This window comes from Arachis ipaensis, chromosome B09 (assembly GCF_000816755.2).
Source record: "Arachis ipaensis cultivar K30076 chromosome B09, Araip1.1, whole genome shotgun sequence".
NCBI lineage: Eukaryota > Viridiplantae > Streptophyta > Magnoliopsida > Fabales > Fabaceae > Arachis > Arachis ipaensis.
Genome location: NC_029793.2, coordinates 38,249,919 through 38,321,136, shown reverse-complemented (window position 1 = coordinate 38,321,136; position 71,218 = coordinate 38,249,919). Strand labels below are relative to the sequence as shown.

Genomic DNA, 71,218 nt, shown 5'->3' with positions numbered 1-71,218 from the left:
TTGTATCTTTCCCAAGCTTCATAGAGGGATTCTCCTTCCTTCTGTCTGAAGGTTTGGACTTCCACTCTAAGCTTGCTCAATTTTTGAGGTGGAAAGAACTTTGCCAAGAAGGCGTTAACTAGCTTTTCCCAAGAGTTCAGGCTTTCTTTAGGTTGTGAATCCAACCATGTCCTAGCTCTGTCTCTTATAGCAAAAGGAAAAAGCATAAGTCTGTAGACTTCAGGGTCAACCCCATTGGTTTTGATAGTGTCACAGATTTGCAAGAATTCATCTAAGAACTGATGAGGATCTTCCAATGGAAGTCCATGAAACTTGCAATTCTGTTGTATTAGAGAAACTAATTGAGGCTTAAGCTCAAAGTTGTTTGCTCCAATGGCAGGGATTGAGATGCTTCTCCCATAGAAATCGGGAATAGGTGCAGTAAAGTCACCAAGCACCTTCCTTGCATTGTTGGCATTGTTGTTTTCGGCTGCCATGGTTTCTTCTTCCTTGAAAAGCACTGTTAGGCCCTCTAAAGAGAATTGTTCTTTAACTTCTCTTAGCTTTCTCTTCAAGGTCCTTTCAGGTTCAGGATCAGCTTGAACAAGTATGCCTTTATCTTTGTTCCTGCTCATATAAAAGAGAAGAGAACAAGAAAGTAGGGAATCTTCTATGTCACAGTATAGAGATTCCTTGAGGTGTCAGAGGAAAAGAAGAATAGAAGGAGGAGGTAGATGGAAGAGAATTCGAACATATAAAGAAGGAGGGAGTTCGAATTGTACCTTGAGGAGGAGTGTTAGTCCTTTAAATAGAAGAATGTAAGAAGAGGGGAAGAATTTTCAAAAATTAAAGTAAAAGATTTTGAAATAATTAAAAGAAATTTTGAAAATTTGATCGAGATTTTCGAAAATTAAGATTAGGAAAGAAATTAAGTGATTTTTGAAAAGAGTTTGAAATTAGAAATTAAAAAGATATGATTGAGAGTTAATTTTGAAAAAGATGTGATTGAGAAGATATGATTGAAAATCAATTTAGAAAAAGAAAGTTTTTTAAAATTAAAGTTGATTACTTGACTAATAAGAAATTAAAAGATATGATTCTAAAATTTAAAGTTTGATCCTTTCTTAATAGGCAAGTAACAACTTGAAAATTTTGAAGTAAATCTTTAATTATAACAAGGATTTTCGAAAATTAAAAAAATGGAAAGAAATTGATTTTGAAGAGATATGATTGAAAAGATGTGATTTGAAAAATATTTGATTTTGAAGAATTATGAAGATTTGAAAAAAATTTGAATTAAAAACAAAATCTTCCCTCTTGTGTCCTTCTGGCGTTAAACGCCCTGAATGGCATCCATTCTGGCATTTAACGCCCAAAATGCTACCTTTTTGGGTGTTAAACGCCCAGCCAGGTATCCTGGCTGGCGTTTAAACGCCAGTTTTCCTTCTTTACTGGGCGTTTTGAACGCCCAGCTTTTTCTGTTTGATTCCTCTGCTGAATGTTCTGAATCTTCAATTCTCTGTATTATTGACTTGAAAAGACACAATTTTGAAAATATTTTTGAATTTTTAATGATGAGAAACAATCAAAATATAATTAATCTTAGGAAACTCAAATCAAACAAACAATACATGCAGGACACCAAACTTAAAATTTTTCATATAAGAGACACTAACAAATTGAGAATGCATATGAGAAACAACAAAACACACAAAACAAGAGAATTTAAAGATTAGGGCAATGAAATCATCAAGAACAACTTGAAGATCAATGAAGAACAATATGTATAAATTCGAAAAATGCAAGAAGAAGAAAGTCATGCAATTGACACCAAACTTAAAAATTGATACTAGACTCAAACAAAAAAAGAATTCATTCTTAAAAATTCTGAAAAATAAAAAGAAAATTACCTAATCTAAGCAACAAGATGAACCGTCAGTTGTCCAAACTCGAACAATCCCCTGCAACGGCGCCAAAAACTTGGTATGCGAAATCGTGATCATCAACAATGGCGCCAAAGGACTTGGAGCTCTTAGACATGAATCACACTTTGTCACAATTCCGCACAACTAACCAGCAAGTGCACTGGGTCGTCCAAGTAATAAACCTTACGTGAGTAAGGGTCGATCCCACGGAGACTGTCGGCTTGAAGCAAGCTATGGTCACCTTGTAAATCTCAGTCAGGCGAACTCAGATGGTGATGGAGAATTGATAATTAAAAGATAAATAAAACATAAAATAAAGATAGAGATACTTATGTAATTCTTTGGTTGGAATTTCAGATAAGCGTATGAAGATGCTTTGTTCCTCCTGAACCTCTGCTTTCCTATTTCCTTCTTTCAATCATTCATACTCCTTTCCATGGCAAGCTTTATGTTGGGCATCACCGTTGTCAATGGCAACTTCCCGTCCTCTCAGTGAAAACGTTCCAAATGCGCTGTCACCGCACGGCTAATCATCTGTCGGTTCTCGATCATGTCGGAATAGGATCCATTGATCCTTTTGCGTCTGTCACACGCCCCACAATCGCGAGTTTGAAGCTCATCACAGTCATCCCTTCCCAGATCCTACTCAGATTACCACAAACAAGGTTTAGACGTTCCGGATCTCAGGAATGGCCGCCAATAATTCTAGCCTATACCACGAAGGTTCCAATCTTAGATTAGAAACCCAAGAGATACGCATTCAAGCCATTGCTAGTAGAACAGAGGTGGTTGTCAGGCACATGTTCATAGGTGAGAATGATGATGAGTGTCACGGATCATCACATTCATCAAGTTGAAGAACGAATGAATATCTTGGAGAAGAAATAGACTTGAGTTGAATAGAAAAACAATAGTACTTTGTATTAATTCATGAAGAACAGCAGAGCTCCACACCTTAATCTATGGTGTGTAGAAACTCCACCGTTGAAAATACATAAGAACAAAGTCTAGGCATGGCCGAATGGCCAGCCTTCAAACCTGTCTAAGATAGCATAAGACTTATCCAAGATTAAAAGTACTATAGTATAAGGTCCTATTTATAGAGAACTAGTAGCCTAGGGTTTACAGAAATCAGTAATTAATGCATAAATCTTCTTCCGGGCCCACTTGGTGTGTGCTTGGGCTGAGCATTGAAGCTTCCATGTGTAGAGACTTTTCTTGGAGTTAAACGCCAGCTTTTGTGCCAGTTTGGGCGTTTAACTCCAGCTTTTGTGCCAGTTTTGGAGTTAAACGCCAGAATTCTTAAGCTGACTTGGAACGCCTATTTGGGCCATCAAATCTTGAGCAAAGTATAAACTATTATATATTTTTGGAAAGCCCAGGATGTCTACTTTCCAACGCAATTGAGAGCGCGCCAATTGGGCTTCTGTAGCTCCAGAAAATCCCCTTCGAATGCAAGGAGGTCAGAATCCAACAGCATCTGCAGTCTTTTTTCAGCCTCTGTATCAGATTTTTGCTCAGGTCCCTCAATTTCAGCCAGAAAATACCTAAAATCACAGAAAAACACACAAACTCATAGTAAATTCTAGAAGAGTGATTTTTATTTAAAAAATAATAAAAATATAATAAAAACTAATTAAAATATACTAAAATCATACTAAAAACAATGCCAAAAAGCGTATAAATTATCCGCTCATCACCTCCCGAGGAGCCAGTGCCCTAGGCTATGCCCCAGCCAGAGCCAGATATGACGGTTGAATTGTTGAAAACCTAGTTAAACCCTTTGTGCATAAAAGAATTTGTTTTTGATAAAAAGGGTAAACTAAGGAATTTTAGAAATTCTTAATCACAGCATTGCATTTAGAATAAGCTTAATCAAAATAATGAATTTTTCCAAAGAATTTATAAAGAAAGGGCACCACCCCAATTGAGTGAAAAAAATTTTTTTTATAGAACTTGCATATATTCATACTTTGTGGATCATGTTTTGAGCTAAGAACACAAGCTTGTGAGTTTTGAGCCTATTGTGTGGTTACATTTTATAACCACTTATTTTCCTTCTTGTGTGAAATTGTTCTTTTCCTATGATTGTGATCCTTGATTTGTTTAATTCTTTATGTCCAATTATTCCTTGTATTCATGCATTTATATGATTGAGACCATTATTTCATTAGCTCACTTACCCAAAATAGCCTACCTTTTACTCTCCATTGTCAACCAATTTTGAGCCTATGCTTAACCCAATTATTCTTTATTTTAGCACATTACAAGCCTAAAGTGAAAAACAATAAAGTCCCTTGTTTGGATCTTTGATTAGTTTAGGCTAGTGAGAGTGTTTTATATTCAAGTTGGGGGAGATTGGGGACATTGGTTGGGATAAAAGGATGTTTTGTATTTATATATTTGGGAATTGGGTACATACTCATGTATTGATTAAATGTATAAATCTTATGCATTGATGTTCGTAAATGTAGTTCGAAAGAAAGAAAAAAATGAGAAAAAAAACAAAAGAAAAAAAGAAAAGAAAAGAAAAAAAAATATATAGAAAAAAAAGAGAAGAAAAAGAAGAAAGAAATAAAAAGGGGACAAAATGCCCCAAAGTGAAGTTCAATAAGAGTCAATGCATAAGTGTTGTGAAAACCAAAAGAAAATGCATGAGTATGTGAAAAGTGAAGGACGGTAGTTAGGTTAGAACTTAATTGTATAGGTCATTACATAGGTTAGGTGGGAAAGTTTGGGCTAATCAAAGATTCAAATTCTAGTCCACTTAACCATACATGATCCTACCTTGACCCTAGCCCCATTACAACCTTATGGAAAAGACCTCATGATATTTGTATGCATGCATTGAATAATTGTTGATTGTTAGATAAAGAACAAATTTTGGAAAGCATGATTAGGGAAGAATTGAGTGAATCAACCCCTAAACACTTGAGTGAATAGAGTGGATACACATCCGGTGAGGGTTTGATTGCTCAATTACATGTATTTACCATTATCATCTATATTCATGCAAGTTTGTGAATCCTTTTGATAATTCAATACAATTGTGGGTTGGATATGATTTCCATTGTTTGAGCCCTTGTGCTTACATATGTTCTCTTGGAAGTTGATTTATTTTGACCAAACATTTGCATTCGTATAGTTAGTTGCATTTAGATAGTTTGCATTTAGATAGTTTAGTTGCATTGAATAAATGTCATTGACGAACAGATTTCTGCCGGTAAAGAATTTTATAAAAATAATCGCATTGTAAGTATAGTTTCTAAACCAACAGAGAATCCTTTCATACAAAAGTTTGGTTGTCACAAGTAACAAAATCCAATAAAATTTATAACCGAAGTATTTAAACCTCGGGTCGTCTCTCAAGGAATTGCAGGGAAGTATGATTTATTATTGGTTATGGAATTGTATATTTTTGGGTTTTTGAAATAAGGAACAAGTAATTTAAATGGCAAGAAAAATAAATTAATAATTAGAAAACTCTTGGCAAGGTATGAGAACTGAAAATCCCATCCTAGTTATCCTTATCAGGTGTGATGAGAATTGTTTATTGCTCCCACTTAGTTAACCCTTACTAAATAAAGGAAAGTCAAGTGGACTAATCAATTTGATTCCTCAAGTCCTAGTCAACTCCTATGGAAAGACTAGCTTTAGAGGAATTCAAATCAATCAGCAAATTCTAATTTTCAATCAACAGCTGAGTTTGACAACTCAAGTGTCACCAATTACTCAACCAAAGCCAAAAGGGGAAAAATCTAAATTATTTATATTATAAATATAAGAAAGCAATCATAAATATGAAAATACCTCAAATTGCATTTAAACATAAATTCAAATCTAACATGAAGAGTTCATAAGCCAAATTGGCTAAATAAGTAATTACCAAGAGAAATAGAGCAACTAAAGTAATAGAATAAATAAAAGTAGAAGAGAAACTAAATTAAAGGAACATTGAACCTGGAATGAAGAAGCAATCCTAAAATTAAGAGAAATCCTAAATCCTAAATCCTAAGAGAGAGGAGAGAGCCTCTCTCTCTCTAGAAAACTACATCTAAAAACCTAAAATTGTGAGTAATGAATGTTGTCTCAATGAATAGATCGATTCTCCCACTTTATAGCCTCTAATCTGTGTTTTCTGGGCCGAAAACTGGGTCAAAAATAGCCCAAAAATCGTCCCCTAGTGATTTCTGGTACGTCCAGCACGCGGCAAAGTCACGCGTGAGCATCGTCCACACGTTCGCGCGGATTGCATTTTTTTCCAGGTCACGCGTCTGCGTAACCCACGCCTGGGCATCACCTATCTTCGGGGAAACTATGGCAAATTATATATCGTTGCGAAGCCCCAGATGTTAGCTTTTCAACGCAACTAAAACCGTCTCATTTGGACTTCTGTAGCTCAAGTTATGGTCGATTTAGTATCAGAAGGTCAGGCTGGACAGCTTTAGCAGTTCCTTCAGTTTCTTGTATTCCTTTCGCTTTTGCATGCTTTCTTTCGATCCTCTAAGCCATTCCTGCCCTGTAATCCCTAAAATCACTTAACGCACATATCACGGCATTGAATGGTATAAAGGGAGAATTAATATTTGGTAATTTAAAGGCTTGGGAAGCAAGTTTCCAATTATAAAACAAAATTAGGAAGGAAAATGTAAAACCATGCAATTTATATGTATAAGTGAGTAAAGAGTTGATAAAAACCACTCAATTGAGCACAAGATAAACCATAAAATAGTGGTTTATCATTCATACCCTTTGCTTCATTCTTGATTTAGCATGAGGACATGTTAAAGTTTAAGTGTGGGGAGGTTGATAAACTCCCTTTTTAGGGTTTATCTTGTGTTGAATTTAGAGCATTTTGATAACCTTTCCTCACATGTATTCAATGAAACAGCATGATTTTGTGATTGTCTCCTTATTTGTACTTAGATGTGAAAACATACTTTTTAGACCTTTAATTTGGTGAATTTTTATCTTCCTTTGATTCTACTAGATTCCTTAATGTGTTTGCTAGTGATTTCAGATTGGAAAGGGCTAGGAAAGGATCAAAGGAGTGGAAGGAAAACATACAAAGTGGAGAAATCATGGAAAGCCAAAGATTTGGAAAAGCCCATGGCCACGCGCGCGCACTATGCGCTTTCGCGCGGATTGCGAAAAGCTCCAGGGGCGTGTACGCGAGCTGTGGGCGTACGCGCCGAAGGCCGCACGTGATTCCTTTAGTCAAACACGTGCCTGGCGATTTTGGAGGGTTTCTAGCCCCATTTGGAGCTGAGTTTTTGGCGGGAAAAGGCTAAATAGACCAAGGAGTGAAGGGAAAGGGGGAGGGACATTCATTCACACACTTTAGGTCAAGTTTTAGTTAGTTTTAGAGAGAGAAGCTCTCACTTCTCTCTAGGATTAGGAGTAGGATTAGGTTTAGTTCTTAGATCTAGGTTTTAATTCATGCTTTCATCTTCTTCTACTCTTGAATTCTTTGTTGTTACATTCATCATTCTTCTATTGTTTGTTATAATTTCTTCTATTTTGTTTGTAGATCTACTTTTGTTCATTCTATTTTCTTTCAATTCAATTTGAGGTAATTCATGATAATTGGGTTTCTTTTGATTGTTGTTATTAATTCCTTGCAATAATTGTTGTTAGATTTCATTGTTGTTGCCAATTTACTTTGCTTTTCTTTTGTGCCTTCCAAGTGTTTGATGAAATGCTTGGTTGGATTTTATTATAGATCTTGTTCCTCTTGGCCTAGGTGGAGTAATTAGTGATGCTTGAGTTATCTAATTCTTTTGTTGATTGACAATTAGAAGTTGCTAATTGACTTGGATACCACTAAAGCTATTCTTTCCCTTAGGAGTTGGCTAGGACTTGTGGAATCAAGTTGATTCATCCACTTGACTTTCCTCCATGGTTAGAGGTTAACTAAGTGGTAGCAATGGACAATTGTGGTCATAATTGAGGAGGATAATAAGGATAGGACTTCCAATTCTCATAACCTTGCCAAGAGCTTTCATAGTTGTTAGTTTATTTCATTGCATTTTGCATTTCTTGTCTAAAATCCCAAAAACTCCAAACATACCTCATAACCAATAACAAGGCACCTTATTGCAATTCCTAGGGAGTACGACCCGAGGTTTAAATACTTCAGTTTATAGATTTTAGGGGTTTGTTACTTGTGACAAACAAATATTTGTATGAAAGGATTATTGATTGGTTTGGAAACTATACTTACAACGAGAATTCATTTGTTAATTCTAGACCGTCAAAAAATTCTATTCATTAGTATTCGCTCAGAGATTTTTGGTCCAATCCCTTCAACTTTTTGCTTGGAGTTCAGGTTAGTGCAATTCTTGTGTTGTAAATTTCATAGATTTCTAGGGTATTGTATGATAAATGAAATATTATTTATGTTGTGTTGTTGCTTGTATTGCATTGAAAATATTGATATGGTTAAATATTGATCGGGTGTTGTATGATAGATGAAATGTTGCTTGTGTTGGATGATTTATAGGTACTAAAAATATCGAATTCATAAGAAATGTCTTGGCACCATCGAGTGTGGATGTATGATAGGTTGAATCCAACAATATGGGATATTAAACCTGAGTTTTATGACAAGGTTGAGGAGTTTATAGAAACAATTAGTAAGTTAGATGTTGTGAAGTCGGAAGGAAAGTGTAGATGCCCATGCGTTAAGTGTAGATGCACAAACTATAAAGAGCTGAACATTATTAAGATGCATTTGTAGGAAAGGGGTTTATGCCAAATTATTGGATTTGGACAGAACATGGAGAGATTGACGACATAGGGATTAATCAGATGGGATTCAATAATTGTGGGAAAGGTAGTTCAGGAAGTGGTGCAAATGTGGAAGAATGTGATATGTATGACATTAGCTGGGAAGACAACTCCAGAAGGTATCATGAAATGGTTTTTGATTCTGCTGGTCCAGAGAATCCTCATGTAGAGGCTAAAAACTTTTTTGATCTTCTTGAGGCAGCTCAAGAGCCTTTGTGGGAAGGTTGTGTGCACTCTCAACTATCGATAGCTGTTAGAATGCTATGTATTAAGGCCGAGGGAAACCAATCACAGGAGTCATTTAAGCAGTGGGCCACCTTAATTAGAAAAATTGCTCCTGAGGGTAGTGCCATACCTAGGGATTACTATGAGGCTAAGAAGTTAGTGCAAAAGCTTGGATTCAAGGCAATCAAAATAGATTGTTGCTCAAACAATTGCATGTTGTATCGAAAAGACGATACTGTTCTAACTAGTTGCAAGTTTTGTGAAGCACCAAGATTCAAGCCTATTTCTGATGGTGGTTGTAAGTCCAAGAGAGTTCCTGTCAGACGGATGTACTACTTACCCTTAATCCCTAGACTTCGAAGGCTTTATGTGTCAATGAGTTCAGCTCTGCACATGACATGGCACATAAAAAACCAACGTGATGATGGCGTGATGACCCATCTGTCAAATGGGGAAGCATGGAAAAGCTTTGACCGTATCCACTCTGATTTTGCTTTGGAGCCTAGAAACATTAGATTAGGTCTTTTCTCTGATGGGTTTACCCCAAATATCCAATTTAGCAAGCCTTATTCTTGTTGGCCCGTAATTGTTATTTCATACAATCTACCTCCTAGAATGTGTATGAAAGATCCTTATTTGTTCTTGACTTGCTTAATACCTGGTCCTAATAATCCTAAAGCCAACATTAATGTATTATTGGTACCCTTGATTGACGAATAAAATGAGTTGTAAAATCCTGGTGTTTTGACGTATGATATTGTAGAAAAGAAGAATTTCGTCTTAAAGGCGGCATTGATGTAGACTATCAATAATTTTTTGGCTTATGGGATGTTGTCTGGGTGGATGACACAATGAAGATTGTCATGTCCTATTTGCATGGAGGATACCAAGTCTTTTACACTATCACATGAAGGCAAGGCATCATGGTTTATTATCATCGGAGGTTTTTGCCGATAATATAAGGATGGTTTTGTCCATTGCGGTGGTTCTGTCCATTGTCATCATGGTACTGAGAAACATATGAGAAATGGAAAAATATAAGGAAAAAAGCAAGGGAGAATCGAGCGTCACTCTTAGGTGGTTCTGTCCATTGCGGTGGTTCTATTCCATTGAGCTCAACTATAGAGAGGATGGTAACATAATTTAAGTGGCTTTAGATCTTATTTAATAGACATCTATTTATGTAAAATTTTTCTTATTTTGTGTTTTATGTGGAACAGAAGAAGCAGTTGGGCCGTACACTAACCCACAAGGAAGTCTTCAAAGAAATCCACACATTTAAAAGTGACAAGTCTAAATGGGTGGACAAGCGCTCTCAATACACTCATGTGAGATATAGCATAAATGTTAAATTAATGTACATGCTGCCACTTGAATATTTATATACACACATGCATGTATGTATATATCCAACTAGGAATGCTTAATTAGTTTAGGGTGTGATTAAGTGAAAGATGAGCTGTTAAATTAATAGTTCAATTAGTGGATTGATTTGAGAGTGGAGAGCAAGAGGAAAAGGATCCAACGGTTTCAGCAGACAGCATGATCAAAATCAAACCAATCAGCAATCATAATAATGCCTTCTCATAGTAAATCACTTCTGAAATTCAATTTCATATTTTGAATTAAATTTCAAGGTTCAGAAAATGAATAGATATTAGATTATTAACATGTAGCTAGCTAGATCCAAATATGATGATTCTTCATTATTTTCCAAGTGTTGTGTGTAAAATACAAAATAGAGAGATCATACATTTAATGATTTGACATTTTTAAATCTTGTAGCGAAGGTTAAAAACATTTTTTGGTAGACATAATCAAGTCATAAGTACCATATTATTGTTAAATAGTGTACTATATTGTTTGAAACTTGATTTATATAATTGATATAATCATTGTGTAACAGGAGAAGTTTATAAAAAGTTAGCAGAAGTTCAGGCCCAACATGCCGAGGCTCAAGCACAGGGAATGGAGCTACCACCAATTAATGAAGACTTGATTTGGGAGGAAGTGTGTGGTGGGCAAAAGAAGAATCAAGTTTACAGAAAAAGGGTCATTCTTTTCAAGCTCTATCAAGTCTGGAACCACTTCTGCCAATTTTGTATCTGGAAGAGCACCTAGAAATCAAAATTTTGTTCCTAATTTGCGAGAATAGATTCATAATCTCAATGAAGAGCTTTTTCAGTGTGTTACTCAACAAACAGATGACCGTATTAGTAAGTTGTTAGATACACGCTTGACTCCTTTGGAAAAGACTCAAAAGAAGTTAGAAAAGTTGGAACGGGCAATTGGAAAGGCCAAGAAGGAAAAGCTGAAACAGAAGAGATGGAATGAGGCTTATGTTAGCTATTACGAGAAGGTTAGAGCGTCAAGTAGTTCTAGTGCAGTTCCACTACCATCGCCACCGCCGCCACCCTCAATCTCTTCGGATGAGGACTATGATGACGATGATAAGGATGAAGATGACACTGAAGACTATAGCTGATAGTTTTAGTATGGTTGAACAATATACTGAGAATTATAGTTGATGATCAACACACTTTGTTTATGTTTTGAATTATATTGACTTGCTTGTTTATAGTACTTTTATTTTAGTTTGATAATACGATGAATTTGTTTATTTTTTGAAATATTATAAATATTCGAATACAAATTAAATAAAAAGTTGTATTAAATTTATATTTATTTTGTCTGAAAACAAGTGTATTTTGTAATTGGAAAAATCTAAAAAAAAAATCTATTTTACCTTACTGACAGATTTTCTGTCTGTATTCAGAGCGTGAGAAAATCTGTCAGAAAATCTGTTGCCAATTACCAACGAAAAATCTGTCGAAAAATTCATCTGTAATTACCGACAGAAAATCCGTCAGAAAGTTCGACGTTTCAGGGAAATGGATGGAGAATTTACCAAGGGAAAATCTGTCGGTAATTGATAAAAATCCGTCGGTAATTTTTCGACGGAAAATAATCCGTCGGTAAATAATTTCCGACGAGACTTTTACAGAGGGACAAAATTCGTCGGTAATTTCATCGGTAACCAAAAATTCGTCTGTAACAAAAACTAAATCTGTCTATAAATCTATCTGTACTAATCCATTTTCTAGTTATGAGTTGCTTCAACTACATCTGAGCATCCATCCAAATCTAGACGTAAACGTGGATGTGAATCTAAGCATTATTGGACTGTTGAAGCCATATGTATATATAGATGTTTTATTAGTATTTTTAGTGTGTAGTATTTTAGTAGGTTTTATTAATATGTTGTTATTATTAAATTAAGTTCATCAATTAACACAAATGGTTCCTTTTTTGTCTCATCTATTTTGATGAGTATAAAGTTATCACGAGTCTTCGTTTGTTAATCATGAATGTGCATAATTTAACAAAACGTTTGCGATTATTGTGCATTTTGATAAAGAACATGCAGTAATAGGAGAAGACGTTGGACTCCTTGCAAGAGCTTGTGGGTAGCTAACGACTGATTGTGTTGCATTTTCAATAAGTTTTGAGAAGTAGTCTACTGTTCCAAAGACTTTTTTGAAAATCAATAGAATAGTTTTTTTTCGGTAAGATTACTTATCTTGTGTTCTTTCACCACCTTGATATTTGGACATTTTGGTAACTTGAGAAATTAAATTATGTGTATTCTATTTGCATGATTTGGAATTTTCTCATTTATTTTGATATGTGGTTTATGTAATTTAAAATCTTATTATAAAATCTTATTGTGTATTGAAGGGTTGATTTTGCATCAAAGAGAATGATGTCTTGGCCAAAAGATTTTTGCTTCGATCGCTTGGTAAAAAATCGAGATCAATATAGAATGAGTTCTACAATACAAGGTTGAGCAAAAATCAGATCATAAATAATACATCTGAAGATATCATTTCTAATCAATAGATTTTATTTGTAGAATATCATCTTAAACCCAAAACTTAGGTAATTAAACTCTTATTAATTCGTTAACTTGAATTTATTAATTTCTACTTCCCTTGATGAGTAATACTTCATTCTCAGAGTGAAATTTGGGTTTTAGTTTAATTCTTTGTTTAATTTGTAGGTATGCAAGGTCTCAGTTTGTTTCTTTTGATCTATATATAGAGACTATATTAATTAGGAAGCTAATTAAGATGTATGCTAAGCTATTGCTCCTTACAGAAATGCGAAAGAAACAGAAAAATTGTTATTATTTTCGGTCATGTCTTCTTCTTTTTCGAAAATTTCTGTCAGATTTTCTCTAGAGAGTTATGCTTTAGCTTTCCTTAGCTTCCTCTTCAGAGTCCTTTCAGGTTCAGGATCAGCTTCAACAAGAATGTTCTTATCCTTGTTCCTGCTCATATGAAAAAAGAAGAAAACAGAAAAGAAAATATGGAATCCTCTATGTCACAGTAAAAGAGAAGAAGGGGAGGACCGGAGAGGGAAGAGAAGAGGAAGGAAGGGAGGTGGCGCCGGTGGGCGTCACTGCCACCGTCGCCGCCGGCGTGTCGCCACCAGAAAGTTAGAACCGAGGAGAGAGAGAGAGAGAGAGAGAGAGAGAGAGCAGCAGCAGCAGAACCGAGAGAGAGAGGTCGTCGCTGCTGCCATTGAGCTCGCCGTCGTCCTCACCACATTGCCGTTGTCGTGCTCGCATGCATGAAGGATTCCCGTCGCCGCCGCCGCTGCCCGTGAAGCCCTCGCCGTTGCAGGTCAGATCTGAGGCAAGAAAGAAGACTGTGAAGGAGGAGGGAACCGCGCTGCACAGTCGCCGTTGTCCCTGCTCGACGCCGCCGCCCATTCTGAGTCCGCGTTTTCGTCGTCGCAGAAGGGAGCCAGGATCACCTTCGTCCATGGGTGAAGCAAAGCAGAGAGATCTGCGAGGATGGGAGGGCCGCTACCAGTCCAGCCGCCGCGCCCAGTTGCCGTTCGGGTCGCCGGCGCCGTCCTTGTCCAAATCCCCGCCAGATCAACCACTGCCGAAGCTTCTGGCCGAGCCTCTGCCGCCAAGAACGCCTCCGTAGCAGTTGAGATCCACTGTCGGTAAGGGTTTTAAGTTGAGTTTCCTTTCCGTTGAGTTTCTGGAAACTTCATCGTCGCAGCATGTTGTTCAGGTCGCTGTTGCCGCTTGGGGTTGACTGCCAGAGCAGCCGCCAGACCGGTTTAGAGACCGCCGCCGCTCTGTTTTCTTTTACAGTTCGAGTTCTGTATGTTGCATGTCACTTTTAAGCTGCTGTGAGTGCTACAAAAGTGATCAGGGACTGAGTTTACGGTTGCTGCTAGTTTCGGATTGAGAGAAAATGCTTCGTTGATGCGTTTTGGGTTATGGTTTTCACGAGTCGAGGTAGGGACTTTTCTAAAAACTAATTTATATTAAATCGGAATTGTTATAAATAGATATGATGTGCGAAATGTAATTTCTAGCGATTATGTAAGTCTTATGAATGGTCTGATTTGTCTTGGATGAATATGTTGCGTGTTTGATTGAAATAATGTCTGATTTAGTTAAAATAGAGATTTCTGATTGGTTTGATTTGAAATGATTTTAATGTTTGAAAGTATGGATTTGGTTTTATTGGAAAGTGATTTGGTCTTGAACCCGTTGGAGAGGGTTGATGATTGGTTTAGTTGGGACCCAAAAAGGGTGGCAAAGTCCAAGTTTTAGGGGAGGTGATGTCGAATTTTCTATAAAAACTAAAACTTTGTTTGAAATGTTATTTAGAAAAGTTTTAAATTTGAGAACTTGTATTAGATGATTTATTAAAAAAATGGTTATGTTTCGAATTTAATTTATTTGAGAAAAACATATATTTTGAGTTCGATTTATTCAGAAAATGATTACTTTACGATTTTAAATTACCTAAGAAAAGTATTATGTTCTAAGATCGATTTTATATAAAAAGGGCTTATGTTTTGAGTTGGACTTAAGGATTTCATTTAGATGAGCTTTAATGAATTTACAAGAAATTGGACTTTGACTAAATGATGCCGTTTTGTCATGTTTTGGAAAAAGTTGAAAGAATTGGTTTCAATAATGAAATTGAGATTGGATCTTGGGTTTTAAATTGGTTTGGAACTTCTAAATTCAGATGGTTTAGTTTTGATTTGGTTTAGAAACTCCCTTTGCATAATTCAAATTAAGAACACCATGATTTTAAAAAAAAATTTACTAAAATTGAGAAAATAAAGTTGGTTGCTTTTCCCTAAAGTCTTGAGACTCTACTGAGGCATTTTATGGCCAAATCCTGATTTAGAATGATTTTTGAAATAAGACATTGAGTCTGATTGATTGTGGATATTATCGAGATTGATGAGTTATTGTTCGGTAGGCATAAGGACCGGGTTCGTCCCGCTTGCGCTGAGTTGTAAGCATAAGGCCGGGTTTGTCCCGCTTATGTTGAGAGATTTATTATTGATAAGATATTGTTTGGTGGGCGTAAGGGCCAAGTACGTCCCGCTTATGCTGAGAAATGTGAGGTCGGAGGTAGAGTATCCCGCTCACATCCTTTCGGATCACAGGAGTGTGCAGGCACTGACATCCTGGACCGTGTGGTGGGCACGTTATCCCAGAGGATTCCCATTTATACGTGACCGAAAGGCAACATTCCCATGGGAATGTGTCGGGTTGGCAATTGAACCGACAATGTGATATCACAACCAGTAGGACAGACATTCATCATTTGCATCTTTGTGACATTGTTTAGGTGTGCATATTGTAATTGGTTTGCCTATGTGAATACTTATGTTAACTGCTAAATGTTATACTTGTTGTAATTTCTCTTGATTGTGCTTGAACCACATTAATTGTGATTGTGTTTGAATTGATTGGTTTGTGATGAATTGGTTGATGACTGAGTTATTTGGGCCGGGGGCCGTGTTGGATTGGATGGGTCTGAGGCCGTGATTGGTATGTTTGAGGTCTAGTTCTGTATAAAGTATCTGACTGGTTCAGTATGGACTTAATGAACCTATACCTGGAATATGATGATCATTTATACCGCGTAGGTAACTGCTTTTATGTTGTTGTCTAGTAAAGTATGAAAAAATCAAACTCTTACAGCATAGGTTTAATTGAACCTATGCTTGGGACATGTTGGTCATTCATACTGTTTAGGAAAAACTTGTGAACTTTTACAAGGAAAAAGGTTTTTGATTTTGAGAAATTTATCAAGAATCCTTTAAAAAGGATTTTTGGATTTTTAAATGTGAACCTAAGTGCTTTGAGAATGTACATAAGACGAACAATGATCACTGTACCTTAAAAATAGTTTTATTTTACATATCTTGTTATAGCAATTCTGTAACCTTATAGTTGGAACCCTTTCAAGGACAATGTTCTCACTCCCCTACAGGTTTTTCCTTTTCAGGATATGGACGACGAAGTTTCATAGGAGTTTATTTCTGTTATTCGGTGTTTTGTACAGGCTCATATTTTAGTATTAAATATATTTAGAGTTGTCATAATATCCAAGCTATCAGAGTGGCGCAGCCGGAAGCGTGACGTTCTGATAGTGAGGGTGTTACATTTTGGTATCAGAGCAGTCTTTCCTGTAGAGCCTGAGGAATGGACTGACTATACTTCAATTGCATACTCTAAGCGTTTGTCATGTAATAGTGTTGTTAGAATAACGAGAATTAGAGCTTTTTTGTACATCACAGTCTATTGATTAATGCCGTTAGTCTTGCATTGCATAATTCCTGGTATTAAGTTTGGCCGGCTTAAAACTAGTGAATTATGTATATGAGAGCACTAATGAGTTGTCATAGGCGATATACAAGTAATAGGTAACACGATTCGTGGGTTTTTGGGAATGTCAGAAACTATTTCTCGAGATTATTCAGTTATGTAACTTGAATTCTGTTCGAGTCGACTTGTTATTTCATAGCCTAATTTGATTGTTCTTGTTTGCTAATCCTTTTGAAAAGTAGTTTGATTTTCCAACCCTATTCCTCTATCATATGCAATCTTGTTTGATCCTAATTGCATATGCCTGCTTGTAATCCTTGGTGTATCTGTCTTTCTCTGTTTAAACTCTTCTTCTTGATTCATGTATTTTTTGACATAACTTTGAACTTGTCTCGATGCAGTATGCCTTTCTAAGTTCTTATTCCAAGTTCCTCTTTAAAAGAAATTGTGATTCAGTTTTTCTCTTATTTGACTATATTTATAACCAATTTTCAAATTTTTATAAAATCGCTTTTGACTCGATATGCACTTATATGTATAAAATTTTGAAAATTCCTTATACAGTTTAAAAACTATTTATTTCTAATACCTCGCCTGTTCTTTTACTGGTTTATAGAAATACACTTATTTTAAATACAATTTGACTTTCCTAATAATTTTACTACAGTCCCTATGCATATCTTTATTTGATTATGTACATAAGTATTTTTCAAAATTCTAGAAAGAAGATTTTTCGCTTTTATTCCGGTTGATTTTCATTTGATAAACTTTACCTAAATTATTTTAATTTAAACTTGGTTTAGCATAACATATTATTTATGCAATTGTTGTTCTTTTGAAAATTTGGACTCATATCTCTCCTTCTGAGAACGGACCAATTTCTTCTTAAACTTTTCAATTCTATAGATGCCATACCTGATCCTATTTTTAATTATTTTTTTACATCTTGTGAACATTACCATTGATCTCAGTTTCTTCTTTTCTTTTAAATCTCATTCTTATTTGAGTCAGCTTGATTTGTCTCAACTTAGTACATTGTTGATCCTCTTATTGTTTTCACCAAAGTTCTTCGGTCAGAGTTTATTTCTTGAGGATTTTCTATTGATTGACTTGTCTCTCGTTGCAAGTTTTGTATTCTTTTGGATCGATTGAAAGCTTGTTCGAAGTCTCATACCTAGTGGATCTTGTTTGAACTCTTTTGATTTAAGATCCTTTATTGTAGGGCTTGACTCCTTTTTAGGTACATCCTAATCTTTTTGAATGTTCTTGTGAGGTGGTGATTTCAAGTATACTCTCAGAGTTTTATTTTGAACCTTTTCAAAGAAGTTTTGATTTCTTTTTAAAAGAAATTGTAAATTAAGTTTTTCTTTTACTCGATTGTAATTGGAACTATTCTTTAAGTTTTGATAAAGTTATTTTGAATTTAGCAGATGCACTTCTCTATATCCCTAAAAACATGTGTATTTCAAAACTTTGCCTAGAAGTTTCTTTTATGAATTTTGGGTTTTGTATGGTCAAAATGTAATTGAAATGGTTTTGGATGAGGAATGTGATAAATTTGAGTTTAAAAGTTTTTGATAAAAGTAGATTTTGGGTGAACTTTGATGGATCATATCTCGAGTTACAGTTTTTGAAATTAAATGATTTTTATATCAAATTAAAGATAATAAAGAGCTTTAAAACGGTATAGATTTTGTAGAAAAAGATATGATCGTCAGAAGTTGGTGTCAGAAATCTGAATTCTGTAATGTTGCAGATTTGTGGTATGAGTGTGCACGCACACTGCTGTGCGCGTGTTCTGAACAGTAGCTATGTTTTGACTTGTGCGTACATACAGCCTTGTATACACGCACACCCTGTGAATTTTTGAAAACGTGCGTACGCACACACTCGTGCGCACGCGCACACAGGGAGATGCATTATGTTGAGAGCGCTAGCACACTTAGGTGCGCACATACACCCTGAAAAATTTGCAATCTATGCATATGCACAAGCCTTGTTTTTTTTCTTTTTCAAAAAATAAATTTCTGTTTTTAATCATTGTACCTTCCCGGTAAATGTATTAAACCTTGTGAGCATCATCGCTGGCTTTAGTTAATCTTCTTCTATGATTTTATACTTTTAACTTAGCTTGATTTTATTTTAAACTACTGTCTTGCTTTTCTTTTTAGTGTTCCTATCAGTTATCTCCGATTCGGGAGTCATCCTTGAGGTTGTTAAACTGAATTTCTTTCCAATACTCATGATTGTACATCCTTGTTTACTTGTAGTTTTAGCAGTTTTTTCAAAACTCTTGCGGAGATTATCCTTGTTGCTTGTCCTTTTTTTTCAAAGTCTTTTATCTTTTTGAATAAACTCAAGAATTGTTTTATTGTCACGTGCGATCTTTAGGTATAGTAATGCGATGCGTTAGTTCTTTAGAATGTGGTTTGTGGTTATGGAAGGGGGAGCAGTAAGTGTCCGATGTTATGAAAAGTTGTGGGAGTTTCGTTTCTCGCAGAAGAGTTTGCGGATGTTAGGCTTGTGACCGGTTATGGGGTTGTAAAGTGATTGATGGAATTAGGAAGTTGATGCTTTGAAAGGGGTACGAGATCTGTGAGTGAACGTTATATCTGTTGTTACATACCAACCTGCTTTGTAGCCTTTTTTCCATGTTAACCACCGCTTTGCTTTGTGAACGTCTATCTTGACTTGCACCTTATTTTGTTCCTCCAAGATTTTGTAAAGTTTTGAAACCATATAACCTTTTTGCATCGAGCCTATCTTGTATCTTTCACCTTACACTATATCTTACCCTTATATTTAAATCTTATGGTTATTCGGTATTTGAAATTTTATATATATATATGCTAAGATTTCTTACTTTCCTAAAAGGTATTTAAAAAGTAGAGTGCTAAGTCTATGTATTATCTTATGTAATACTTTAATTTTTGAGGATGAAAAATTTTATAAGGTGGATGGAATGTACGACCCAAGACTTTTGAAAAGTCCTATTTTGAACTAATCTCAAACCATATATTTATTTACAGTTTTATTTTCAGGAAATTATTTTATTGAAAATAATTAAAGGTAGTTTTGATTAATTGGATTTGAAATAAATTAAGATTTTTATCCAAACTCTATAATTATGGATTATTTTTCTATTTACAATTTAAAATTTTAAAAATTCAAAAATTATGAGGTTTGGCTATTCAAAAATAGAATTTTATCTAATTTTATAATGATTAAATTATTTTCTATATTTAAATTATAAAATTAGTAGTTGTAAAATGATAAGATTTTCATAGGATAATATTTGTATATAATTAAATACTTTAAGTTTTGTTAATAGAGAAAATTAATTATATTGTATTATATTTTCAATTAAAGTATTTGAATGAAAACCTAGTAATTTGATACAATAAATAATATTTTTAAAGTAATTTTAAGGATTCAATTAGTTTTCAGATTAAAATCCAAAATTCCCAAATTGAAACCCTAATCCTAATTAACATACATTTTCCCTTTTACCCCAAAAGAAACCCTAGCCACCACCACCCCTCCATCAACAAACAAAACACAAACACACACACCCAACAAAAAGGAAAAAGAAAGAAACAGAAAGGAAAAAGAGAAGAGGGGGAGGACCGGAGAGGGAAGAGAAGAGAAGAGGAAGGAAGGGAGGTCGCACCGGTGCGCGTCACTGCCATCGTTGCCGCCGGAGTGAACCGCCAGGAAGTTAGAACCAAGGAGAGAGAGAGAGAGAGAGAGCAGCAGCAGCAGCAGCACCGAGAGGGAGAGGTCGCCGCTACTGCCATCGAGTTCGCTGTCGTCCTCACCGCATTGCCGCAGTCGTGCTTGCATGCATAAAGGAAGCCCGTCACCGCCGCCCATGAAGCCCTCACCGTCGCAAGTCGGATCTGAGGTGAGAAAGAAGGCCGCTAAGGAGGAGGGAACCGCGCTGCACAGTCGCCGTCGTCCCTGCTCGACACTGCCGTCGTCATTATCGTGCACTGCTGCTGCGCATGTCACCGCCGCCACCTCTGAGTCCACGCCGTCGTCATTGCAGAAGGGAGCCAGGATCACCGTCGTCCATGGGTGAAGCAGAGGAGAGATCCGCGAGGAAGGGAGGGCCGCGACCAGTCCAGCCGTGTTGTTCAGGTCGCCGCTGCCGCTTTGGGTTGAATGCCGGGGCAGCCGCCAGACCGGTTTAGAGACTGCTGCCGCTCTGTTTTCTTTCACAGTTCGAGTTCTATATGTTGCATGTCGCTTTTAAGCTGCTGTGAGTGCCGCGAAAGTGATTAGGGACTGAGTTTGCGGTTGCTGTTGGTTTCGGGTTGAGAGAAAAGGTTTCGTTGATGCGTTTTGGTTATGGTTTCCACGAGTCGAGGTAGGGACTTTTCTAAAAATTAATTTATATTAAATTGGAATTGTTATAAATAGATATGATGTGCGAAATGTAATTTCTAGCGATTATGTATGTCTTATGAATGGTCTGATTTGTCTTGGATGAATATGTTGCCTGTTTGATTGAAATAATGTCTGATTTAGTTAAAATGGAGATTTCTGATTGGTTTGATTTGAAATGATTTTAATGTTTGAAAGTATGGATTTGGTTTTATTGGAAACTGATTTGGTCTTGAACCCGTTGGAGAGGGTTGATGATTGGTTTGGTTGGGGCCCGAAAAGGGTGGCAAAGTCCAAGTTTTAGGGGAGATGCTGTCGAATTTTCTGTAAAAACTGAAACTTTGTTTGAAATGATATTTAGAAAAGTTTTGAATTTGAGAACTTGTATTAGATGATTTATTAAGAAAATGGTTATGTTTCGAATTTAATTTATTTGAGAAAAACATATATTTTGAGTTCGATTTATTCAGAAAAGGATTACTTTACGATTTTAAATTACCTAAGAAAAGTATTATGTTTTAAGATCGATTTTATATAAAAAGGGCTTATGTTTGGAGTTGGACTTAAGGATTTCATTTAGATGAGATTTAATGAATTTACAAGAAATTGGACTTTGACTAAATGATGCCGTTTTGTGATGTTTTGGAAAAAGTTGAAAGAATTGGTTTCAAGAATGAAATTGAGATTGGATCTTGGGTTTTAAATTGGTTTGGAACTTCTAAATTAAGATTGTTTAGTGTTGATTTGGTTTAGAAACTCCCTTTGCGTAATTCAAATTAAGAACACCATTATTTTTAAAATTTTTTTTACTGAAATTGAGAAAATAAAATCGATTGCTTTCCCCTAAAGTCTTGAGACTCTACTGAGAAATTTTATGGCCAAATCCGGATTTAGAATGATTTTTGAAATAAGACATTGAGTCTGATTGATTGTGGATATTATCGAGATTGATGAGTTATTGTTTGGTAGGCGTAAGGACCGGGTTCGTCCCGCTTGCGCTGAGTTGTAAGCATAAGGGCCGGGTTTGTCCCGCTTATGTTGAGAGATTTGTCATTGATAAGATATTGTTTGGTGGGCGTAAGGGCCGGGTACGTCCCGCTTATGCTGAGAAATGTGAGGTCGGAGGCAGAGTATCCTGCTCACATCCTTTCGGATCACAGGAGAGTGCAGGCACTGACATCCTGGACCGTGTGGCGGGCACGTTATCCCACAGGGTTCCTATTTATACGTGACCAAAAGGAAACATTCTCATAGGAATGTGTCGGGTTGGCAATGGAACCGACAATGTAATATCACAGCCAGTAGGACAGACATTCATCATTTGCATCTATGTGACATTGTTTGGGTGTGCATATTGTAATCAGTTTGCCTATGTGAATACTTATGTTAACTGCTAACTGTTATACTTGTTGTAATTACTTTTGATTGTGCTTGAACCACATTAATTGTGATTGTCTTTGAATTCATTGGCTTGTGATGAATTGGTTGATGACTGAGTTATTTGGGCCGGAGGCCGTGTTGGATTGGATGAGTCTGAGACCGTGATTGGTATGTTTGAGGTCTAGTTCTGTATAAAGTATCTGACTAGTTCAGCATAAACTTAATGAACCTATGCTTGGAACATGATGATCATATATACCGTGTAGATAACTGCTTTCATGTTGTGGTCTAGTAAAGTATGAAAAAATCAAACTCTTACAGCATAAAGTAAATTGAACCTATACTTGGGACATGTTGGTCATTCATACTGTCTATGAAAAACTTTTGAACTTTTACAAGGAAAAAGGTTTTTGATTTTGAGAAATTTATCAAGATTCCTTTAAAAAGGATTTTTGGATTTTTGAATGTGAACCTAAGTGCTTTGAGAATGTACATAAGACAAACAATGATCACTATACCTTAAAAATAGTTTTATTTTACAGTATCTTGTTATAGCAATTCTATAACCTTATAGTGAGAACCTTTTCAAGGACAATGTTCTCACTCCCTTACACGTTTTTCCTTTTCCGGATATGGACGACGAAGTTTTAGAGGAGTTTATTAGTTGTTCTGTTATTCGGTGTTTTTGTATTATCTTAGTTATTTTTTTTCCTCGCGTTTATCTTTATCAATTTTTTAAGAGTGATAGGAATTGATGATATGTATGCTTGTAAGTTTATTGGTATATATATATAGTGTTTTTACAAGGATATGAGGTTTTAAGCTTTAAACAGGCTCATATTTTAGTATTGAATATATTTAGAGTTGTCGTAATATCCAAGCTATCAGAGTGGCGCAGTCGAAAGTGTGACGTTCTGATAGTGAGTGTGTTACACTACTATGGTCTTAAGCCTTTATTAGTATATCGACTAGTATTTTTACTCGTAATAATATTATGGAAATATAAATTTTTTAAAATTACGGTCCACTTTATCCTGACAGTATAGATTATACATGATATAAAAATTTTATAGAATCAAACTACTTTTACAAAAAAGATTGTAGGTTGACAAAAGTCTCCGGCTAAGAAGACCAATGTCTCTGCAGATAAAAAAAATCAAATAATAAGTTTTTTAGTTATTATTTTTATATGAAAAAGTCTAATTTTTTATTAATAATTAATTTTAACATTCGTTATGTAAAATTTGAAACAATTTAACGTGTATATTTTTACATTTAATTAGGTATTAAGTCTGTTGCACAAATAGAAATAATTAATTTTTATATTTGTTATTTAAAAATAATATTTTTTCTCTCTATGTATATAAAAATATAATTAGATATTAGCACAAAAAAAATCATATTGATAGTTATAAAATTAACTCAAATTATTTTTTTTAAAACAATTGAATCTTGATTCTAACTTTTAATCACAACATTAGTATTCTCTCTAAATTATATGTAATAATAGGATAAAACACATGCATAAACCAAACACATAATAATATTACATGAAAGTTCTAAATCAAATAATGTTACATGTATGTCTTCATTCATAATTCTATATAAATCAAATTCATATTGAATTTGAATGAGCTATTATAGTACTAAATCGAATCAATATGATCCTTGTTCAAACCTTTTAAAACCCAAAATTCTACTTTTTCCGTAGCTAATAATAAATCATACTTCCCTGGAATTCCTTGAGAAGACGACCCGAGGTTTGAATACTTCGGTTTATAAATTTTATTGGGTTTGTTACTTGTGACAACCAAACGTTTGTACGAAAGGATTTTCTGTTGGTTTAGGAGCTATACTTACAACGCGATTATATTTGTGAATTTCTTTACCGATAGAAAAACCAGTTTGTCAAAATGGCGCTGTTGCCGGGGAATTGCAAACGTGTGTCTTATTATTGGTTATTGTAAATATTTTTCTTTTGCTTGTTTATTTGTTTCTGTTTTCATTTTTAATTCTTATTAGCTACCATGAATTCTCACCCCTATCGCTTTGAGTTTGGTTCTAATATTGTTGAAGAGAATGAAAGCTATAGCAGGAACATGCATCAAGGTCAGGGCAATCAAGGATGGATGGAGTCACGAGGACTTGATTAACCCTTTAGGCAACAACACCCTCCACAGTATCACAGACGATGACCATTCTACAATGCATGCCAAGGCAATAGATACAGTAGATCCCTTTGTAATTACCAACAAGTTCCAGCCTGTGCTTATGAATCACCCTTTCAACATAACTTTGAACCACCACACTCACAAGTTTCTTTTCACCATTCACCACCGTATGACCCTTATCCACCACAATTCCAATCTAATTACTCCCAAGAACCACCACCACAACATTCACCATCCCCATATCCTTATCAAGAAGAACCACCTCTGTATTATGAGCCCTCTCTCCCAACCAATGAACCCTCATATCCACCCCAATCTGCAATGGATGACGAACTTCGTGTTCTTCTTCAAGGGCAAGCGAAGATGCAAAGGGACGTGCTGGAACTCACTACTGTCTTAACCGAGGTGGTAAATAAATTAGCTTCCCAACATCTGAGCACTCAGAGTACTCCCATGGCTACATGTGGGGAATCAAAAGAAGAGCGTAGCATGAAGGAGGCACTAGAAACTTCGGTGGACAATGAGGAGCATAGCTTTGTATTGGAACAAGTGGAGAAAGCCATAATAGTTGTAGAGGAAGAAGTGGTTGAAGATTTAGGAGATGCTGAACCTCCATGGAATCGAGAACTGTAAAGGATTTTGCTGAGAAGTTTGAAACTGATGCCAAGGAGGATAGTGCACAACCTCCAATGCATATACCTTGTGAAAAATTGGACGGAACAGACCAAGAAGTTGATTCCATGGGCAGTAATGATCATGAATCAAGCTCTCCTAGTCACGAACTCACATCCGCAACTGAACTCCTTGAGCCTGAAGAACCTTATCCAAGTAAATACGAAGATGATGTCGAGGTAGATTTCTCTCAACCTCCAATGTATGACTTGAGTGATGAGGAAGACATAGAAGACTTTGATCAGGACGCAGTTGCAGCTGAAGAATTTTGCAAGGAAGTGGAGGAATTCACAGAAGAATTCACAGAACCACTGGAAACACCTATCCCAAGGCCCTTACCACCTAATACAAGCTTCAAGTGGGTACAATCCTTAACCTTTGTCTTTACTTTTCCACTTGAATATGGTTTGCTTGAAACAGATGGCCAGCTTAGAGCTCTATGCGGCTTTAAGAGTAAGAGGGGAATGGCTCGTACTCAGAGCTGATGTGCAAGATTCAATAAGGTTCCACGCTTCAATTCGAAGTGCACGGAATGGTATCAAGTTCAATTAAATAGGTCTCGGAAGATGTTTGGTCATCTTGGTGAGAATACAATTTCTAAACCGCCTGGATGGAAGAATATAGAACAAGACAAAGGCAGATTTAAAAGCAAAGTTTGGGATCCTGGAATCTATTCTGACATTTGTCACCCCGGGAGCCTGAGAATCTGTTTGAAGCTGCTCAAAAGCTTTACATGCCTTTCGACCGCGCCACTGTGCTCCCTCCCAGCGCCGTCGCGTCACCACCACCATCTCTCTGCCCTCACCTCTGTTCATCCACATACCAGGTTCCGCCGAACACCAATTTCCCTATCATCCGTAGTTAATTGCATATTTTTCTGTTTCTTTTCAAATTAGGATAGTTAGAGATGCATGTTTGTAGTAGATTTTAGGTGGTTAGGTAGCTAGGATGTGGTTAGTAGATTTAGGCCTGATAATTGCGCCGTTCTTGCTACTTGTTTTATCTATTTCGCAATTCTGATTTTGCTGTGATGATCATATTGCTCATATATTGTTCTTCCATGTTTCTTGCCGCTCTTACACTACTCCTTCATGTCATGTTATTTGTGTCTCTTTGCAGCTTTATTTAAATTTATATGAACTGATTTTTCCTGCTGTTTATTTCCGGGAACATCCAAATTTTAGCCGGAATGCTGCCCAATTTTCTGTAAATGGTTTCATTTTTTTTCATTCATGCATTGGTTTTGGCAATTTTGAATTTTGCACTACATGGCTATAACCAACCAATGCATGAATGCATGGCTAAAATTATTGATGTTTTCATTTTAATTTTAGCTACCCCTGTATCTATATGAATTATCATCAATAACCTGATATCCTTGCTTGACTATGAGTTGATTATTCTTTAAACTTGTGAAATTTATTATTAACTAGGAAACCATTATCATGCCCCCTACTTTAACTTTCTTTTTACTAACTCACTGCTTTCCACTTTCTAACCTCCTTTTTACTCACTAACCACTTTAACTTTCTAACTCAGGGCATAATCTCTGTTTTTCCTAATTAACATGAATTCTACTTATAATATATTTTGGATTGTGATTTTTCATCTCAGATTTTTTAACTCAAATACAGTCCAAAATGTACATATATTTAACTCATTTCATGATTCTACTGCTCATTTGCCTTTATGCTTACATTGATAAATCCTATTTGCCTACTTGTTTTCCTGCTTTTGTTCTTCAATTATATCCTGAAATTTCTGCTTTTCAGGATGTCTGACCCTCAACGCAAAGGAAAAGGCAAGGCATCCACTAGTAAAAAGGAAAGAGGCGAATCCTCTATGTCCATCCTCGACATTTTGCATGACGACTCCTGGCGGGAAAAGCACTTTACCCCGCAGGAGAAGGCTGACCAGCTCCTCCCTGCCACAGATCCAGTTAAATTTGCAAACAGATACTGTGAGCTAAAGTATCCAGTGTTTGCCATTTCCAGGAACCTGTACCTGGAAAAAACTCTAAAAATTCTAGAAGAAATACAGCAGTACACCTCCGAACAGATAAAACAGAGAGACTGGTTCTTCTTGGAAAGAAACTTGACAGAGGTCAATGCTTCCTGGGTCAGAGAATTTTACTGTAACTATTTCAAGACTTCCCTGGATGCAGTGCATCTCAGAGGGAAACAGATTTTGGTCATTGAGGAAGCTATTGAGGACATCCTCCACCTTCAGCCTAAGTCAGATCAGCCTAACGGTTACCAAAAGGCCGAAGAGGATATGAGATTTATGAGATTTGACTGGGATGCTATCAAGCAGAAAGTAGCCCTTGATCCTACTGTCCCTTGGGTCATGGGAAAGAACACAGTGATGCCTAAGGGAATCAAGCTGATTTACCTGAATGATGAGGCTCGGCTCTGGCACCAGATTCTGAGCAACTATTTGATGCCGAGCACTCATGAGACAGAGCTGCCCGCTGCTATGATCACCCTCATCTGGTGTGTGATGGAGGGTAAGGACCTGTATCTTCCATGTTTCATCAGGCATTACATGGCTAGGGTCCATGTCAGAGGCACTCTTCCTTTCCCTTATCTGATCACCCAGCTAGGCCGCCGAGCTGACGTGTCTTGGGAGCTGGCCGATGCGAAGCCAACTGCTGCAGATTGCAAGAAGATCATCCTGCACAGCAGGAAGTTTTAGGCTTTAGGCTACAGACCCCCATTCCTCACCGCTTTTGGTGAGGCAGCCACATCTTCAGTTGCCCCTTCTGCATCCACTACTGCACCAGCCCCATCCACTGTACATCCACCTGCTCTTGAGCCCATTTATCATTTGGTGCATCGACTCTTCGCCCGCCTGGATCGTATGGAGCGTCGCAACAAGTGGCGCTATGATCACCTTAAGTTGATGATCCGATCTGGCAGCAATATCCCCTCTGAGCCTGACACCCCTTCTGATATATTTGAGGCGGAGGCGAGCGATCATGAGGAGGAGACACATGCCCAGGCTGAGCAGGCAGGACCAGAGCAAGCTGCGCCACATCATAAGGAGCACCACCAGCTACAGGCCACAGATCCGGAGATCCCTCTACAGTCAGCGCCTCCACTACAGCAGACAGATCCTCCTACACTTATCCAGCCTGCAGACCCTCAGACCACCACAGAGACACCAGCAGCCCATCCTTCCAGTGATGACACTTCTTCACATCCAGCTTGAGTGAGCATCGAGGACGATGCTATATTTTAAGTGTGGGAAGGTCGCCATCCCTGGCGTATCTTTTTGGTGAACCACTATAGACTCTTCTATCTTATTTTGTTTATTTTTCTGTATTTTTATCTTTATTTTTATTTTTTAGTACTTGCACATTATTCTTTTGCTGTATTTTTACTTTATTTCCGCATTTTGCACTTTAGTTTATATCTTAGACATTTAGTTTAGTTTGCAATTCTAAATTTATTAGTTATAGAATACGTGGATTAATTAGTATAGTTTACCCTTTTAGCATATAATAGTTTGGTTTAATTGAAAATAAAAGGAGTAAACTAGAAACTTTAGTAAATTTAAATAATCCACACACCTTGTATATATAGCATTACATGTTAGTTAGTTAACAACATTTCTTCAAGGAGGAACACTAAAATTTTAAGGGCCACCCTAAGATTTACATTGAGTTGAATGGGAACTCTTGATTTCCACTTGCATGACATGTATAACTGATATATGATTTTTGAGCTGGAGAACACACAGCCTGTGAGTTTTGAGCTTAATTGTATAGTTACATTCAAACTATAAATTTCATTCCTGTGTGTTTTGCCCTTCTTTTTCATTCTGGTGTTCTTTACTTTGTTTTAATCTATATGTCCAATATAGAATATAGATACATACAAAGAGATGATTGAGGCCATCGTTTGCATTTTTCCTCATTTATCCCAATTTAGCCTACCTTTTACATCACCCTTGTTAGCCCCCTTGAGCTTTTTAATCCCCTCTTGTTCTATAACCACATTACTAGCCTTAAGCAGAAAAACAAAATAAAAATCCCAAGTTGAATCCTTGGTTAGCTTAAAACAGATATTGTGCACAATTTAAGTGTGAAAAATTTTATGGAAACATGGGATGATAGAAACTAAGTAGGAATTTAAAAAGAATAAGTTATTTCAAAAAAATTTGGGAAGCATGCTCATGTGAAATCAAAACAATTAAATTACCATGTGTATAAAAAAAATTTTAAATATATTTTCAGTATTTAGATAAGGGGATATAAAAACTTCCCAAATGCAAAATAAAAATCAATGCACATGGGACAAAATTTCAAAATTAAAATTAATGCATGAGCTTGTAATACAAAGTGGGAAAATTTGGGTACATAGGTTAAGGAACTTTGATTTATATAAAGTATGTATGTTAGGTGAGATCTTAGACTAATCAAGGATTCACTTTGTTAGCTCACTTAGCCTTATACATATATCCTTACCTTTACCTTGGCCCCATTACAACCTTGAAAAAGACCTCATGATTTTTGTATGTCTGTATTCCATAGTTGTTGATTGGTTAGATGAAGAACAAAGTTTTAGAAAGCAAGGATAGAAAGAAGAATAGAGTGATTAACCCAATAAACACTGAGTGACTAGAGAGTAAACACAAAATTCAGTGAGGGTTCAATAGCTCATCACCATATATCTCTGCTTAATTGTTAATTGTCTTGCAAGTTTGTGAAATACTTCTACCCATCTCAATTGTAAAAGTGCTTTAACATTATCTAGGTCTGGCTATGCACATATGATTCCTTAAGGATATGAATTAATTTGACCACATGTAAGCTTTATATACAAGTGAATAATAACTAGAATTGCATGACTCATTTAGGTAGTTTGCATTTAGAATAGAATGCATTGCATGAGATTACACCATTCTAACTTTACCCTTTCTCTTGGATTTAGCATGAGGACATGCTATTGTTTAAGTGTGGGGAGGTTGATAAACCCATATTTTATGATGTATTTTGTGCTCAATTTAAGTGATTTATTCAATCCTTCACCCACTTATTCATGTAAATTGCATGATTTTACATTCCCTTCCTTATTATGTGATATATGTGAAAAACATGTTTTCTATGCTTTAAAAATATTAATTTTAATTACCCTTTATTACCATTCGATGCCGTGATTTGTGTGTTAAGTATTTGCAGATCTCCTAAGGCAGGAATGGCATAGAGGACAGAAAGGAAACATACAAAAATGGAAGAAAAGCACAAAAATGGAGTTTTGAAGAAAATGGCAGCGATGCGAACGCATGGACGACGCGGCCGCGTGCTTAGCGCAAAAAGGCAGCGACGCGAACACGTGACTGACGCGGATGCATGCCTTGAGTAGAACGCAAATGACGCGTACGCATGATCGAAGCGAACGCGTGACAAGGTGATAAGGATTTATGTTGGGCATTAAGGGTTGAATACATTCAAAGTAGTAAAATCCTAATGGAAGGGGGAGCAGAAAAGAATGGGATTAAAAGAGGAATTTATTAGCCAAAAAAGAGACACAGCGGAAAAATAAAAGATAAAGATTTTTCCTACTAGACCTCTAAGATACCTGTTCTTAGCAACCTAGGTCACCGGAAAGGATTCCCTACTAGACCTTCAAAGAACCTGTCCTTGGCAACCTAGATCAGAGGGACGAAAACTGAAAGAAACCACCACGCAGATCACCTTAGTGTTGGATCCTTCAATCTTCCTCATGCAACAAGCGAAGCAAATCACTCACCTCACTTCTCACATAATAAACGTGCTTAACAGCAACTAAAAATTTATTCATCAAGGTTATGTAAATTGTCTCACCAGAAGGTGTTTAAATAGACCTCAAACAAACTAGATAAAAGATAAGATAAGATAACTAATTTAAATCAGATTTGATCTTATTGGATCAGATCAGATTTGATTTAAATTTTAAAATCCTAAAGATATGATAACTAATTTAAATCAGATTTGATCTTATTAGATTAGATCAGATTTGATTTAAATTTAAAAATCCCTAAAAATACTACTAAGCATAGTAGATAAAACAAGTCTTCTAACAACTTTTGACCACATAACAAACTAAAACAAAAGTCTAGAATTTCGAAATTTAAAGATAAATTATGCCTTCCACTGAATTCGGAAAGCATTATTGGGCTTCTTGCTGTCCTGACTTAACCCAATGGGTCTTGCCCATTCTTCCTTGGTTAGAACTTGATGTAGCTCCATATGCATAAGCGCTGCCAGTTTCCCAAAGCTCTCCTTAAGCTTCTTTGCATGTGCTCTACTGATGGGACCCTCTGGAAGTGTGAAATTCCCATTATGCCCTTGTGTCTTAGAATGCCCCTGTTGTCTTTCCGAGCATGTATCATTTCCTCCTTCCTCAAAAAGATTCGTCCTCGAATCTGTGTCCATATCAAAAGGAGAGAGATTAGAAACATTGAAAGTGGCAGAAACATTATACTCACCTGGTAGGTCAATCTTGTAGGCGTTGTTATTGATCTTCTCAAGAACTTGGAATGGGCCATCCCCTCTAGCATCAAGTTTAGACTTCCTCTGAGTAGGAAATCTCTCCTTCCTCAAATGTACCCAAACCCAATCTCCTGGTTCGAAGACTATATGCTTTCGGCTCTTGTTAATCCTTTCTGCCGTGGCTTTGTTCTTTCTCTCAATGAGGTCACGAGCCTTTGCATGTATTGCTTTAACTTTTTCAGCCTTGCTTACTCCATCTAAGCTAATAAGATCACTCAAGGGTAAAGGCATTAAATCTAAGACAGTTAGAGGATTAAAACCTTAGACAAGTTCAAAGGGCGAAAAACCAGTGGAAGAATGGATTGTTCGGTTATAAGCAAACTCAATAAAAGGTAAACAAGCTTTCCAGGTTTTCAAATTCTTACCAACAATAGCACGCAACAAGGTTCCCAATGTCCTATTTACTACTTCAGTTTGACCATCAGTTTGAGGGTGACAAGTAGTTGAGTATAACAATTTTGTTCCCAACTTACTCCACAAAACTTTCCAGAAGTGACTTAAGAATTTGACATCACGATCAGAAACAATAGTTTGGGGAACACCATGTAAGCGCACAACTTCTCTAAAGAATAGGTCAGCAATATTTATGGCATCATCAGTTTTATGGCAAGCAATAAAATGAGCCATTTTACTAAATCTATCTACCACAACAAAAATGCTATCTCGACCTCTCCGGTTCTAGGCAAACCAAGAACAAAATCCATAGAAATATCAACCCATGGATGCACAGGAACAGGTAAAGGAGTATACAAACCATGTGGTAAGGACTTAGATTTAGCTTGTTTACAGGTAATGCATTTGGCACAAAATTTTTCGACATCTTTACGCATGTGGGGCCAATAAAAATGCTCAGATAAAATATCCAAAGTCTTATGCACACCAAAATGACCCATCAAACCCCCACTATGTGATTCTAGAACAAGTAGCTCCCGAATAGAACAAGTAGGTACACAAATCCTATTACCCCGAAAAAGAAAACCATCATGCTTGTAGAATTTGTTATGTGCACCATGTTCACATGCAGCATAGATAGAGGAAAAAGTAGAATCAGATGCATATAATTCCTTCATACACTCAAAACCCAACAGTTTAGAAGTAAGGGTTGTGATTAATGAATACCTTCTAGATAATGCATCAGCAACCACATTCTCCTTACCTTGCTTATAGGCGATTACGTATGGAAAGGATTCAAGGAATTCTATCCATTTTGAATGTCTCTTGTTTAGCTTCCCTTGACCCTTCAAGTGTTTGAGAGATTCATGGTCAGTATGTACCACAAATTCCTTAGGTAGCAAATAACGCTGCCACACTTCTAAAGCTCGCACCAAGGCAAAGCTCCTTATCATAAGTTGAGTAGTTGAGACGGGATCCATTCAACTTCTCACTGAAATAGGCGATTGCTTGCTTTTCCTGCATTAAAACAGCACCTATACCAATTCCGGAAGCATCACATTCGATTTCAAAAGTTTTAGAAAAATCCGGTAAAATAAGAATGGGGGCAGAACACAATAATTCTTTCAAGGTGTTAAAGGCAATTTCTTGTTCGTGATCCCATTTAAAGTTAACATGTTTCTTGATGATTTCAAGTCAATCTGATGCTCAATGCCTCGTAACGGAGGTAAACCTGGGGGCAGCTCATCTGGAAAGACATCGCCAAATTCCTGCAAGAGTGAAATAAAAGCACTAGGCAGGTCATGGTTTGTTTCAATGGTAGAAAGTAAAGACTCTCTAAATCGTACTAACACCAATGCTTTTTTTCTTAAACTAGCATGCTTCAGATCCCTCTCTTTTGCATAAAAACATATTTTGTGAGCACTCTCACTCTCCACAGATGTTTCTCTTTTAGAACTCTCTTTTTTACTTAGACTCTGACTCTTTTTCTCATACGTTTTTCAATTTTCTCACATCCTAAAGACTCTGTAGTAGATTTGCGCATGCTCAGTTGCTCCAGGTACACTTCTTTAGGTGTCAAAGGTGCAAGGGTAATCTTCTTCCCAAGATAGGTGAAAGAGTATCGGTTTGTGAAACCATCATGGGTCACCTTCCTATCATACTGCCATGGACGGCCTAGAAGTAGATGACAAGCCTGCATGGGAACCACGTCACAAAGTACCTCGTCACTATATCTCCCAATAGAGAACTGTATGCGGGCTTGCATCATAACCTTCAATTCACCCACATCACTTAGCCACTCCAGTTTGTAAGGATTAGGGTGTTTGGTGCATTTCAACCCCAACTTTGTGATCAACGTAGAGCTAGCAACGTTTGTATGACTTCCAGCATCAATGATCATGAGTCCAACCTTATCTCCCAACAAAAATTTTGTATGAAAGATGTTCTCTCGCTGTTCTAGAGGATCGTCCTTGGCTTGTACATTTAAGATCCGCCTAGTAACAAGGGTCTCGCCACTAACAGCATACTCAACTATATCTTCATGATCTGTAGCATCATCCGCATGTGACATGTCTTTAAACCCATCTGAGTTATCAGATTCTGAGAAAATATCATTTGCTTTAATTACCATGGTCCTTTTATTTGGACACTCGGAAGCATAATGGCCTAATCCGCGGCACTTAAAGCAGGTAATATCACGATGCCGTGCAGGAGGTTTAGAAATGGAATTAGGCGTGTGTGTCTTCCTGTGCTGCTCTGTGGGCTTCTCCTTTGATTCGGTGGGTTTGGATCCAGTCTTCTCCCCGAAATTAGCACCTCTCGAATCCCACCTTGAAGTATAATTACGCAGCCCTTTTCCCTTTTGCTGTCTTTCCACCTTGATAGCTAGGTTCACCAAGTCTTCCATAGTCACATATGGGAGATGTTCGACAGTATTTGCAATGTCTCGATTCAGCCCACTTAAAAAATGTGCCATAGTAGCCTCAGACTCCTCCTCAATGTTTGCCTGGATTAGTAGCATTTCCATCTCCTTATGATACTCATCTACAGACTTAGAACCTTGGTATAACCGTTGGAGCCGTTGATGTAGCTCCCTGTAGTAGTAAGAAGGGACAAACCGTTGTCGCATGACCTTCTTCATCTTCTCCCAAGACAGAATTGGTGGTTTGTCATTCCGCCTCCTCTGTTTGTCCAGCTCGGCCCACCAGACAAGGGCATAATCCGAGAATTCGACAGCCGCTAGTCTTACCTTTTTCACATCAGAGTAGTTATGACATTGAAATAAGAGCTTCACCTTTCGTTCCCATTCCAGGTACGCCTCAGGGTCACTTCTGCCTTTAAATTCTGGGATGCGCATCTTGATAGAATTAAGGTTACTATCAACATCTGCCGATTGTCTATGAGGCCGGGATTTGGATGAAGGCTCCTCCTCAGACTCCGTAGAATCATTATGAACAGATTCTCGTGACCGTGCTTTTCGCTTAGGAGAGAAAGAGTTAATGCGGGAATCCATGTCATCAAGACGTTGTTGAATCTTTGTAAGGATGCTAGTAAGTGCGTCGATGTGGAAAGTTAGTTGTGGATCGGGGTTCTCTTCAGTGTTAGCCATCAATGAACCTGTAAAAAGAAAAGGCCTTACAACACTCCTCTCACGTGTATCACTCAGAGTAGGACACTCGTGTTTCACTCAGTACGTGGCTTTTACCCTCTGTTGAGCTCACCACTCTTGCCTTTTTCCACTCTTGGATTGCTTTAACAAGTTGCACTTCGGAAGATGAGGAATTGAGACACCAAACTAAGATAATCTGGAATACATTCAAAGTAGTAAAATCCTAATGGAAGGGGGACCAGAAAAGAATGGGATTAAAAGAGGAATTTTTTAGCCAAAAAAGAGACACAGCGGAAATATAAAAGATAAAGGTTTTTCCTACTAGACCTCTAAGATACCTGTTCTTAGCAACCTAGGTCACCGGAAAGGATTCCCTACTAGACCTTCAAAGAACCTGTCCTTGACAACCTAGATCAGAGGGACAAAAACTGAAAGAAACCACCACGCAGATCACCTTAGTGTTGGATCCTTCAATCTTCCTCATGCAACAAGCGAAGCAAATCACTCACCTCACTTCTCACATAATAAACGTGCTTCACAGCAACTGAAAATTTATTCATCAAGGTTATGTAAATTGTCTCACCAGAAGGTGTTTAAATAGACCTCAAACAAACTAGATAAAACATAAGATAAGATAACTAATTTAAATCAGATTTGATCTTATTGGATCTGATCAGATTTGATTTAAATTTTAAAATCCTAAAGATATGATAACTAATTTAAATCAGATTTGATCTTATTAGATTAGATCAGATTTGATTTAAATTTAAAAATCCCTAAAAATACTACTAAGCATAGCAGATAAAACAAGTCTTCTAACAACTTTTGACCACATAACAAACTAAAACAAAAGTCTAGAATTTCGAAATTTAAAGATAAATTATGCCTTCCACTGAATTCGGAAAGCATTATTGGGCTTCTTGCTGTCCTGACTTAACCCAATGGGTCTTGCCCATTCTTCCTTGGTTAGAACTTGATGTAGCTCCATATGCATAAGCGCTGCCAGGTTCCCAAAGCTCTCCTTAAGCTTCTTTGCATGTGCTCTAGTGATGGGGCCCTCTGAAAGTGTGAAATTCCCATTCTGCCCTTGTGTCTTAGAATGCCCCTGTTGTCTTTCCGAGCATGTATCACAAGGAAAACTCCCAGATGACGCGACCGTGTGACCCACGCGGACGCGTGATAGATGCCACGTGCAGAAACTGCAGAAAATGCCCCCAGCAATTTCTGAAACCCTTTTGGCCCAGATCCAAGTCCAGAAAACACATATTAGAGGTTATAAAGTGGGAGAATGTATCCATTCATGAAGAGGTCTTCCATTATTCACTTTTCATAATTTAGATGTAGTTTTTAGAGAGAGAGGTTCTCTCCTCTCTCTTAGATTAGGATTTTAGGATTTCTATTAGTTTAGTTCAATTCATCTTCAGTCACAGGTTCAATATTCCTTTTACTTTATATTTCTCTTTTACTTTTAGATACTTTAATGCTTTCATTTGTTGATTACTTATGTTGCCAAATTGGCTTACGAACCATTCATGTTAGGATTTTCTTTATTTAATATAAATTGAGGTATTTCAGATTTATGATTCTTATTTAGCTTTTTATATTCTTGGCTTTAATTGATTAATTGGAGACTCTTGAGTTATCAAACTCATCGTGATTGATAATTGTTTTCCTTGAGAAGACGACCCGAGGTTTGAATACTTCGGTTTATAAATTTTATTGGGTTTGTTACTTGTGACAACCAAACGTTTGTACGAAAGGATTTTCTGTTGGTTTAGGAGCTATACTTACAACGCGATTATATTTGTGAATTTTTTTAGAGGTTATAAAGTGGGGGAGTGCATCCATTGATGAAGAGGTCTTCCATTATTCACTTTTCATAATTTAGATGTAGTTTTTAGAGAGAGAAGTTTCTCTCCTCTCTCTTAGGATTAGGATTTTAGGATTTCTATTAGTTTAGTTCAATTCATCTTCAGTCACAGGTTCAATATTCCTTTTACTTTATATTTCTCTTTTACTTTCAGATACTTTAATGCTTTCATTTGTTGATTACTTATGTTGCCAAATTGGCTTACGAACCATTCATGTTAGGATTTTCTTTATTTAATATAAATTGAGGTATTTCAGATTTATGATTCTTATTTAGCTTTTTATATTCTCGGCTTTAATTGATTAATTGGAGACTCTTGAGTTATCAAACTCATCGTGATTGATAATTGTTATTTTTGCTAATTGAATTGAATTCTACTAACTCTAGTCTTTTCTTAGGAATTGACTAGGACTTGAGGATCAAACTAATTATTCCACTTGACTTTCCTTTGCTTTAGCAAAGGTTAACTAAGTGGGATTAGAACTCAATTCTCATCACCATCGATAAGGATAACTAGGATAAGACTTCCAAATTTTCGTACCTTGCCAAGAGTTTTATTAGATATTAATTTATTAATTCCTGCAATTTATTTTTCTTGTTCAAACCTTTTAAAACCCAAAATTCTACCTTTTCTATAGCTAATAATAAATCATACTTCCCTGCAATTTCTTGAGAAGACGACCCTAGGATTGAATACTTCGGTTTATAAATTTTATTGAGTTTGTTACTTGTGACAACCAAACGTTTGTACGAAAGGATTTTCTGTTGGTTTAGGAGCTATACTTACAATGCGATTATATTTGTGAATTTCTTTAGAGGTTATAAAGTGGGAGAATGCATCCATTCATGAAGAGGTCTTCCATTATTCACTTTTCATAATTTAGATGTAGTTTTTAGAGAGAGAGGTTTTTCTCCTCTCTCTTAGGATTAGGATTTTAGGATTTCTATTAGTTTAGTTCAATTCATCTTCAGTCACAGGTTCAATATTCCTTTTACTTTATATTTCTCTTTTACTTTCAGATACTTTAATGCTTTCATTTGTTGATTACTTATGTTGCCAAATTGGCTTACGAACCATTCATGTTAGGATTTTCTTTATTTAATATAAATTGAGGTATTTCAGATTTATGATTCTTATTTAGCTTTTTATATTCTTGGCTGTAATTGATTAAATGGAGACTCTTGAGTTATCAAACTCATCGTGATTGATAATTGTTATTTTTGCTAATTGAATTGAATTCTACTAACTCTAGTCCTTTCTTAGGAATTGACTAGGACTTGAGGATCAAACTAATTATTCCACTTGACTTTCCTTTGCTTTAGTAAAGGTTAACTAAGTGGGATTAGAACTCAATTCTCATCACCATCGATAAAGATAACTAGGATAGGACTTGACCCCGGAAGTGGATTTATGCATCAATTACTTACTCATGTAAACCCTAGTGACTAGTTTATTATAAATAGGACCTCTTACTATTGTATTAGACATCTTTTGATCATCTTAGGATCTTAGGATCATCTTTGAACGCATTGTTCTTAGACCAAGGGGGCTGGCCATCTTGGCCATGCCTGGACCTTCACTTATGTATTTTCAACGGTAGAGTTTCTACACTCCATAGATTAAGGTGTGGAGCTCTGCTGTTCCTCAAAGATTAATGCAAAGTACTACTATTTTCTATTCAATTCTTCTTATTTCTCTTCTAAGATATCCATTCGCACCCAAGAACGTGATGAAGGTGATGATTATGTGTGACGCTCATCATCCTTCTCCCTTATGAACGCGTGCCTGACAAACACTTCTGTTCTACATGAAATAAGCTAGAATGAGTATCTCTTAGATCTCCTAACCGGAACCTTCGTGGCGTAAGCTAGAATGATGGCGGCATTCAAGAGAATTCGGAAGGTCTAAACCTTGTCTGTGGTATTCCAAGTAGGATTCAATGATTGAATGACTGTGACGAGCTCCTAACTCGCGATTGCAGGGCGTTAGTGACAGACGCAAAAGGATAGTAAATCCTATTCCAGCATGATCGAGAACCGACAGATGGATAGCCGTGTCGTGACAGGGTGCGTGAGCATATTATTCACTGAGAGGATAAGATGAAGCCATTGGCAAGGGTGATGCCTCCAGACGATTAGCCCTGCCGTGACAGGGCATTGGATCATTTTCCCGTGAGATGACCGAAAGTAGCCATTGACAGTGGTGATGTATCACATAAAGCCAGCCTAATCACGATTACGCGTACCAAGTTGCTCACGTGCCAGGAATAATTTGAGCCTGGACATCACAATTTCGTGCACCAAGTTTTTGGCGCCGTTGCCGGGGATTGTTTGAGTATGAACAACTGACGGTTCATCTTGTTGCTCAGATTAGGTAATTTTCTTTTTATTTTATTTTTTAAAACTTTTTCAAAAATCTTTCAAAAATATTTTCAAAAAAATTTCTCTTTTGTTTTCGAAAAATAAAAATAAAAATGTTTTCAAAAATTTTATTCAAGATTTTTAAGAATGAATTCTAGTGTTTCATGAAGCATGTTGAAGCCTGGCTGGCTGTAAAGCCATGTCTAAATTCTTTTGGACTGAGGCTTGCAATTTGTTATCAAAGAGCAATATACTCTCGTGTTAAAGACTAAAGCTTGGCTGGCCATTGGCCATGTCTAGTGTTTTGGACTGGAGCTTTCTTTGAAAGCTTGGCTGGCTAGTGAGCCATGTCTAATTCCTGGACTGAAGCTTTAGACTAACATGGCAAGATTCCTGGAATTCATATTAAAAATTTTTGGAATCCTTATTTTTTCTTTTAAATTTTCGAAAAATATAAATAAAAATCCAAAAAAATTAGAAAATCATAAAAATCAAAAATATTTTCTGTTTCTTGTTTGAGTCTTGAGTCATGTTATAAGTTTGGTGTCAATTGCATATGCATCTTGCATTCTTTTCGAAAATTTCATGCATTCATAGTGTTCTTCATGATCTTCAAGTTGTTCTTGGTAAGTCTTCTTGTTTGATCTTGATGATTTTTTGTTTTGTGTTGTATAGTGTTTTTCATATGCATTCTTGAATTCTTAGTGTCTAAGCATTAAAGAATTCTAAGTTTGGTGTCTTGCATGTTTTCCTTGCATTAAAGATTTTTCAAAAATGTGTTCTTGATGTTCATCATGATCTTCATAGTGTTCTTGGTGTTCATCTTGACATTCATAGCATTCTTGCATTCATCACATGTTTTGATCTAAAAATTTCATGCATTGCATAATTTTCATGTTTTTCTCTTGCATCATAAAAATTCAAAAATCAAAAAAAATATCTTTCCCTTTTTCTCTCATCAAATTCAAAAATTTGAGTTGACTTTTTCAAAAATTTTTAAAATCAAGTTGTTGCCAATGAGTCAAATCAAATTTTCAATTTGAAAATCATATCTTTTTCAAAATCTTTTTTTTAAAAATCAAATCTTTTTCAAAATTCTTAGTTATTTTCGAAAATTCCAAAAATATTTTTCAAAAATATTTTTCTTATTTTTGTACCAAATTTTCGAAAATAACATAATCAATTAATGTTTTGATTCAAAAATTTGAAGTTTGTTACTTGCTTGTTAAGAAAAATTCAAACTTTAAGTTCTAGAATCATATCTTGTGATTTCTTATGAATCAAGTCATTAATTGAGATTTTAAAAATCAAATCTTTTTCAAAACTAATTTCTATCATATCTTTTCAAAAATATCTTCTTATCTTATCTTTTTCAAAAAAATATCTTTTAAAAAATATCTTTTCTAACTTCCTAACTTTTTATCTTTTCAAAATTTGTTTCAACTAACTAACTAACTTTTTGTTTGTTTCTTAACTTTTTCAAAACTACCTAACTAACTCTCTCTCTCTAATTTTCGAAAATATCTCCCCTCTTTTTCAAAAATTTCTTTTTAATTAACTAATTTTTTTTATTTTTTATTTTTGATTTCAAAAATTTTTCGAAAAAATACTAACAAATTTTCAAAAACCAATTTTCAAAAATCACTAACTCCTTTTTCAAAATAATTTTCGAAAATTATTCCCCCCCATCTCATTCTATTTATTCATTCATATCCTAACATCTCATTTCACCTCCTTCTATCCTCACAGTTGTGTTTCTTCCATTATATTACATTCTTTGTCTCCCCCTCTTCTTCCACTCACACAGGGATCCCTATACTGTGGTATAAAGGATCTCTATTATTATCATTATTTTTCTGGCCATTCTTCCTTGTCATATGAGCAGGAGCAAGGATAAGAACATTCTTGTGGAAGCAGATCCAGAACCTGAAAGGACTCTGAAGAAAAAATTAAGAGAAGCTAAAATACAACAATGTGCTTCCAATTGCGTTGGAAAGTAGACATCCAGGGCTTTCCAGCACTATATAATAGTCCATACTTTGGCTAAGAATTGACGACGTAAACTGGCGTTCAACGCCAGCCTTCTGCCCAAATCTGGCGTCCAGCGCCAGAAAAGGATCCAAAACCAGAGTTAAACGCCCAAACTGGCATAGAAACTGGCGTTCAACTCCACAAATGGCCTCTGCATGTGGAACACTTAAGCTCAGCCCAAACACACACCAAGTGGGCCCCGGAAGTGGATTTATGCATCAATTACTTACTCATGTAAACCCTAGTGACTAGTTTATTATAAATAGGACCTCTTACTATTGTATTAGACATCTTTTGATCATCTTAGGATCTTAGGATCATCTTTGAATGCATTGTTCTTAGACCAAGGGGGCTGGCCATCTCGGCCATGCCTGGACCTTCACTTATGTATTTTCAACGGTAGAGTTTCTACACTCCATAGATTAAGGTGTGGAGCTCTGCTGTTCCTCAAAGATTAATGCAAAGTACTACTGTTTTCTATTCAATTCTTCTTATTTCGCTTCTAAGATATCCATTCGCACCCAAGAACGTGATGAAGGTGATGATTATGTGTGACGCTCATCATCCTTCTCCCTTATGAACGCGTGCCTGACAAACACTTCTGTTCTATATGAAATAAGCTAGAATGAGTATCTCTTAGATCTCCTAACCGGAACCTTCGTGGCGTAAGCTAGAATGATGGCGGCATTCAAGAGAATCCAAAAGGTCTAAACCTTGTCTGTGGTATTCCAAGTAGGATTCAATGATTGAATGACTGTGACGAGCTCCTAACTCGCGATTGCAGGGCGTTAGTGACAGATGCAAAAGGATAGTAAATCCTATTCCAGCATGATCGAGAACCGACAGATGGATAGTCGTGCCGTGACAGGGTGCGTGAGCATATTATTCACTGAGAGGATAAGATGAAGCCATTGGCAAGGGTGATGCCTCCAGACGATTAGCCGTGCCGTGACAGGGCATTGGATCATTTTCCCGTGAGATGACCGAAAGTAGCCATTGACAGTGGTGATGTATCACATAAAGCCAGCCATGGAAAGGAGTGAGACTGATTGGATGAAGATAGTAGGAAAGTAGAGGTTCAGAGGAACGAAAAGCATCTCCATTCTCTTATATGAAATTCCTACCAATGATTTACATAAGTATCTCTATCCCTATTCTATTATTTATTATTCGAAAACTCCATGATTATTTTATATCCGCCTAACTGAGATTTGCAAGGTGACCATAGCTTGCTTCATACCAACAATCTCCGTGGGATTCGACCCTTACTCACGTAAGGTATTACTTGGACGACCCAGTGCACTTGCTGGTTAGTTGTATCGAAGTTGTGACAAATTATGAATGTGTAATCACGATTACGCGTACCAAGTTGCTCACGTGCCAGTAATAATTTGAGCCTGGACATCACAATTTCGTGCACCACAAAACAAACAAACAAATTCTGAGCAAGCATATAGTGATATAGACATATAGGTCTCAAACAAGGAAATATTGCAATGCAATCACAATTCCATGAATTGATTCAAGTTCTCAAAAAGAATGTAATAACTTGAAAGATAATACAAAATAAGAGGTGTAGAAACATAGAATTGAGCAATCGAACCCCTCACCGGATGTGTATATACTCTAATCGCTCAATGTTTAGGGTTTAATAACTCAATCCTCCTCTAATCATTCTTTATAGGATTTTCTCTTCATCTAACAATCAACACATTTAATGTATGTATGCAAGTATCATGAAGACTTCTCAGGGTTGTAATGGGGTTGAGTTAAGGTAGGATGAATATGGTCAAGTGGACTAAAAGATTGAATATTTGATTAGCTTAAGCATCTATCTAACCTATAACAACCTAATCACTAAAATTCAATCTAACTATCCATTACTCTCTTTTTACACACATTCATGCATTCTTTCTCATTTAATCCACAAATGCATTCATTATTCATTTTTTTCTTTTCTTTGGGGTAACCTTTGTCTCCTTTTATTATTTTTTTCAATTTTTTTATTTCTTTTTTTTCTTTTCAAGTAATATATATACAAAACAAATGTATATGGTTAAAGAAATTGACACATGAATGTGCACCCATTTTCCAAAATTTTTAATAAATATCCAAAATAAACTTTTTATTCACTACCAATATTTTCCAAAAACTTTCTCCACACTTAAATGACACACACACACTTTAAGCTAAGCTAATCAAAAATGCAATTCAAGGCCATTCATGGTTTTTCGCTTAGGATTGTGATGTGCTAATATTAAAAATAATGGGGTCAATAAGGCTCCAAATTAGTTCACAATGGTAGATATAAGGATATGGCTATATGGGTTAGTAAGCTTTAATTCAAAAATAGCCTCAATCATGCTAAACGCATTCAAAACATCAAACATCAAAAATAAAGAATTAAACAAAGCTAAAATCACAATTATAGAAGGAGCATAACACACAAGAATAAGGATTGTGGTTGAAATATGCAACCACGCATTAAAAGCTCAAATCTCACTTGGTGTCTTGTTCTATCTCTCTTCTATATTCCACAAAATAATTTAAGCAAGTTTAAAAGCAATTTTTCGAATTAAAACAATGGAATTCCCTAAAATAAATTTTTCTTGAAAATTTTTGTTATTTTTGCCAAGATTATTTTCTATGTATGTATAATGTGTTGGATGCAATTCCAAAATTCTTATCTCTTTCCTAATTTCCACTATACAAAAATCATCATGAACAATTAGGACAAAATTAACTAGGTACTATACTATTCACAACATCCAATCACAATTACTAGCTATAGAATATATACCAAGCAAAATAAAAATGCAATAACTAATAATAAAACTAAAGATAGACTAAGATATATATAACCAATCAAAATAAGAGCATGCAGTACAAAAGTCAAAAGTACTAATAAATATCCATAAAAAACATAATAACTAAAAGTAAAATAGAGTGTAAAGTGTTCGGAACAAGAAATTTACATCCCAAAAGTTATGAATCCCCCCCCCACACTTAAGTGTGGCACGATCCTCCGTGCATGGATGATAATCTGGGGGACAGAAGGATTTAAGCATCGCCACCTTCAGCTGGTGGTTGCGGGGCCTCTGGCTGCTATATAAAACAAATAAACAGGAATTGAGAAAGAGTTAATATGAGTGTGGTATGATAAAAGACAATGTGTGTATTCTAAATGTGCGCATGGTTAGAACACACACATGGCCGGTTAAAACGGCAAACCACACAATCAAAAATTAACCATGAATTCCTCCATTAAGTGGCCTATGATGCAAGCGATGGATATTGAGATTGTGCAAGTGAAAGCGCAAGATTAATATAGAATAGCACAACGAATAATAACCAATTCATCCTTAATAAAAGAAGCCTACTTATTCATCCTAAAAAAATAAGGAAATAATCACACAGACAAGGCGTTTGTTGTAAAAAAAAGGGGCAAACTTGATAAAAATTAAGTCAAGTCACTCAAACAAATGCAAAGCATTAAAGAATAAAAACCTTGGTATGTGATTATGTAGATTTGAAAATCATGATGAGCAAGTAGTTCAATTCAATTCACTAGGTTCAATATGCACTTGTTAAAGATTTCATCAAATATGAAACTAAATGTAACATTTCCAAGTTGATTTGGTGCTAGTAACTCAAAGCAGTAAACAAGTACATTAATGAAGTTCAATCCCAAATAAAATTGTAAGCATTTAAAATGCACAACTCTTGAGTAGAATTCCTAACAAGAACAAAGTTTAAGACATATGGTGGCCATAATACATGAATTAAACAAAAAACTCATTTAGGCATTATGACGAACACTTGGTATGCAATTCATATATTCATAAATTTCAAATCAATTTCAAGCAACAATCAACCCAATTAATATCAAACAAACACTTGCAACTCATATGACAACCAATTAACCAATCTAACCTAATATACTTACTAAAATCAACTACAAAATTTATTGAGAACTAAATAAAAGAAGCAGAGTAAAGGTAATGTAAGAACTTGGAGTTGAAGAAGGAATTCATGGAAGGAGGGCAGTTGTAGTGGTGCTTGGATGCTGCCTGATGAATCCATATTTGATGATGATTTTTGGTTGAAATTGAATGGATTTCATCATATAAACTTGCACTTATTCCATTAAATAGCATGCTTTTGAACTCTCCTCCTAATTTGTGCTTGATTATGAAAACATGCTCTTTTGTGCCTAATTTGATTAATTTTATTCCATTTACCTTCCATTCGATACCTTGATATTATTTGTGAGTGATTTCAGAGGTATAAGGTAGGAATGGCTTGGGAAGAATGGAAGAGGAGCATTCAAAGTGGATGAAAAATGAAGAATCAAAGGAGAAGAGCTCAACGAAGTGTGCGTATGCACAGACATGCGTGCGTACGCACAGCCATCAAAATAGAGCCACGCGTGCACGTGAGCCGCTTCGTGCGCGTCGCGCGTCTGTGCGCAAACCATCTTGTGCGTACGCACAGGAAAGAATTTTGGCAGAGTGTGCGTGCACACACGTCTGTGTGTACGCACAGGTGGCCCCACATGCCTTCATTAAAATAGCACGTGACTCGCGATTTTGATGGATTTGAGGCCCATTTCTGAAGCCATTTAGCTCATAATGAAGGGAGAATGAGGACCATTGATGAATCCATATTTAATGATGATTTTTTATTAGAATTGAATGGATTTTCATCATATAAACTTGCACTTATTCCCTTGAATAGCATGCTTTTGAACTTCCCTCCCAAATTATGTTTGATTATGAAAATATGCTCTTTTGCACCTAATTTAATCTATTTTATTCCATTTGCCTTCCATTCGATGCCTTGATGTTGTTTGTGAGTGATTTCAGGTGTATAAGGTAGGAATGAGTTGGAGAAAATGGAAGATAAGCATGCAAAGTGGAGGAAACATGAAGAATGAAAAGAGATGAGTTCAGAGACGTGTGCGTGCGCACGGCTGCTTGTGCGTACGCACAGCTGCCCAACCAGAGCGCGTGGATTGCTTCGAGCGCGTCGCGCTTCCATTCAAGCATCGCCTAGTGTGCGTGCACACGGCTACTTGTGCGTATGCACAGGACGTGATTTTTCGCAAGGTGTGCAGACGCACGCATCTGTGGGTCCGCACAGGTGTCCGCACATGGCTTCATTAAAAGAGCACGTGACTCACGATTTGGGGGCTTTGGAGGCCCATTTCTGAAGTCTTCTAGCTCTTTGACGAATGGATTTTTGACGGTTTAGAATTTCACAAATGAAATCTCGTTGAAGTATAGTCTCTAAACCAACAATAATCCTCTCATGCAAAAATTTGTTTGTCACAAGTACAAACCCCTAAAATTTATAAACCGAAGTATTGGACCTCAGGTCGTTCTCCCTAGGACGTACAATGAAGTGTCTTGTTATCGGTTATGGGTTATTTTGGGGTTTTGGATAAGAAGCATGAAAAGTAAATGGCAATGAAAATAAACTAACAACTATAGAAGGCTCTTGGCAAGGTATGAAAATTAGAAGTCCTATCCTAGTTATCCTTTTCAATTGTGATGAGATTTGTTCATTGCTACCACTTAGTTAACCCTTACTAATTAAAGGAAAGTCAAGTGGGTGAATCAATTTGATTTCTCAAGTCCTAATCAACTCCTAAAGGAATGACTAGCTTTGGAGGCTTTCAAATCAATTAGCAATCTCTCCAATTATCAATCAACAAAGGAATTAGATGACTCAAGTGTCACTAATTACTCTACCTAGGCCAAGAGGAACAAAATCTACACTAAAATCCAACCAAGCATTTCATCAAACACTTGGAAGGCACAAAAGAAAAGTATAGTCAATCACAACAAGAATGAATTCTAACTACAATTGAATGTAAAGAATTAACAACAACAATCAAGGAAATCACAATTATCATGAATTACCTCAAATTGCATTATTGAAAGAAAACCAAGGAACAACAATATATCCAAAACAAAATGGAGGATTACAATTATTAAAGCACACATCTAGAAAGAGGAAGAGGAGAAGATTAAGAATTGGTAAATGAAAAGTGAATCAAAGCATGAGTTAAACCTAGATCTAAGAAGAGAGATTAACCTAAACCTAATCCTAATCCTAGAGAGAAGGGAGAGCTTCTCTCTCTAGAAACTAACTAAAAAACTAAACTAAACTATGACTAATGATTAAAAGTATGAAAAGTATCTAAAAGTATGTTGATTCCCCTTCAATACTTGACTTAAATAGCATCAGAAATGAGTTGGATTGGGCCCACAAGGCTTCTAAAATCGCTGGCCACGTGTTGCATTAAGTGGGTCATGTGCCACCATCGGCGCGTCCGCGTACCGTGGGCGTGCGCGCCCCTATGCGCGATGTAACTATGGCAAATCTTATATCGTTTCGAAGCCCCGGATGTTAGCTTTCCAACCCAATTGGAACCGCATCATTTGGACCTCTGTAGCTCAAGTTATGGTCGTTTAAGTGCGAAGAGGTCGGCTTGACAGCTTTCCGATTCTTTCATTTCTTCATGAGTTCTCCAACTTTCCATGCTTCCTTTCTTCATTCCCTTGATCCAATCTTTGCCTCCTAAACCTTAAATCACTTAACAAACATATCAAGGAATCTAATGGAATCAAGGTGAATTAGATTTAGCTATTTTAAGACCTAAAAAGCATGTTCTCACTCTTAAGCACAATTAAAGGAGAATATACAAAACCATGCTATTTCATTGCATAAATGTGGGTAAAAGGTTATAAAATCCCCTAAATCAAGCATAAGATAAGCCCTACAAATGGGGTTTGTCACTCATATTGGAGGGGAAATGAGGGACATAACATAGCATATCATTAGGATAGTTTAGGAGTAGTGGTAGGAAGTTTTTATTTTAGTTTTTTTCTCTAAGTTTTTCATCATCTCTATTAGGGTTTATATTAGGATTTTACATCCAAGTGCCATTTCCATTTTTGATCTTGGATTTTGCTAGCTTTCATTGTAAGTATTCTCTTATTATTACTCTTTATAGTTACGTTGTCATTACTCTTTCTTCTAATTCAAGTTATAGTTCAATTTTGCTTCTCTCTTGCAATTTCAATTTCTTGTTGATGAATTTGATGTTTGATGTTTGTTTCATGCTTTCTTGTGTTATTCTTGTTGATTGAGATCAATTGTTGCTTTTAGTTTTAAGCCTTTTCTCATTTTCTCCATGTTTAAGGTTTTTGCCCACCAAGTGTTTGACAAAATGTCAAACATGGTTTTAGGCTAAATTTTTTGCTCTTGGCTTGGGTAAAGTGAGCAATTGGGTTCCTAGAGTTGGAATGTCCAACATTTAGTTTCAATCCTTGGATTGTTAATTGTCCTTGTTTCCACTAACGCTAATTTGTTGCTAAGGCAATTAGCAAGCAATTTAGGATTTGTGGGTTGAGAACACTTATGCTCATTTAACTTACTTTCCGATGTGAGGGTTGATCAAGTGAGACTAATCCATCATGATTGTCATAGTTGTGGTTCCAACAAGGAAAGGACCCTTAGCTCACTCCAAGCCAAGACTCTTTTTATGCTTTCAATCTTTCATACACTTCTATGTTAATCTCTTTTATACTTTACTTATTTATATTACATAGTCGGTTCTTTATTTTCTTCATTAGTTCAATCATTACAATTTTGCATGTTCTTTTATTGCTTTATATATTCATTTCTTTATCGACAACCCCTTGATCACTACAACCAGATTTGCACACTCATTGTTCTAAAGTACTCCTTGGGAGACGACTCGGGAGTCAAATACTCTCGGTTTTGAATTAGTTTTGAATTGTGACACATCTTGTAAGTTTCCAATTTGATTGATGGCCAACTTGTTGGGTTAGGACTATACTTACAACGCCAATTCTATTTTGGATAATTAAGTTCCTAACCCGTGCATTTGGGGCTTCGTCAAATTTTGGCGCCGTTGCTGGGGAGTTCACTTTAAGTGCAATGAGTGCTACAATTTTGGTTGTTGTAAATATGTGAATAGTGTAAATACTTGATTTTTGGTTTGCTACTTGGCATTAATTGGTAGGAGGCGCCTGGTGTGGAATTTATAACCCACAAACTAACCGGCAAGTGCATCAGGTCGTACCAAGTAATACCTCAGGTGAGTAAGGGTTGATCCCACGAGGATTGAAGGACTAAGCAACAATGGTTGATTAATTTACTTAATTAGGCAAACAGAAAGTAGTGTTTAAATGTTCAAGGAGCATTAAACAATCGTTCAGAAATTAAAATAGTAAAGTAAATGAGTTGGGAATATTTATGGAGAAACAATTAAGGTTTCAGAGTTATCTATTTTTCCGGATTAACTTTTCTTACTAACTATTTTAATTATGCAGGATTTAATTCATGACAAACTATGTGTGACTAGACCCTAATTCCTTAGACCTTTCTAGTCTCCTCTAAAATTCATCAACTGCCAATTCCTTGGTCAATTAATTCCAATTAGAGGGTGATGATCAAATTCCAGTTTATATGCCACAAAAATCCTAATTACCCAAAAATAAAAGGATTATATGTCACGTATCCCGTTAAATCTAGATAATTAAAATTTAGGAGAATATATTTTCAAGCTGTTGTTCAAGTAAAGAGCTTTTCCAAGTTATACAAGAACACAATTAGAAAGAGGGTCATACTTCCGTTCCACCCAAATTCATAAGATAAAGAGCGAAAATAATTCTTAAATTATAAATCCATACATGAATTAAAATAGAAAAAGCAATAAAATCAATCCATACAAATAGACAAAGCTCCTAACCTTAACAATGGAGGTTTAGTTGTTCATGGTAAAGAGAAAAATAAGGATTGTAAATTGGAATGGAATAATGTTGTCCTGGAACCCCACTGTTGGAATCCCCTTTTTCTCTAATCCTCATTAATTTAAAATCTATTCTCTAAAACTAAAATAATATCATTTCCTAAAAATAATATTTGAATTTAAATTAGAATTAATTAACAAGTCTTCAGTTGATAGGTGGGGACCACTCGTTTTGTCCATTCTGCAGCTTCTAATCTATGTTTTTTGGGCTGAAAACTGAGTCAAAATAGCTTAGAAATCACCCCCAGCGTTTTTCTGCGTTTTCTGCACGTGGCGCCTGTCACTCGTACGCGTCAGTCACACGTACGCATCGATGGTCTTCTTCACGTGTCACGCGCACGCGTCAGTCACGCGTACGCGTTGCTGAGCAAATCTTCAAATCATGCGTACGCGTCAGTCACGCGCACGTGTCACCATGGAAAGCTCCAAATCACGCGCACGCATCAGTCACGCATATGCGTCGCTCCTCGCTCCCATCTCCTTTGGTTCTTGTGCTGCAGAAACTCCATCAAATCCAACGGAATGCTACCTAAAATAAACAAAATTGCAAAAGACTCAAAGTAGCATCCATATTGGCTAAAAGATAATTAATTCTTTATTAAACTCAACAAATTAGATGCAAATTCACTAAGAAAAGGTAAGAAAGATGCTCGCGCATCACAACACCAAACTTGAATTGTTGCTTGTCCTCAAGCAACCAAACTTAATATCGGCTTAGAATGTGAATTTGCATGAGAATGAAAGTTCGATTAAGCTCATGTCTCTTCTTATAGTGGGGTTTATACCTACAATCTTGAATAGTTTTGGCATCTCACTCTCCTTTGAATCAGAAGAATGTCACTGTCATTCAGAATTAGAATCTGGATAATATTATGAATTCTCTGATCTTTTGTAACTCAATTTAACCCTTGAACACAATAGTTTTTCTTTTCTTTGGTGCTTTGCACCTTGAGCCTAGCCGTGACTTTAAATGTTTTATCTCAAGCTTTACTTGACACAGAAACACCACAAGCACTTAACTGGGAAACTCTTTTTGGAGTTTTGATTTTTTTCTTTCAGCTACTCCCAGACAGTGGTGCTCAAAGCCTTTGGCATACTCTTCTAATTGCAGTTGATCTCGACTCTAAATGTTTTGTCTCAAGGATTACTTGACACAAGAACACCACAAGCATGTAACTAGGGAAACAACTTTTTGAGCTTTTAATCATGTCTGACCTCCCTAGTCATTGGTGCTCAGAGCCTTGGACCTGGTTTTTTTTTTTTTTTTTTGCTGTTTCTTTTGCTTCAAGGATTAAATTTTTTTTTATTTCAGAGAAATCATAATAATTCTCTAAATCCATGTTCCTTTTACATTAACATTCTTTGATTTAATTTTAAATATGCACTATTCATGTCATGCATTCAGAGTTACAGAAATTACCACCACATCTAAGTAAATAAGACTATTCTTCAATATAAACTCAATTTCTCATGTAATACATCACTTCTGTATTTTTTATTTTCAATTCAAGCTCAGTGAGTAATACATGAAACATCTTTTTAGAATTAAGGCAATTAAGAGAAAACTAAACTAGACCTAGGATTCTAACTAATAAAGGATCATGCAACAAACAAAGTAAAATAGCAGAAAACTAGAACATAATATAATAAAAGTGGGAAGAAATATAGAATGAAAGGAACTCAACCACCTTAGTTATCCTAGCAGTCATTTTATTCTTCAGGTTGTGCTCCTTCTGTGAAGATGATTCGCCTCCCTTTTAGTCCCATAAGAATAAACAGAAAACTTCTAGGTGAAGCGTCAACACCAAACTTAAAGGTTTACTTGTCCTCAAGCAAAGAAGAACTGAAAACATAAAGAAACAACTATTATGATGAAAGAAGAATAAAAGGATAAAAGAACAAGAGAGAATTAGGATTGGGAGAGAGAGAAAGAAAATTAAAACTAGGCGGTGAACTAGTGTAGTTATGTGGCGAAGGCGACGTGTACGCGTACAGCACGCGTACGCATGGGTCGCAAATTTTCCTTAATGACGCGTGAGCATCAGGCACGCGTCCATGTGCCCATGATTTGTGCGATTCACGCGAAGCCAGCCACGTACACGCACAACTCTCTGTTCGCGTGGCTTGGGAACCAATAATTTCATGCGACGTGTGCGCGTCATGCACGCGCACGCATCAGGGACGCGTATGCATGAACAAGTTTTATTTTTCTAGCACACTTCCAGCCCCAAGCCAGCATAAATTTCTGCCCAAACACTTATTTACGTCAATTTTTAAGGTCACGCGTACGCGTCGATGACGCGTACGTGTGGCGTGCCAAAATCACGAATGACGCGTACGCGTGGGGTACGCGTACGCGTGGGCTTGTTTGTGCGAAAGGCATCATTCCTGCGCCACTCCCACGCAACTCTCTGTTCATTTTTATTTTTCACGCATACCCATCTGACGCGTACACGTCAGCGACGCTTGTGGGTCGGGTGCTCTCTTTTTTTTTTTTTTTGTCCAGCTCCAGTTCTAAGATAGCTGCATGATCTAAAAAGCAATAAAAACTTAGTAAAAATCAAATAAGGAAGAAAACTACTACTACAAAAATAGCTAAGGATACGAATTTATCGGGTTGTGGTACACGAAATTATGATCTCTGATAATGACTCCAAGAGCTTGGTGCTCTAATCTCAATTCATAATTTGTCACAACTTCGATACAACTAACCAGCAAGTGCACTGGGTCGTCCAAGTAATAAACCTTACGTGAGTAAGGGTCGATCCCACGGAGATTGTTGGTATGAAGCAAGCTATGGTCACCTTGTAAATCTCAGTCTGGCGGATAATAATTGATTATGGAGTTTTCGAAATTAATAGTAAATAAACAGAAAATAAGGATAGAAACACTTATGTAATTCATTGGTGAGAATTTCAGATAAGCGTGTAGAGATGCTTTCGTTCCTCTGAATCTCTGCTTTCCTGCTGTCTTCATCCAATCAGTCTTACTCCTTTCCATAGCTGGCTTTATGCAAGGGCATCACCGTTGTCAATGGTTACTTCCCCTCCTCTTGTGAAAATGGTCCAAATGCTCTGTCATAGCACGGCTAATCATCTGAGGTTCCCGATCATGCTGGAATAGGATTCACCCTCCTTTTGCGTCTGTCACTACGCCCAGTACTCGCGAGTTTGAAGCTCGTCACAGTCATTCAATCCCTGAATCCTACTCGGAATACTGACAAACCCCAATTTGACGGTTTGTTTTGTATTGATTTTTGGGGATTTTATCACCTTTTACCCACATTTATTCAATGAAATAGCATGGTTTTATAACTTCTCCCTTAATTGTGCTTAAGAGTGAAAACATGCTTTTTAGGACTCAAAATAGCTAAATTTAATTCACCTTGATTCTATTAGATGCCTTGATATGTTCGTTAAGTAATTTCAGATTTAGGAGGCAAAGATTGGATTAAGGGAATGAAGAAAAAGCATGTAAAGTTTGAGAACTCATGAAGAAATGATGGAACCAAAAAGCTGTCAAGCCTGACCTCTTCACACTTAAATGACCATAACTTGAGCTACACAGGTCCAATTGATGCGGTTTCAGTTGGGTTGGAAAGCTAACATCCGGGGCTTCGAAACGATATAAGATTTGCCATAGTTTCTACACGTATGGTGGCGCGCACGCGCAAAGTACGCACACGCGCCGTTGTTGCCACCTAGTTCACTTAAAGCAAAACGTGGCCAACGAATTCTAAAGCCTTGTGGGCCCAATCCAACTCATTTCTGATGCTATTTAACCCAAGGAGTGAAGAGAGAAACGTGTGTTAGTTACCAATTAGTTTAGTTTAGCTTTGTAATTAGTTTCTAGAGAGAGAAGCTCTCACTTCTCTCTAGAATTAGGATTAGGTTTAGTTCTTAGATCTAGATTTTAATTCATCTTCTTCTACTTCTATCTTCTCAATTCCTTGTTGTTACATTCATTCTTCTTCCATCCTTTTGTTGTAATTTCCTTTATGTTGTTCTTGCATTTTGTTGTAGATCTACTTTTGTTCCTCCCTTTCTCTTTCAATTCAATTCAAGGTAAATCATAATAATTGTGTTCATTTGATTTGTTGTTGTTTAATTCCTTGCAAATTGAGTAGTGTAGTTAGAGTTTTCTTGCAATCTTACTATGCTTTCCTTTTATGCCTTCCAAGTGTTTTATGAAATGCTTGGTTGGATTTTAGAGTAGAGTTTTATGTTCTTGGCTTGGAAAGGTAACTTAGGAACTCTTGAGTTACTAATATCCAAGTAATTGATGATTGGGATTCATTGACTCTAGTTCTCACTAATTGAATTAGTGGAGAGTTAGGACTTATGGACTAGGATATACCACAGACAAGGTTTAGACTTTCCGGATTCTCATGAATGCCGCCATCAATCTAGCTTACACCACGAAGATTCTGATTAAGAGATCTAAGAGATAATCATTCAATCGAAGGTAGAACGGAAGTGGTTGTCAGGCACGCGTTCATGGGAATGATGATGATTATCACGTTCATCACATTTAGGTTGAAGTGCAAATGAATATCTTAGAAGTGGAATAAGTTAAATTGAATAGAAAAACAGTAGTACTTTGCACTAATCTTTGAGGAACAGCAGAGCTCCACACCTTAATCTATGGAGTGTAGAAACTCTACCGTTGAAAAATACATAAGTGAATATAGGGTAAGCATGGCCGAGTGGCCAGCCTCCCATGGAGGTCTAGAGATCTCAAAAATGATCAAAATATGTCTAATACAATAGTAAAAAGTCCTATTTATACTAAGCTAGTTACTAGGGTTTACAGAAGTAAGTAATTGATGCATAAATCCACCTCCGGGGCCCACTTGGTGTGTGCTTGGGCTGAGCTTGAATGTTACACGTGCAGAGGTCATTCTTGGAGTTGAACGCCAGGTTGTAACGTATTTCTGGCGTTCAACTCTGGTTTGTGACTTGTTTCTGGCGTTTAACTCCAGACAGTAGTGTAGAACTGGCGTTTAACGCCCTTTTACGTCATCTAAACTCGTTCAAAGTATGGACTAGTATACATTTCTGGAAAGCCCTGGATGTCTACTTTCCAACGCAATTGGAAGCGCACCATTTTGAGTTCTGTAGCTCCAGAAAATCCACTTTGAGTGCAAGGCATTCATTCAGAGAACAAGAAGCATTATCACCACCTTAATATAATTAAACTAACTTCAAGGATAAATTCGAAACTCATGTACTTCTTGTTCTTTTGAATTAAAACATTTTTCATTTAAGAGAGGTACTCCCAGTAGTTTTGTGGAGGAAAATGCATTTGAGGCATCTCCGAGATCTCATGGTGATGAGCTTCATGCGTCTCTTGAGATCCATGAAACCTCTTCTTTGGATTTCATGTCAGATCTCCAGATACTCATTCTTTTTGAGTTTGAAAGGGACCTCAGGGATCACCTTCTTCTTGGCCACAACATCATAGAAGTGGTCTTGATGGGCTTTGGAGATGAATCTTTCCATCTCCCATGACTCGGAGGTGGAAGCTTTTGTCTTCCCTTTCCTTTTTCTAGAGGATTCTCCGGTCTTAGGTGCCATCAATGATAATGGAAAAACAAAAAGCTTATACTTTTACCACACCAAACTTAGAATTTTGCTCGCCCTCGAGCAAGAGAAGAAAGAATAGATGAAGAAGAAGAAGAAATGGAGGAGAGGGAGAGGGAGATGTGTTTCGGTCAAGAAGGGAAAAAGAGGGTTGTGTTGTGTGAAAATGAGGAAGAATGGAGGGCTTTATATAGGGAAGGGAGGGGGGTTAAGGTTTCGGCCATGTAGGGTGGGTTTAGGTGGGAAATTAATTTTGAATTTTGAAGGTAGGTGGTTTTTATGAGGAAATGCCCTTGCACACAACTCTGGGCGTTCAGCGCCAGATTGGTGCTTGTTCTGGGCGTTGAACACCCATTTGTAGCCTATTTCTGGTGTTGAACGCCAGAACCATGCTTGTTCTGGGCGTTCAGCGCCAGCTCTTCTCCAGGGTGCATTTCTGGCGTTCAAACGCCCATATGCTGCCCATTTCTGGCGTTCAGCGCCAGAACCATGCTCTGTTCTGGTGTTGAACGCCCAAAACATGTTTCTTACTGGCGTTTAAACGCCAGTAAGATCTTCCTCCAGGGTGTGATTTTTCTTCTGCTATTTTTGATTCCGTTTTCAATTTTTTGATTTATTTTGTGACTCCAAATGATCATGAACCTAATAAAACATGAAAAACAATGAAAATTAGATAAATAAACATTGGGTTGCCTCCCAACAAGCGTTCTTTAATGTCAATAGCTTGACAGTGGGCTCTCATGAGCCTCACAGATGTGCAGAGCTTTGTTGAGACCTCCCAACACCAAACTTAGAGTTTGGATATGGGGGTTTGACACCAAACTTAGAGTTTGGTTGTGGCCTCCCAACACCAAACTTAGAGTTTGACTGTGGGGACTTTGTTTGACTCTGCTTTGAGAGAAGCTTTTTATGCTTCCTCTCCATGGATGCAGAGAGAGATCCTTGAGTTGTAAACACACGGTTGTCCTCATTTATTTGAAGGATCAATTCTCCTCTGTCCACATCAATCACAGCTCTTGCTGTGGCTAGGAAGGGTCTTCCAAGGATGATGAATTCATCCTCATACTTCCCAGTATCTAGGACTATGAAATCAACAGAGATGTAAAGGCCTTCAACCTTTACTAACACGTCCTCTACTTATCCATAAGCCTGTTTTCTTGAATTGTCTGCCATCTCTAATGAGATTTTAGCAGCTTGTACCCCATAGATTCCCAGTTTCTCTATTACAGAGAGGGGAATGAGGTTTATTCCTGAACCAAGGTCACACAGAGCCTTAAAGATCATGGTGCCTATGGTACAAGGTATTAAGAACTTTCCAGGATCCTGTTTCTTCTGAGGTAATGTCAGTTGATCCAGATCACTTAGTTCATTGGTGAACAAGGGGGGTTCATCTTCCCAAGTTTCAATGCCAAATAATTTGGCATTCAGCTTCATGATTGCACCAAGGTACTTGGTAACTTGCTCTTCAGTAACATCCTCATTCTCTTCAGAAGAGGAATACTCATCTTTCATGAATGGCATAAGGAGGTTTAATGGAATATCTATGGTCTCTAGATGAGTTTCAGATTCCTTTGGTTCCTCAGAGGGAAACTCCTTATTGATCACTGGACGTCCCAGGAGGTCTTCCTCACTGGGATTTACGTCCTCTCCTCCCCTTACAGGTTCGGCCATGGTGCTTATGTCAATGGCCTTGCACTCTCCTCTTGGATTTTCTTCTGTATTGATTGGGAGAGTACTAGGAGGGATTTCAGTGATCCTTTTACTCAGCTGGCCCACTTGTGCTTCCAAATTTCTAATGGAAGACCTTGTTTCATTCATGAAACTCACAGTGGCCTTAGATAGATCAGAGACTAGGTTTGCTAAATTAGAGGTATTTTGTTCAGAGTTCTCTGTCTGTTGCTGAGTGAATGATAGAAAAGGTTTACTATTGTTAAACATATTTCTTCCACCATTATTAAAGCCTTGTTGAGGCTTTTGTTGATCCTTCCATGAGAGATTTAGATGATTTCTCCATGATGGATTATAGGTGTTCCCATAAGGTTCACCTAAGTAATTTACCTCTGCTATTGCAGGGTTTTCAGGATCATAAGCTTCTTCTTCAGAAGATGCCTCTTGAGTACTGTTGGATGCAGCTTGCATTCCATTCAGACTTTGAGAAATCATATTGACTTGCTGAGTCAATATTTTATTCTGAGCCAATATGGCATTCAGAGTATCAATTTCAAGAACTCCCTTCTTCATAGGCGTCCCATTACTCACAGGATTCCTCTCAGAAGTGTACATGAACTGGTTATTGGCAACCATGTCAATGAGTTCTTGAGCTTCTGCAGGCGCTTTCTTTAGGTGAATTGATCCACCTGTAGAGGTATCCAATGACATCTTAGATAACTCAGACAGACCATCATAGAATATATCCAGGATGGTCCATTCTGAAAGCATGTCAGAAGGACACTTTTTGGTCAGTCCTTTGTATCTCTCCCAAGCTTCATAGAGGGATTCACATTCTTTCTGTCTGAAGGTTTGAACATCCACTCTAAGCTTGCTCAGATTTTGAGGAGGAAAGAACTTGGCTAAGAAAGCCTTGACCAGCTTATCCCAAGAGTTCAGGCTATCCTTAGGTTGAGAGTCCAACCATACTCTAGCTCTGTCTCTTACAGCAAAAGGGAAAAGCATGAGCTTGTAGACTTCAGGATCTACTCCATTAGTCTTAACAGTATCATATATCTGCAAGAATTTAGTTAAGAACTGAAAAGGATCTTCAGATGGAAGTCCATGAAACTTGCAGTTCTGCTGCATCAGAGAAACTAGCTGAGGTTTTAGTTCAAAGTTGTTTGCTCCAATGGCAGGAATGGAGATGCTTCTTCCATGTAAATTAGAATTAGGTGCAGTAAAGTCACCAAGCATCCTCCTTGCATTATTATTATTTTCGGCTGCCATCTCCTCTTCCTGTTCGAAAATTTCTGAAAGATTATCTCTGGATTGTTGTAATTTAGCTTCTCTTAGTTTCCTCTTCAGAGTCCTTTCAGGTTTTGGATCTGCTTCAACAAGAATATTCTTGTCCTTGCTCCTGCTCATATGACAAAGAAGAGGGCACAGAAAAAATAATAATAATAGGGATCCTTTATACCACAGTATAGAGGTCCTTGTGTGAGTAGAAGAAAAGAAGAAGAAAATCTGAACTTAAAGAGAGAGAGGGAGTTCGGATTTTTGGTGAGTGATGTAAGGAAGAGATGTTAGTAGATGAATAAATAATTAGAAGGAGATGAGAGAGAAGGATTTTCGAAGATTATTTTTGAAAAAGGGTTAGTGATTTTTGAAAATAGTTTTTGAAAAAGGTTAGTAGTTTTCGAAAATTAAAAAAAAAATAAAATAATTAGTTAATTAAAAAGAAATTTTGAAAAAAGGGGGAAGATATTTGCGAAAATTAGAGAGAGAGAGAGTTAGTTAGGTAGTTTTGAAAAAGATAAGAAACAAACAAAAAGTTAGTTAGTTAGTTGAAACAAATTGGAAAATCAATTTTGAAAAGATAAGAAGATAAGAAGTTAGAAAAGATATTTTAAAATCAAATTTTGAAAAAGATAAGATAAGAAGATATTTTTGAAAAGATATGATTGAAATTAGTTTTGAAAAAGATTTGATTTTTTTTTTAAATCACAATTAATGACTTGATTCACAAGAAATCACAAAATATGATTCTAGAACTTAAAGTTTGAATCTTTCTTAACAAGCAAGTAACAAACTTGAAATTTTTGAATCAAAACATTAATTGTTATTGTTATTTTCGAAAATTTGACATAAAAATAAGAAAAATATTTTTAAAATTTTCGAAAATAACTAAGAAAAATGAAAAAGATTTTATTTTTGAAAAAGATTTCAAAAAAGATAAGATTTTTAAATTGAAAATTTGATTTGACTCATAAAAACAACTAGATTTTTAAAAATTTTTGAAAAAGTCAAATCTAATTTTCAAAATTTTGAGAGAGAAAAAGGGAAAGATATTTTTTTTTATTTTTGAATTTTTAATGATGAGAGAGAAAAACACTAAAAATGCTCAATGCATGGAGATTTTAGATCAAAACAATGAATGCATGCAAGAATGCTATGAATGTCAAGATGAACACCAAGAACACCTTGAATGTCAAGATGAACATCAAGAACTTATTTTTGAAAAATTTTTAATGCAAGGAAAACATGCAAGACACCAAACTTAGAAATCTTTCATGTTTAGACACTATGAATGCAAAAATGCATATGAAAAACAAGAAATGACACAAAACAAGAAAACATCAAGATCAAACAAGAAGACTTACCAAGAACAACTTGAAGATCATGAAGAACATTATGAATGCATGAATTTTTTCAAAAAATGCAAGATGAATATGCAATTGACACCAAACTTTCAACTTGACTCAAGACTCAAACATGAAATATATTTTATTTTTATGATTTTATGATTTTTTTTGTATTTTCTTTTAATTTTTTCGAAAATCATTTTGAAAAATAAAAATAAGGATTCCAAAATTTTTTATATGAATTCCAGGAATCTTATGCTCTTTAGTCTAAAGCTCCAATCAAAGGGTCAGGCATGGCTTAATAGCCAGCCAAGCTTTAGCATGTAACATCAGAGAATATACTGCTCAATACTTATCAAGGTAACTTGCTTCTATGCTGATGGTTTGGAAGCCTCAGTCCAAAAGAATTTAGACATGGCTTTACAGCCAGTCAGGCTTCATATGCTTCATGAAACACTAGAATTCATTCTTAAAAATTCTGAAGAAAAATATATTTTTGAAAACATTTTTTTTTTTTGAAATTTTTTTCGAAAACAAAGGACAAATTTTTGAAAGATTTTTGAAAAATTTTTGAAAAGAAAACGAAAAGAAAGTTACCCAATCTGAGCAACAAGATGAACCGTCAGTTGTCCAAACTCGAACAATCCCCGGCAACGGCGCCAAAAACTTGGTGCACAAAATTGTGATCTCTGATAATGGCTCCAAGAGCTTGGTGCTCTAATCTCAATTCATAATTTGTCACAACTTCGATACAACTAACCAGCAAGTGCACTGGGTCGTCCAAGTAATAAACCTTACGTGAGTAAGGGTCGATCCCACGGAGATTGTTGGTATGAAGCAAGCTATGGTCACCTTGTAAATCTCAGTCAGGCGGATAATAATTGATTATGGAGTTTTTGAAATTAATAGTAAATAAACAGAAAATAAGGATAGAAACACTTATGTAATTCATTGGTGAGAATTTCAGATAAGCGTGTAGAGATGCTTCCGTTCCGCTGAATCTCTGCTTTCCTGTTGTCTTCATCCAATCAGTCTTACTCCTTTCCATGGCTGGCTTTATGCAAGGGCATCACCGTTGTCAATGGTTACCTCCCCTCCTCTTGTGAAAATGGTCCAAATGCTCTGTCATAGCACGGCTAATCATCTGAGGTTCCCGATCATGCTGGAATAGGATTCACCCTCCTTTTGCGTCTGTCACTACGCCCAGCACTTGCGAGTTTGAAGCTCGTCACAGTCATTCAATCCCTGAATCCTACTTGGATTACCACAGACAAGGTTTAGACTTTCCGAATTCTCATGAATGCCGCCATCAATCTAGCTTACACCACGAAGATTCTGATTAAGAGATCTAAGAGATAATCATTCAATCGAAGGTAGAACGGAAGTGGTTGTCAGGCACGCGTTCATGGGAATGATGATGATTGTCACGTTCATCACATTCAGGTTGAAGTGCGAATGAATATCTTAGAAGCGGAATAAGTTGAATTGAATAGAAAAACAGTAGTACTTTGCATTAATATTTGAGGAACAGCAGAGCTCCACACCTTAATCTATGGAGTGTAGAAACTCTACCATTGAAAAATACATAAGTGAATATAGGGTAAGCATGGCCGAGTGGCCAGCCTCCCATGGAGGTCTAGAGATCTCAAAAATGATCAAAAGATATCTAATACAATACTAAAAAGTCCTATTTATACTAAGCTAGTTACTAGGGTTTACAGAAGTAAGTAATTGATGCATAAATCCACTTCCGAGGCCCACTTGGTGTGTGCTTGGGCTGAACTTGAATGTTACACGTGCAGAGGTCATTCTTGGAGTTGAACGCCAGGTTGTAACGTATTTCTGGTGTTCAACTCTGGTTTGTGACTTGTTTCTGGCGTTTAACTCCAGACAGCAGCGTAGAACTGGCGTTCAACTCCCTTTTACATCGTCTAAACTCGTTCAAAGTATAGACTATTATACATTGCTGGAAAGCCCTGGATGTCTACTTTCCAACGCAATTAAAAGCGCGCCAGTTTGAATTCTGTAGCTCCAGAAAATCCACTTTGAGTACAGGGAGGTCAGAATCCAACAGCATCAGCAGTCCTTCTTCAACCTCTGAATCTGATTTTTGCTCAAGTCCCTCAATTTCAGCCATAAAATACCTGAAATCACAGAAAAACATACAAACTCATAGTAAAGTCCAGAAATGTGAATTTAACATAAAAACTAATGAAAACATCCCTAAAAGTAACTAGATTCTACTAAAAACATACTAAAAACAGTGCCAAAAAGCGTATAAATTATCCGCTCATCAGGTTGCCTCCCGATAAGCGCTTCCTTAACGTCACTAGCTTGACTGTCAGTTCTGCTAGTTCAGCAGATGAGTGGACCTCTGGCAATCAATATCGCCTCCAAGATAGTGCTTCAGCCTCTGGCCATTCACTGTAAATTTTCTGTCAGAATTTTCTTCCTGTATTTCTACATGACCATATGGTGAAGCTCTGGCAACCACAAACGGTCCTAACCACCAGGATTTCAGCTTCCCGGGAAAGAATTTGAGCCTTGAATTATATAGAAGCACTCTCTGTCCTGGCTCAAAGACTCTGATGTCAATCTTCTTGTCATGCAGTAGCTTGGTTCTCTCCTTATAGAGCTTGGCATTCTCATAGGCTGAATATCTGAACTCATCAAGCTCATTCAACTGAAGCATTCGCTTAATTCCTGTATCTTCGGAATCAAGATTCAGATACCTGATTGCCCAGTAAGCTTTGTGCTCCAACTCAACTGGCAAGTGACAGGTTTTGTCATAGACTAACTGATAAGGGGACATGCAATAAGAGTCTTGTAAGCTGTCCGGTATGCCCAGAGAGCATCATCAAGCTTCCTAGACCAGTCCTTTCTTGAAACACTGACGGTCTTCTCTAAAATCCTCTTAAGTTCCCTGTTGGAAACTTCAACCTGTCCACCTGTCTGAGGGTGATAGGGGTTGCCACTTTATGATGGAATCCATATCTCTGTAGAAGAGAGTCCAGCTGTCTGTTACAGAAGTGACTTTCTCCATCACTAATGAGTGTCCTTGGGACACCAAACTGGCTAAAGAAATATCTCTGAAGAAAGCTGATTACCACCTTGGCATCATTGGTGGGTAGAGCCACAGCTTCCACCCACTTGGACACATAATCAACTGCCACTAGAATATAGTTGTTTGAATGTGAGGGTGGGAAAGGTCCCATGAAATTAATACCCCACACATCAAATAACTCAACCTCAAGAATCCCCTGCTGTGGCATTTCATGGTTGGCAGGGAGATTTGTAGCTTTTTCACATCTGTCACAGTGCTTCACAAATGCTCTTGAGTCTCTGAAGAGGGTCGGCCAGTAAAACCAGCTCTGAAGGACCTTTGTAGCTGTCCTTTCACCACCAAAGTGACCTCCATAATCAGAACCATGACAGTGCCAAAGAATCTACTGTGTTTCTTCATCTGGGACATATCTTCGGATGATGCCATCTGAACACCTTTTAAAGAGGTATGGTTCCTCCCAAATGTAGTACTTGGCATCAGTCAATAGCTTCTTTACTTGTTGCCTGCTGTACTCCCTTGGGATAAAATTCATGGCTTTATAATTTGCAATGTCTGCAAACCATGGAGCCTGCTGAATGAGGAATAATTGCTCATCCAGAAACGTCTCAGTCACAGCTGTGGGTGGTTGTACTCCTGCTTCAGGCTCAATTCTGGAGAGATGGTCAGCTACTTGATTTTCTGACCCTTTCTTGTCTTTTATCTCAATATCAAACTCCTGAAGGAGCAACACCCATCTGATTAATCTTGGTTTAGAATCCTGTTTGGTTAGAAGGTACTTCAAAGTAGCATGGTCAGTATAAACAATAACCTTAGAACCAAGTAAATAGGACCTAAACTTATCAACAGCATACACAAAAGCTAATAATTCCTTTTCTGTAGTTGTGTAATTCTTTTGAGCATCATTTAACACACGACTGGCATAGTAAATGACATGTACAAGATTACCATGCCTCTGTCCTAAAACAGATCCTATAGCAAAATCACTAGCATCACACATTAATTCAAATGGTAAATCCCAGTCTGGGGGAGCTATAATGGGAGCAGAGGTAAGGTTTGCTTTCAGAGTTTCAAAAGCATGCAAACAATCAGAATCAAAGACAAAAGGAACATCAACAACCAACAGGTTGCTTAATGGTTTAGCAATCTTAGAAAAATCCTTTATAAATCTTCTATAAAATCCTGCATGACCCAAAAAACTCCTAACTGCCTTAACATTAGTTGGTGGTGGTAATTTTTCAATTACCTCCACCTTTGCTCTGTCAACCTCAATTCCCTTACTTGAAATCCGGTGTCCAAGAACAATACCTTCTGTAACCATAAAATGGCATTTTTCCCAATTTAAAACAAGGTTTGATTCTTGACACCGTTTCAAGACAAGAGATAAATGCTTAAGGCAGGATTCAAAAGAATTACCAAAAATAGAAAAGTCATCCATAAATATCTCAATAAACTTTTCAACCATATCAGAAAAAATTGAAAGCATACACCTTTGAAAAGTTGCTGGAGCATTGCAAAGTCTAAAAGGCATTCTTCTGTAGGCAAATACTCCAAAGGGGCATGTGAATGCTGTCTTCTCTTGATCTTGAGGGTCCACTGCAATTTGGTTATATCCAGAATATCCATCTAGAAAGCAGTAAAAGGAATGACCAGCTAACTTCTCAAGCATCTGATCAATGAAAGGCAGGGGGAAATGATCCTCCCTTGTAGCAGTGTTGAGCCTCCTGTAGTCTATACACATTCTCCATCCTGTGATTGTTCTTGTAGGAATAAGCTCATTCTCTTCATTCTTGATCACTGTCATCCCTCCTTTCTTGGGAACTACCTGTACAGGACTTACCCAAGGACTGTCAGAATTAGGGTAAATAATACCTGCTTCCCATAGTTTCATTACCTCTTTTTGGACCACCTCTTTTATAGTTGGATTAAGTCTCCTTTGTGGTTGCACAACTGGTTTAGCATCATCTTCAAGGAGGATCTTGTGCATGCACTTGGTTGGACTAATCCCCTTCAAGTCACCAATGGTCCACCCAAGAGCTGTTTTATGGCTCCTGAGTACTAAAATAAGTGCCTCTTCCTCTTCAGGCTTCAGGAAAGAGCTAATAATCACTGGATAGGAATCATTTTCACCCAAGAACATATACTTCAGAGAAGGAGGTAAAGGTTTGAGCTCAAGCTTGGGGGCTTCCTCCTCTGCCTTAGGCATGTGAACCAAAGCCTTCTGGGGTGGTGAATCATCAACTTCCACTAACTCATATTCAGAGATAGGATCCAGAATGTCATCAAGTACCTCAGCTTCCAGTACTTCTTGAACAAGTTGTTCAACAACATCAATTCTCATACACCCTTTAGAATCATTAGGGTGCTTGAGAGCTTCAAAAACATTCAGGACCACCTGTTCTTCATTGACCCTCAGGGTTAATTCATCCTTTTGCACATCAATCAAAGCTCTACCTGTAGCTAAAAAGGGTCTACCAAGAATAATAGAGGATTTTACATCCTCTTCCGTGTCTAATATAACAAAATCAGTAGGAAAAATAAATGGTCCCACTTTCACAAGTAAATCCTCAACAACACCCACAGGTAATTTAATAGAAAGATTAGCAAGTTGAAGACAAATACGAGTGGGTTTTACCTCCTCAATTTAAAGCTTTTTGATCACTGAAAATGGCATGAGATTGATGCTAGCTCCAAGATCACATAAAGCTCTCTGAATGGTGACATCTCCAATGGTACAAGGAATCACAAAGCTCCCTGGATCTTGCATTTTCTCAGGAAGTTTATGTTGAATAATAGCACTGCATTCCTTGGTTAACACCACGGCTTCTTGTTCTTTCCAATTCCTCTTGTTAGTCAACAATTCTTTCATAAATTTAGCATAAAGATGCATCTGCTCAAGAGCCTCTGCAAAAGGAATGTTGATCTGTAGCTTCTTGAAGACATCTAAAAATTTAGATAATTACTTTTCTTTGGAAGCCTTCTGAAGTCTCTGAGGATATGGCATTTTTGGCTTGTATTCAGGAGCCTTTGGCAATGTAGGGTACGTGTCAAGAGAGTCAGGGAACGGGTTGTCTGCACGCTTTGGAGGGGCGTGCTCCACTTCTTCCTTCTTCTCCTCTGGAGCTTTCTTCTCAACTAGCTCTTCATTGGCCCTTGTCTCAGAGCCAGCTGTTTTACCACTTCTCAATTGAATAACCTTACAATCTTCTCTTGGGTTCACCACTGTATCACTTGGAAATGTACTTGCAGACCTTTCAGGTATTTGCTTGCTCAGTTGGCCCATTTACACCTCTAAGTTTCTAATGGAGGCTCTGGTTTCCTGCATGAAACTCCTCATCATCTCCCAATTAGAATCTTCTTGGGATTTAGAGTTTGCTTGCTGAGGTGGTTGTTGCTGCTGAGACTGGAATTGGCGGTTATTGTGATTGTTCTGTTGGAAGCCGCCCTGAGAATTATTGTTGAAGTTTTGAGGTCTCTGAGATTGGTCCCTCCATCCAAAATTTGGGTGATTTCTCCATCCCTGATTGTATGTCTTAGAATATGGATCATTGTTGAGATTCCTAGGACCACTCCCTATGTAATTGAACTGTTCAGAAGAGAATTGAGCATAATCATAATTATCATTTTGCACAAAATTACCTGTCATGTCATAAGAGATCTCTTGAGATGGGTTTTGGGTGTTGATAGCTAAGACTTGCATTCCACCCATCTGTTGAGTAAGTAGACTTATTTGCTAAGACATAAGCTTATTCTGAGCAAGAAGAGCATTAAGAGCTTCTACTTCCATAACACCCTTCTTCTGAGGAGCCTCAGAGTTCACAAGATTCCTGTTGGATGAATATAAATATTGGTTGCTAGAAACCAATTCAATCAGCTCAATAGTCTCCTCCGGTGTCTTCTTCTTGTGCAATGAACCACCTACAGAATTATCTAAGCACATCTTAGACATTTCACCCAAGCCTTCATAAAAGATGTCTAGTTGGGTCCATTTAGAAAACATGTCCAGAGGACATTACCTAATCAGTAGCTTGTACCTCTCCCAAGCTTCATAAAGAGTTTCACCATCCCTCTGCCTGAAGGTCTGAACCTCCACCCTAAGCTTAGTCAGCTTCTTTGGTGGGAAAAATTTAGTAAGAAACTCAGTAACAACCTTGTCCCAAGTATTCAAACTCTCCTTAGGTTGTGAATCTAGCCATAGCTTTGCTCCATCCCTTAGAGCAAATGGGAAGAGCATGAGTTTGTACACCTCTGGGTTCACTCCATTTGTCTTTACAGTATCATAAATCTGCAGAAAATTACAAATAAATTGATTTGGGTCTTCGTGGGGAAGACCATGATACTGGCAATTTTGTTGCACCAGGGTGACCAATTATGGCTTCAACTCAAAGTTGTTCACAGTTATAGGAGGCACCACAATGCTTTTACCATAGAGATTTGCAGTAGGAGCAGAGTAAGAGCCAAGCACTCTCCTTTGTTCTTCATTCCCATTCGGATTTGCTACATTGGCATTAACAGCATTATTATGATCCATAGTGGATTCTGTAGCCTTGCAAAGTCTTGCTTGTTGTAAACGTCACCTAAGAGTCTTTTCAGGTTCAGGATCAAAGTCTAAAAGAGGTTCCTTGTCTCTGTTCCTACGCATAAACAAACAGAAGATAAGAAAAGATGGGATTCTCTACGTCAGAGTGCAGAGAACTCCCAGTGAGGTAACATATGTAAAATACTAAAATAAAATTACTAAATAAATAAAAATTTGAAAATAATAACTGAATTAAAAAAATCAAAAATTAACAAGAAAAATAAAATTAACTAGGTGACACCAAACTTAATTTCAGAAATTAAAGAAAAATATTAATACTATTATTAGAGAAAATTTCGAAAATAAAAAGGCAAAATTTAAATAAAATTAAAACTAAAATGCCTAATCTAAGTGGTGTACGAAATTACAATCACACTTTTACAATTCCGCACAACTAACTAGCAAGTGCACTGGGTCGTCCAAGTAATACCTTACGTGAGTAAGGGTCGATCCCACGGAGATTGTCAGCTTGAAGCAAGCTATGGTTATCTTGTAATTCTTAGTCAGGATATCAATAATGATTCTTAGTTTTAATTGTAAAAAGTAAAAGAACATGAAATAAATACTTGTGATGCAGTAATGGAGAACAGGTTGAGGTTTTGGAGGTGCTCTGTCTTCTGAATCTCTGCTTTCCTACTATCTTCTTCTTCACACATGCAAGGCTCCTTCCATGGCAAGCTGTATGTTGGTGGATCACCATTGTCAATGGCTACCATCCGTCCTCTCAGTGAAAATGGTCCAAATGCGCTGTCACCGCACGGCTAATCATCTGTCGGTTCTCACTCATGTTGGAATAGGATCCATTGATCCTTTTGCATCTGTCACTACGCCCAGTACTCGTGAGTTTGAAGCTCGTCACAGTCATCCCTTCCCAGATCCTACTCCGAATACCACAGACAAGGTTTAGACCTTTCAGATCTCAGGAATGGCCGCCAATAATTCTAGCCTACACCACGAAGGTTCTAATCTTAGATTAGAAACCCAAGAGATATGCACTAAAGCTATTGCAAATAGAATGGAGGTGGTTGTTAGGCACGTGTTCATAGGTGAGAATAATGATGAGTGTCATGGATCATAACATTCATCAGGTTGAAATGCAAGTGAATATCTTAGAATGGAAACAAGCATGATAGAAATGAAAACAGTAGTAATTGCATTAATTCATCGAGACACAGCAGAGCCCCTCATCCCCAACCATGGGGTTTAGAGACTCATGCTGTCACAAATACAATATGAAACGTGTAAAGTGTCATGAGGTGTGTAAATACAGTGGCAAAAGGTCCTATTTATAGAAAACTAGTAGCCTAAGGTTTACAGAAATGAGTAAATGATGCAGAATCCACTTCCGGGCCCACTTGGTGTGTGCTTAGGCTAAGCATTGAAGCTTTCACATGTAGAGACTTTTCTTGGAGTTAAACGCCATCTTTTGTGCCAGTTTAGGTGTTTAACTCAAGCTTTTATGCCAGTTCTGGCGTTTTGACGCCATAATTTTTATGCTGACTTGGAACGCCGGTTTGGGCCATCAAATCTCGGAAAAATTATAGACTATTATATACTGCTGGAAATCCCAAGATGTCTACTTTCCAACGTAATTGAGAGTGCACCAATTGGGCTTCTGTAGCTCCAGAAAATCCACTTTGAGTCTAGGGAGGTCAGAATCCAACAGCATCTGCAGTCCCTTTTCATCCCTTGAATTAGATTTTTGCTCAGGTCCCTCAATTTCAGCTAGAAAATACCTGAAATCACAGAAAAACACACAAACTCATAGTAAAGTCTAGAAATATGATTTTTGAATAAAAACACAATAAAAACTAACTAAAATATACTAAAAATAATGCCAAAAAGCGTATAAATTATCCGCTCGTCACAACACCAAACTTAAATTGTTGCTTGTCCCCAAGCAACTAAAAACAAGATAGGATAAAAAGAAGAGAATATACAATAAATTCCGAAAACATCTATGAAGATCAGTCTTAATTAGATGAGCGGGGCTCTTAGCTTTTTGCTTCTGAACAGTTTTGGCATCTCACATTATCCTTTGAAGTTCAGAATGATTGGCATCTATAGGAACTCAAAATTCAGATAGTGTTATTGATTCTCCTAGTACAGTATGTTGATTCTTGAACACAGTTACTTTATGAGTCTTGGCCGTGTCCCTAAGCATTTTGTTTTCCTCCTTTAGGCCCTCCTATCCATTAATGCTCAAAGCCTTGGGCCCTTTTTACCCTTGCCTTTTGGTTTAAATGGCTATTGGCTTTTTCTGCTTGATTTTTCTTTTTCTCTCTTCTTCTTTCTTTTTTTTCTTTTTTTTTCGCCATATTTTTTTTCACAGCTTTTTCTTGCTTCAAGAATCAATTTTATGATTTTTCAGATTATCAATAACATTTCTCCTTTTTCATTATTCTTTCAAGAGCCAACAATTTTAATATTCATAAACAATAATATCAAAAATATGCACTGTTCAAGCATTCATTCAGAAAACAAAAGTATTGCCACCACATCAAAATAATTAAACTATTTTAAAATTCAAAATTCATGTACTTCTTTTTCTTTTTCAGAAAATATTTTTTTCTTTAAGAGAGGTGAAGGATTTATAGGACAATTATAACTTTAAAGCATAGGCACTAGACACTAATGATCATGTAATAAAGACACAAATATAGATAAGCATAAAGCATAGAAAATAAAAAAACAGAAAAATAAGAACAAGGAAATTAAAGAATGGGTCCACCTTAGTGATGGCAGCTTGTTCTTCCTCTTGAAGATCTTATGAAGTGCTTTAGCTCCTCTATGTCTCTTCCTTGCCTTTGTTACTTCTCTCTCATTTCATGGAGGATAGTGGAATGCTCTTGTTGAGGTCCATGAGTGGGCTCTCTTATTTTCTCCATCCTTTTCTTAGTGATGGGCTTTTGAGATAAATCTCTCCATTTTCCATGACTCGGAGGTGGAAGCTTTTGCCTTCCCTTTCCTCTTTCTAGAGGTTTCTCTGGCCTTAGGTGCCACAAATGGTTATGGAAACACAAAAAAGCAATACTTTTTCCATACCAAACTTAGAAGGTTTGCTCGTCCTCGAGCAAAAGAAGAAAGAAGGGAGGAGAAGAAGAAGAAAATGGAGGAGATGGAGAGGTGTGAGTGGTTAAGAGGTGATAGAGAAGAGTATTTGGTGAAGGGTGTTATTGGAATGTGTAAACGCCCCTTTGAGTGCCAATCCTGGCGTTAAATGCCAGGTTGCTGCCCATTTCTGGCGTTTAACGCCAGCTTGGTGCCCTTTACTGGCGTTAAACGCCAGTCTGGTGCCCTTTTCTGGCATTTGAACGCCAGTAAGCTCCTCCTCCAGGGTGTGCTGTTTTTAATGCTATTTTTCATTCTGTTT

General features: G+C 36.9%; 1 protein-coding gene across 1 annotated transcript; it reads right to left on the bottom strand.

The window, feature by feature from the left end:
* Nucleotides 33,240-35,224, bottom strand: LOC107615417. The gene is made up of 2 exons (XM_016317479.1): nucleotides 33,596-35,224; nucleotides 33,240-33,383 (listed from the first exon to the last, which is right to left on the bottom strand). Exons 1-2 carry the CDS (start codon nucleotides 35,222-35,224, stop codon nucleotides 33,240-33,242), a joined length of 1,773 nt encoding a protein of 590 aa, XP_016172965.1.

Coding starts and splice junctions, on each gene's coding strand:
- LOC107615417 (XM_016317479.1), bottom strand. CDS start 35,224: ATGGCTAACACTGAAGAGAACCCCGATCCACAACTAACTTTCCACATC. Junction 33,384..33,595: donor AAAAACGTATGAGAAAAAGA/GTCAGAGTCTAA, acceptor TCACTCTTGCAG/GAATTTGGCGATGTCTTTCC.